The sequence below is a fragment of the Malania oleifera genome, chromosome 6 (genome assembly GCF_029873635.1).
Source record: "Malania oleifera isolate guangnan ecotype guangnan chromosome 6, ASM2987363v1, whole genome shotgun sequence".
Classification (NCBI taxonomy): Eukaryota; Viridiplantae; Streptophyta; class Magnoliopsida; order Santalales; family Ximeniaceae; genus Malania; species Malania oleifera.
Genome location: NC_080422.1, coordinates 35,363,070 through 35,435,158, shown reverse-complemented (window position 1 = coordinate 35,435,158; position 72,089 = coordinate 35,363,070). Strand labels below are relative to the sequence as shown.

Sequence of the window (72,089 nt, the reverse complement as noted above, 5' to 3'; positions counted from 1 at the left end):
ACTGGGGGTGCTTGCCAAAAAAACACTTTAATCTATAAAAAAAAAGCAAGCACAAATTTTCTAATTTGTCAATTAAGCACATACTAAAATATAACCAAAATCATAACCATATTGATCCAAAAAATTTATCAGTCACATGTAAGATCATATGGCAACGCAAAGAACATGTGACAAAACAATATATATCAACTAAAAATTTTCACTCATTTCATTTAAGCACATGTCACAGTGAATTCAAAACAAATCTACACTAAAAGTATTTGAGAGCTTAATAAGATGAATATTTTAATTTTAGATGCTCCCCCTATCGTTTGGAATCCTAGCTTAGATGCAATAAACTGCTTATACTAGATAATGGATTATTTCATTATGCCTACAGTATAAGCCATTCATTTTAAATCCTTTAACCCAACCATACTAATGATTTATCAACTATATTATGTTTAGTATGGTCAACCCTATAGGCCATAGATGCATCTTAGAAAATATATTAAGGCATGAACTAATACTAATGACCTAAAACAATCCACATCTATACCTAGACCTTTAACCACTAGATATGATGTTCAGGGTTTTCTGAAGAGCCTCAATAGTCAAGAATGTGAATTGATGCATATGAATCCTTTAAGTTCTCTTTATAAGGATCGAGCTAGGCTCCTCTAATTATTCGATAATTATATTAGGATGAAATTTAATATTCAATTATTTTCACTTATCCATTCAAAAATATTTTAACTTTCATTTTATTATAATTATCTTTAGACAAGGTTTTACTTGGGAAAATTCTAATGAAAATTCGACAGCATGTCGTCTGTAAATCGGACGTTTTCCTATAAAACATGTACCTAATAGATTCACGCTAGCAATATATAGTTCAATTTAAGCATGCAAGAACCTATAATCCACTACCAGCATGCAATTCACATCAACTGCATCCACCATGCAGGAGGTATTCTAGACTAAGCATGCAATCAAATAACAATCAACAAATGATACAAAAGATAAACTATCCATTACAAGATATACTCATTTAATACATAATGAATAGTATTAATTTAGTGCTTTTCATATGAAGTCATATGGGCATAAAAGATAAAAATCAAGAGAGCATTTAATGTATATATTCATGAAGAGAAATGCTCCCCCTGAGTTATGCACTTATTCAATTAATGTCTTTTCTTAATTATCTACTTTCTTTAGATAAGGTTATTAAGATTTTCAATGAATTTAGACTTGGCATCAATGCTTTAGGCTTAGAGGACCAAAAGGTCACAATGAATATCTCTTTCAAAGTCGTAAACCTACAATGCCTCTTCTCTTATGAATTTCAATATGTAAGAGGCCCCAAGCTGGAATGGCTTTTGATTTAAACTACATGTACATAGGTCTGCTTGAATTTTATATATTCATCTAGATTGAGACCTAGGTGATCATATTAGCCATTCAACTCATCTCTAAGTATATAAAGCTCCAATGGGTTTGACTTAAAATTTGAGAGCTTTGCAAAGTGGATTAAATACTCTAAAGGATTAAAAGTTTATGTTAAGTTCGAAGGGTATTCAATATTAGTGGACATGATTCAAGATATTTTCATGGAATAGAATGACTAAAAATTTATCAGGCTTTTAAGGCTCCAGAATGAGTTTAAGATCAAACAATGCTTAATATATGTGATTCATTTCCTAAAGTTCAGTCTTATGCAATGGACACCAGTTACTTAACTTAGGATGTTTATCTTTAAAAATGATTTAAGCATTTAGAATTATTTACCTTGCAGAGATGCCATGTACATTTTGAAGTGGATTTTCATTTAAGTATGCTATGGCCAATGTTTTCATATTTTATCGAATCATTATGATATAGATATATACATGTTAAGTTTAAATTGGATATTTTATCTGAGATTGCATTATGGCTAGATTTTCTAATGTTCTTAGCATATAGTGAAAGTGTATAATGAATGCACATACTAAGATTTAACATTTTAAGCATAGAGCACTTCGTAGGCCAATAGACATCACTCCCCCAAAACATGGAACCTAAGAAAAGCATTTATGTAACTCCAATTGTAATCTATTTCTCCTTAAGTTCTAATGAGTTTCCTTTCTTTACAACCCATACCATTTTTCTATCTTTGAATCTTGATGAGTTAGGACTAGTTGGTACCTTAACTCTCCAGACCTGTTTGCATTTTACACCTTTCCTTTTAAACGGGCAATCAAATTTTATGTGCCCCTTCTTTTTACACAATGCACAAAAGGTGTGGGTATAAGGGCTGGAAGAGGTACTAGCATAGTTGTAGAGACCAAAAGAATTATAGTAGTTAAATAATAAAAGAAAAGAGAGAAATAGAAAAATATTAAAGGGAATTTACAGGGTCTTGTCGACGAACACAGGGCGCTTGTCGATGAGCATCCTTCGTGGGTTCGTCAACGGGGACATTTATCTCGCCAATGAGAAGTTACCAAGAGCGATGCTTTCAAGGCCTGAATCTCGTCGATGAGGAGTAGGTGTTTGTCAATGAGACTACAACTTGGAGTCATCGATGAGGTGATATGGCTCGTCGATGAGGCCATGTGGACAGCATTTTATATAACCCTAAAATAGATTTCCTATGAAAGAAATTCATTTCAACAGTTTTCTTTCTCTCTCTAAACGTATTCTCTGACTTCTCCCTAGAAATCTAGCTCCGTCTCTCCTCGGTTCGACAACCAAAAGTTACCACGGTGATTCTAGGGAGATTCTCTACAACATAGTTAGAGTGAAATGTTGATTTGAGAAGTTTGGGAACCATCCCAAAACTAGGGTGAGTGGATTATGTGAGTATTTTTAGTATTAACTAGTTCATTTGAGGTCAGATTTTGTATTATATGCGAATATAATGGAGTTGTGTGAAGTAAAATTAGGGTATTATATTTTTAGGAATAGGGTGTCTTGGGGACCCTGCAGGCAGGGGTTGAGGACCCCAGTTGGTGGAATTACAGGAACTTAGACTCAGGTAAATGATATATGGATTATAGTTTAGGAATTGTGTATATGTGGATTTAGGGAAATATGTGTGCGATAATTATTTAGGTGAATTCTGTAATTTGATTGGGGAATTATATGTATATATCTTAGGATGTTGGAATTATAAATATCGCACGTATGAGGCTATAAATAGCAACTAGTGTTCAAATAGTCAGGTAAGGGAAATATGTTATGCTAGGAAATTCAGAAATATTATTAGTAAAATTATAGTTTTCGTTTACTAAGGTACACGGTATAAATTATACAGTTTTACAGATTTCAGAACATGAGTTTTATTAATTGTGTGGCAAGAGTAGATATTTGATTAGTATAGAATTTATATAGTTTTTCAGAATATCATGATTTACAGTGCGTATATAGACAGATATGTTTACCAGTTAGATAATTTACAGATATTATACAGACTAGTATTTTGCAGTAATTACAGAATGTCATGCTTTCCAAAACCATAACACTCAGACATTACAGATTATTTTGTCAGATATGATAGTCAGTTATTACAGTTAGATACTACAGTTATTTTAGCCAGATATTATAGTATTTTCAGATTAGATTTATAGTGTTATGGTTATTTTGGAATCTTGACGAAAATAGTAGGATATCTATAGAAATAGTATATACAGTATCAAACCATGATGAATCAAGTTATGTTCAGATAGCAGAGTACGGTACCATTGCTATTATCATATCAGAGTGCAACCATATATCTCAGATAGTATATGGATTCCATCAACCGTGCCTATAAAGAGATTGCAGTATCCTCAGTATTCTGGGTCAAGGAGCCTGGTTTGACAAGGTAGTTACCAATTCTAAGCTTATGAGAAGTTGCAGTTTGGCCTGACTGAGGATTCATGGAGTATAGTTTACTTACCTGATAGGCCAACCAAGATTAAGTCCCACCTACAGGCCGCACAACCCTGTCATGAGAGGTTAAATCATAATGTATAGTTTCTAGGGTAAAATCTCAGTTTTGTATATGTATACAGATTTATAGAATTTTAGCAATATAGTATGATACTAGAACTATGGAAAAGTAGAAAACATAGATATTACAGTTATACTTTAAACTATGATAAATGCAAGTTATACCGTATATTGATTTACCAGTTTATACAGTTTTAGATATTGTCATTATTATATTTATGAAACCTAGTCGCCACGCACTAGTAATAGCATATTTCCTCTTACTGAGCATTGTCTCATCCTAGTGGTTTAACATTTTTCAGGTGATCCAGTTAGGCGAGTAGATCAGGCTCGCAGATAAAGAGATCTTTTGTACTGCCCTATTTTATAGGGTAAGAGTGTTCAGAGGATTATATTTTTTAGCAGATAATACTGAGGTGATGTGTAATATGTATATATGGTTAAGAAACACTGAATTCTGATATTGTAAATATGGATGTATGACTTTATGTTTTTCGCTCCATAGGTGTGTCGATTTATGTATAAGGATACCTCAGTGCCATCTTGGCTCGGAGATGTTATAGTCAGTATTACAGGGGTATTAGAGTAAATTATATTTTAAATGGAAAAAAAATGGTGTAATTTTTAGCTCATTACAGTTTGGTATCAGTGCTTAGGTTGCTAGGTTCCACAGACTCTAGAATATAATACCAAAATATAGGAATGGAATCTTAAGAAAAGTGGAATGGGATGATAGTGAGTTAAGGTTGGGGAATTAGGATGAGAATTTAGGGTTCTGTTATGTGGTCTGGACATAGAGTTTTGGGGTGGTTTCTGTGTTTTTCTGGGGGTGACAATTTCAGGAAAACCATAATAAACTATCGACGATTTCTATTTCCATATGGTAGGGCCTGACCTTAAATTAGTGATAAGAGGTAAGGGGTATTTTAGTTAGTATAGTATTGTAAGGTTCAAATACTCAGAATAATTTGGTAATATTGTAGGATAGGCCCAGGAGGTAGTAGCGCTCACGCTACTGGTGACGACGGAGCAGGGTCTTCTAGTGCAAGAGGTGGGAATTCAGATGTTGTGTTACGTAGTGTGGCCCAACAGGTCATGGCTGAGATTTCCTGGAACTCCAAGAAGTAGGGAGGTTTATCTACAGCCTAGGAGTGTACAATAGAAAAATTTACGAAGATGAACCCACCATCATTTCCAAGAGCGGTTGATCCTGCAGTTGCAGAGAATTAGATATAGGAGATAAAGAAGATTTTGACGATGTTTCACTGCATTGATGAGTAGGGGGTACTCTATGCCACGTATAAGCTGACAGGGGAGGCTGAGAGATGGTGGATGACCACTAGATTATTGGATGAGCAAAGATCAATTCCAGTGCCGATGACCTGGGCCCATTTCAGGGACATATTCTTTGATAGATACTATCCTGCCTCGGTCAAAGAGGCTAGAGTACAGAAGTTTTTATAGCTTGTCCTAGGGATCAATGACAGTCCAATAGTATGAGGCGAAATTCATTGAGTTGTCACGCTTCTGCCCTTATATTGTTCTAGATGAAGCTAAGAAGGTTAGGATGTTCAAGAGGAATTTGAAGTGAGATATTTATAGACAGGTGGCAGTACTAAAGATACTATACTTTTTGGAGTTAGTAGATAGGGCTATGTTAGCAGAAGGGAGTGAGCACACAGATGTGGAAGTACCGAGCTAGAGGAAAAGGGCCACGCCTTCGAGTTTTCATACTGGGCCTAGTTGAGGTCCATGGAGAGCGGTCAGAGCTAGTGAGGGACAAATAAAAATGACAGGACACAGTGGGTATCAGGGTGGACAATTTTATCCCACCTGCCCCAGATGTGGACAGAGACATCCAGGTGAGAGCCTGCTTAGGGAGAATGTCTGCTACCATTGTGGGAGACCCGGCCATACGGCTCGATCATGTCAAGGACAGCTGATTTGTGCACCAGCTCCCAAACCGAACTGAGGTGGTCATCAGGCGCCCTATAGAGGCCAACAAAGGAATACGGCACCGGTGAAAGTCTATGCATTAACGTCGGGAGACGTCGAGACTGCTGGAGACGTTGTCACAGGTGCACTTATTGTATTATCATATAAAGTTATTATTTTATTTGACACAAGTGCCACCCATTCCTTTATAATTGACGAGGTATGTTAAAGTAACTGGGGTAGAGGCACAGTTATTAGATATTGAGCTGACTGTAGTCATGCCGATGATATCTATGGTGAGGTGTAGGAAGGTACTTCGGAACTTTCTAGTAAGCATTCAAGAGAAAGTACTACCAGCTGATCTCATGATACTAGATATGCAGGGGATTGATATAATACTGGGTATGGATTGGCTAGCAACTAATCACGCCAGTATAGATTGCCATAAAAAAGAAGTGATTTTTGGACCCCCGGGTGAGCAAGAATGCAGAGTTGTGGGTTCATGGGTGCGTTTCTTACCACAACTAATTTCAGCTATTCAGGCTACAAGGTGGTTGCCAGGGATATGTTGCCTACATAAAGGAATTGCCAAAAGAAGAATTAAAACAGGCTGATATTTTAGTAGTTAGAGAATTTTCAGATATTTTTCCAGAAGAATTGTCTGGCTTACTACCATACCAAGAGATTGAATTTACCGTGGATCTACTACTAGGGTCGGTACTGATATCTAAAGCACCATACCGTATGGCTCCAATCTAATTGAAGGAATTAAAAGATCAGTCACACGAGTTGCTGGATAAAGGATTTATCAAACCCAATATGTCACCGTAGGGGGTCCCAGTTATGTTCGTGAAAAAGAAAGATGGGACCATGAGGTTGTACATAGATTATAGGGAAATATACAAATTGACACTCAAGAATAGATATCATCTTCCCAGGATTGGCGACTTATTTGATCAGCTCCAGAGGACCCAGATCTACTCTAAAATTTACCTGCGATCGGGTTATCATTAGGTGAAAGTTAGAGCAGAGGATATTTCAAAAACAACATTATGAACCAGATATGGACATTACGAATTTTTGGTGATGTCGTTTGGTTTGACTAATGCACCGATAGTATTTATGGATTTAATGAATCGGGTGCTCCATCAATACCTGGACCAGTTTGTTGTGGTTTTCATTGATGATATACTAGTCTACTCGAAAAGTTTTGAGGAGCACGAGCATCATCTGAGGCTGGTGTTGTAGACATTGACAGAAAGAAAGTTATATGCAAAATTCAAGAAATGTGAATTCTGGTTAAGGCAGGTTACTTTCCTTGGGCATATGATCTCCGAAGACGGTATATCGGTTGACCCGAGTAAGATAGAAGCAATGGTAAGTTGGGTAAGGCCAGGAAATGTCCAGGAGGTTAGGGGTTTTCTAGGTTTGGCAGGCTACTATCGACGCTTCATTGATGGTTTCTCCAGATTATCAGGTCCATTAACACGACTCACGAGCAAAAATGTGAAGTTTGATTGGACCGATGATTGTGAGCAGAGCTTCCAGGAGTTAAAGCTGCAGTTGGTTTTAGCACCGGTATTGGTTATTCCATTAAGGGAGGATGGATTTGTGATATTTAGTGATGCATCTTTGAAGGGTCTTGGATGTATGTTAATGCAACATGGAAGAGTCATTGCCTATGCATCTAGACAGCTTAAAAAATATGAAAAGAATTACTTTGTGCACAACCTAGAGTTAGTCGTAGTGGTGTATGCACTAAAAATCTGGAGACATTATTTATATGGTGGGAAATGTGAAATGTTCATGGACCACAAAAGTTTGAAGTATTTCTTTATCCAGAAAAAACTAAATATGAGGCAAAGAAGGTGGCTGGAACTCATTAAAGAATATGACTGCACTATTAGCTACCACCCAAGGAAAGCAAATGTGGTAGTAGATGCTCTAAGTAGGAAATTAGTGGGTTCAACACTAGTAGCTATAAAGGTTTAGCATCCAATCCTAATGGATTTGGAGAGATTAGGTGTGGAACTGATAAAGGATGATCATCGGGCATTCATTGCCAACCTGGTGATACAACTTGCTTTGCAAGAAAGAATTAAAACCGCTCAGAGGAATGATCCAAAATTAGAAGAGCTTATGGAGAAAGTACAGGATGGACAAAGGGAAGAATTTAGTATTTTAGATGAAAGGACTCTGACATTCCGTGCTAGATTGTGCATTCCTGCGGACGCCAAAATCATGAGGATGATCTTAGAGGTGGCTCACAGATCACTATACACCGTACATCCAGGTAAAACTAAAATGTATAAGGATCTGCAAAAGTATTTCTAGTGGAGTGGTATGAAGAGGGAGATTGCTGAATTTGTGCAGCAGTGCTTGACATGCCAACAAATTAAGGTTGAGCACCAGAGGCTGGCGGGGTAGTTACAGCCACTTTTTATCCTTGAGTAGAAGTGGGACCACATATCTATGGATTTTCTTCATTGGGCTACAGCCAGCACCGCATGGTCAGAATGCTATCTGGGTAGTTGTTAATCTGCTAACAAAAATAGCTCATTTTCTACCTATTAAAGTTAGCTAGCCTATGAATAGAGTAGCAGACATGTACATTCAAAAGATTGTACAACTCTATGAAGTGCCAGTGTCCATAGTCTCGGACTGTGATCCACGTTTTACACCACGGTTTTGGAAGAGCTTGTAGGAGGCTTTAAGGTCTCAGTTAGCATTCAGCACTGCTTTTCATCCTCAAATAGATGGTCGGACAAAGAGAATGATTCAGGTACTTGAGGATATGCTGTGAGCGTGTGTATTAGACTTTGGGGGTAGCTAGACCCAGTATTTGCCACTGGTTGAATTTGCCTACAATAACAGCTATCAGACCAGCATCAATGTGGCACTTTACGAGGCGCTTTATGGTAAGAGGTGTCGTTCTCCTTTATACTGGGATGAGCTAGGTAAAAGGCGAGTTTTAGGGTCAGAAATAGTGCAGCAAGCGTACGATAAAGTTCAACTTATTCATGATAGAATCAGTGCAGCATAAAGTCGCCAAAAAAGTTACATAGATACTCGCCACCGGGAATTAGAATTTAAAGTGGGTGACCATGTGTTTTTGAAAATACCACCACTTAAGGGAGTCATAAGGTTTAGGAAGAAGGGTAAGTTGAACCCTAGGTTTATTGGCCCGTTTGAGATACTCGAGAAGATTGGGACAGTTGCCTATCGGCTAACTTTACCATCAGTTTTATTCAAAATACATGACGTATTTCATATTTCTTTGTTGAGGAAATACGTCCCAAATCCTTCCCATGTCATCAGTTATGTAGAATTAGAATTCAATGATGTTCTGGCATATGAAGAAGCTCCAATACAGATCTTAGATAAAAAAAAGAATAGGAATTGCGTAGTAAGAAAATATCATTAGTAAAAGTCTTGTGGAGGAATCACGCAGTGGAAGAAGTTTCTTAAGAGCTTGAAGAGGAAATCAGACAGAAATACTCACACCTATTTAATAGGGTACAGTAGTGATTTGTAAAGTTAAATAATAATGATTTTATTTTGTTTAGTATAGAGTAATGAATGTGTGATTGTAATTTAGAATATAAGATAGCTAATGTTTTTGGTTTTGGGAGAATTTTCTTTTATGAGTATAATTGTTATCTCCCAAGACCCTGAAAGTAACCACGGTATTCCTCTGCCATAAGTGAGGGTTATTAATAAAATAAGTAGCTCATTTTCTTTTAAGATGGTGGCAATATAGATAGTAAATTTAGAGGACGAAATTTTTATAAGAAAGGGAGAATGTAGAGATCCAAAGAACTATAGAAATTAAATAATAAAAGAAAATAGAGAAATAGGAAAATATTTAAAGGGAATTTACAAGGTCTCGTCGATGAACACAGGACACTCATCGACGAGCATCCTTCATGGGTTCATCGACAGGGACATTTATCTCGTCGACGAGAAGTTACCGAGAGAACTGTTTTCAGGGCCTGAATCTCGACAACGAGGAGTAGGCATTTGTCGACGAGACTACAACTTGGACTTGTCGACGAGGTGACGTGGCTCGTCGATGAGGCCACATGGACAACATTTTATATATAACCTTAAAACAGATTTCATGCAAAGGAAATTCATTTCAATAGTTTTCTTTCTCTCTCTAGACGTATTCTCTAACTTCTCTCTAGAAATTCGTCTCTGTCTCTCCCCGGTTCAACAATCAGAAGCTACCACGGTGATCCTAGGGAGATTCTCTACAACATAGCTGGAGCGAAATGTTGATTTGAGAAGTTTGGGAAAAATCCCAAAATCAGGGTGAGTGGATAATGTGAGTATTTTTAGTATTAACTAGTTCATTTGAGGCCAGATTTTGTATTATATGCGAATATACTGGAGTTGTGTGAAGTAAAATTAGGGTATTATATTTTCAGGAATAGGGTGTCTTGGGGACCCTACAGACAAGGGTTGAGGACCCCAGTGGGTGGTATTACAGGAACTCAAACTCAGGTAAATGATATATGGATTATAGTTTAGGAATTGTGTATATGTGGATTTGGGGAAATATGTATACGGTAATTATTTAGGCGAATTCAGTAATTTGATTGAGGAATTATATGTATATATCTCAGGATGTTGGAATTATAAATGTCGCACATGTAAGGTTGTAAATAGCAGCTAGTGTTTAGATAGTTAAGTAAGGGAAATATGTTATGCTAGGAAATTCAGAAATATTATCAAGTTTTTGTTTATTAAGGTATAGGGTATAAATTATACAGTTTTACAGATTTTAAAACATGAGTTTTATTAATTGTGTAGCCTAAGTAGATATTTAATTAGTACATAATTTATATAGTTTTTCATAATATCATGATTTACAGTGCGTATATAGACAGATATGTTTACTAGACAGATATTTTACAGATATTATACAGGCCAGTATTTTACAATAATTACAGAATTTCATGCTTTCCAAAACCATAACACTCAGACATTACAGATTATTCAGTCAAATATGATAGTCAATTATTACAGTCAGATACTACAGTTATTTCAACCAGATAATATAGTATTTTCAGATCGGATTTATAGTGTTATGGTTATTTTGGAATCATGACAATAATAGTAAGATATACATAGAAATAGTATATATATAGTATCAGACCCTGATGAATCAAGTTATGTTCAGATAGCAGAGCACGGTACCGTTGTTATTATCATATCAGAGTGCAACCACATATCTCAGATAGTATGTGGATTCCATCAACCTTGCCTATGGAGAGATTGCAGTCTCCCCAATATTCTGGGTTGGGGAGGCCGATTTGATGAGGTAGTTACCAGTTCCGAGCTTAGGCAAGGTTGCAGTTTGGTTGGACTAAGGATTGGTCGAGTACAGTTGACTTACCTAGGCTAACCAGGATTAAGTCCCGCCTATAGGCCGCACAACCCTGTTATGAGGGGTTAAATCATGAGTACAATTTTCCAGGGTAAAATCTCAGTTATGTATATGTATACAGATTTACAGAATTTCAGCTATATAGTATAATACTAGAAGTATGGAAAAGTAGAAAAATCAAATATTACAGTTATACTTTAAATTATAATAAATGTGAGTTATACAATATATTGATTTACCAGTTTATATAGTTTCAGATATTGTCATTATTATATTTATGAACCACAGTCGCCACACACTAGTAATAACATATTTCCTCTTACTGAGCATTGTCTCATCCTAATGGTTTAACATTTTTCAGGTGATTTAGCTAAGTGAGCAGATCAGGCTTGCAGATAGAGAGATCTTTTGTACTACCCTATTTTATAGGGTAAGAGTATTTAGAGGATTATATTTTTGAGCAGATAATACTTGGGTGATGTGCAATATGTATAAATGGTTCAGAAACACTGAATTCTGGTATTGTAAATATGAATATATGACTTTATGTTTTCCGCTGCATAGGTGTGTTGATTTATGTATAGGGATCCCTCAACGCCATATGGGCCCGAAGATGTTATAGTAAGTATTACAGGGGTGTCAAAGTAAATTATATTTTAAATGGAAAAAAAATGGTATAATTTTTGGGTCGTTACTATAGTATTTTAATGCTCTAACAAGGCACCTCACGTATAGGTTCTTTCTTATCTTATTTTCAATCCCATTATAACCTATACCTTCCCTATCTAAGGTCATCTTCTGTGATCCTAACAACTTATTAAAGTTGTCCTTACCTCTAGTGAACGTGTAGATGATCTTAATCTGGTTTTCTACTTTCTTTTCTAACTCTTGCATTTTTTAAGTTCTTAAGACCTTTGCAAACATCTTGTAATTTAATAAACTCTTTAGTCATGTTGTTTGCTTTATATTCAAGTTCTACAATGAGAAGATCTTTATTATTATCATTTGATGCTTGAGATCTTACTGCATTCAATTCCTTCTCTAACTTTTCATTCTTGTTTACTAATTGTTTAATCTTTAAATCACTTTCCCTTTCAACAAGAACTTTTGATTCACATTATTTCATATATGTCTCATACTTGTTCTCCAAAATAGTATATTTCTTATTAGATTTAACAAGTAACTTATGAATTCTAACATATTCAATTTATAGTTCTTCATAAGTAGGCATGCTTTCACTATCACTACTATCACATGATTCAGAAACAGATACATCATTCAAATCATCACATGAATCATTTCCAGATTTGTCTAATAAAATGGAAGGAGTTGAGATTACCTCATCATTAGTCAAAGCAACAAAGCACGGGTTACCTCCTTCAAGATCCGTAAAGCTTGAGTCACAAGGAGTGATCACTTTATTTTGCATGGATGCTCCATATCTCCTCTCAAGTTCATCCCAAATCTCTTTAGCACTGCTACATGCCATAACCTCACATAAAATATTAGAATCTAAAGCATGCAGTAGGGTATTCATAGCATCAAAATTTACTTGCACTAAGTTCCTATCATTATCATCCAACTCATATTCATATTTAGGAACATTTACACAATCAATGTTTTTTACAGGCACAATATCTCCCGAATCAATGACTTTCCAAAACCTCTAATTTAAAGCTTTCACAAATACAGTCATTCTAAATTTCCACACAAAAAAAATTTCACCACAAAATACTAGAGGGTTTGTGACCAACCTTCCCTCACATGAAGGGGATGCACTAACACAAGCCATCATGATCTTTTACTAAATGACTTTTAAGTCTAAGTGATGAGGCTTTGATACCGATTGTTAGCTTTGCTGCAATCCCAAGAGGGGGGTGAATTGGAGATTTAAAAATTTATCCCTAGGTCAACCAGTATAGCAGCAATATTACACAACCTAAGGTTTGTCTATGCAATCATAAATAAAACATACACATGCGGTAATATAAAGTGTGAAAAAAAAAAAATAGCACATGCGATATGTAATCGAGGTTTGACCAAAGTGCCTACATCCCCGCCTTGGCTCTCCAGCATAAGGATTCCACTATGGCTCACTTAACGGGTGGAGTGACACCGTTTACAATCAGGTCAATTAGAAGGGCTAACCTCAACCTATACCTTACTAGGATTGTGCACCTAACTTTCCTAACTAAGTCTAAGCCAATCTGGGACTATTCCACAGGGCTAGTCTCCCTCTTCAGACCCACACCTGGAATACAACAAATGTATATAAATTTTTCATACAAGGAAATATGCTTCTCAACAAGAAGATATGTACCAATGATAATTAATCAACCACACATCAACAGTATAGGAATTGTAAGCTCAATGATGTGATTTTGTGCAAACAACATTCAATAATGCATAATCTCAAATATGCTCAAGAGTGTACAAACAACCTATTTCTTTGAAACAAGATATAACAAATCTCAATATTAGATTCGAGTTTCAACGATGCTGGTAACAATATTCAAATAATGATCAAAAATATTTTCCTCAATGAAATAAGCATAAGGGTTGTTTGAAATATAGCTTGTAAAAACTTTGCACACAAAAATTATTGCTTAAAGGAATCTTGCAATAACAATGGTAAGATCCTCAAGCTAATGAGTTTTTCCCAACACAAGATTTATCAAGTTAAATATGTGGGAAACACTCTTGCTTAACTCTCAAAAATCAAACAATCAACAACCACAAAAATGAGAGTTTTAAGCAATATAAAATAAAGCACTAACACATTTAGGAACTCTCACAATACTTAAATGATCAAGGAAATGAGTGTATGAGAGTATTTGGAAGTAGTATATGCAAAATAGGCTTTTTAAATTTGAGAGGATTTTTCACTAATGATCTTATTAATCTTATGCTAATTTTCACAAATGCGCCCCTATATATAGAATTAGGGCAAATTATAACTGTTAAGGACATGTAAGGTATTTAACCCTATTTAACCGTGCCAAACCGCGATAAAAATAAAACAAACTGAGAGTTTTCGGGTGCCCGATCCACGATTCAGTCGCCCGAATAGACTTAGTTCAAAAAGTTATTTTTGAACGTTTGGGTGCTTGAGTATAGTCTCGGTTTGCTGAACCAAGGCGATTTCCATTATATCCGTGTTAAGGTCACCTGGTCAGAAGTTCGGTTAACCGAACTCATGTGTTCGGTCGCTCGAGGCTATTTTGAATGCGAAGTTCAGGCTGTCGAGTTGGTGGGAAAGGTCAGAGTTATGGTGCGGTCGCCCAAGGATGATGCTGTCATTTAAGTTTAGTCGCTCAAAACCAAGTCAATATTCTAACTGGTCAATGGTTTGGTTGCCCAAAGTGTTTTGAACACTAAGGGTTCGGTCGCCGACCTCTCACAATTTTTGCCTATAAAGTCCAATTCATAATTGATTCCCCTGATAATGCAAATGATTATGGGGACTATTTTATGTGTTTGTGTGGGGACCTAAGGACTTTCCAAGGTCTATGAGCTTACAATTGCCTACATACATGACATGCAAAAATTATTACAAATATTTTCCTATATTTACTATTACAGACCCGGATTAAGCAATAATATAAATTACAACAAAAGAAAACTTCAAGGTCTTTATACTTTGAGTCTTTATGTGCCATCAATTGACCTACTTATACATATCTGCACACAAACTCGATAACTATCAAATACTTGAGTATTTGTCATTATCAAAACCAGGTATGACCTATGAGGTCAACATAAACCTGTTCATAAACTTAACGCACAAATTGAGATGCTATGATTTGTCATTATCAAAATGGGATAGGACTCAAAAATTCAACACCATTTCTATCACAAGTATTGCATCAGAACATGCATTCAACATTGAAGCGCAGGTTCTTAACAAATATGGAAGATCACTTTTGTCGAAAAATGTAGGAGCATTGATAACGACTCAAAATTGGTTGTTTGGCTATACAAGTATGCATTTTTTTTTTTAGCTTTTCAATAATTATATTTTATTTACTTTCATATCCTTTGTCAATTGTTATTGTTTCTTATTTGTTATCTATTTATTTTGTCATTGCACTGGATTCAAGTAAAGAGAGAGAAGAAGCTCAACAATTAGAAGTCAAATTTGAAAATCTTTTGATTAATGATTTGGGAGAAGCTTCTACAAACAATCATGACTAATTAAGCTTTTTTTTTTTTTTTTTTGTAAATTGTAATCTTGTGGATTTTTATGGAACACATTTAAATTGAGTTTTTGTATGTAAATATTTAACTATTATATTTTTAAGATTATGTTTTGATTGTAGGACTTTAATATTTGATGCATGTGTTATATATAATGTATGAATTAAAAAAAATATGAATGATAAATGAACTTATTAAATATTTTACATTTAGCTTTGTATGTAAATATTGTGGGACTTATTTAAATTTAGCTTTATATTTTAAAAAGTATACATTTTTTTAAATTGTTATTAATAAAAGAGATGTACTACTTTTTACATTTTATGTTGTTTTTTATTTAGATATTAATAAATAAAATGCTGTAACTTTTTTTAAAGTCATTTTACATGAAATTTTTAAAAATTTTCAAAATAAATAAATTATATTTTTTAAATGGCTGAGTCGTGACCCTGTCTGTTTAATAAACGGGCGGGTTAGGGTTAACATATGTGAGACCCATTTAACATTAACTCATTTATGACTTGACCCGTTTATAATCCAACCCGTTGGCAACCTGCCTAGACTCGGTCTGCCTACCTGCCCATTTTGCCACCCTTAATAGTCAATTTAGACCTCCACCGTCAGATACCGTGAATTGCAGTTGTCGACAATGGCACCGAGCGGTACTCTTCTTCTTCTTCTTCTTCTCTTTGCCAACTTCAATTTTTAACCCTTATCTTTTCTCATTCACTCTATTTTCTTCTTTGTCGGTTCTTTGAATTTATTTGCTAGTCAATCAATGAGATTTTTGTTCTAAAACCTGAGGTTTAACTACTGATGCTACGACTATATCTGAATCCATTCGTTCCAAACATATTCTTGATTCTTCTCCCATCTATAACAATTGTATACCTGAACAAGGCAGCCCACAATGGAGTAAAATCACTTTTATGGAACTTTTCTACAATTTGGTTAGTTTCTAAGGGTATGTTTGGTTTAAAGAGTTAGGGGAAAGAAAAGGAATGATAAATTTTTAAAAATGTATTTTTTTTTATTGTATTTTATTTTTACAACAAATAGTATTAATTAAAAATGAAAATATGTCCTGATAAGTTTAAAATTTAAGAAAAATAAAATATAATTTGTGTGTAAAATCAAAATTTTATTCATCGATTTTTTATATATTTTATTTTCATTCTTACTTTTCTCGATAATTAAACATGAAAATTTAGATTCCTTTATATTTCTCTTTCCTTTTCCTTACATTCCAAAATCAGCAGTGTTTATCTGTAGAGCGTAACACATGAAGCATTTATTAGGTACTCGTAAACTAGCAATACATTTGACTTATTTTATTAAGACCCATTTGAAATTCATAAAATATTAAGAAAAAGAAAGAAAAATATTAAAGAATCCATATTTTCTTGTTCGATTATCAAGAGAAGTGAGAAAAAAAATAAAAAATATATACTAAATATTTGATAAATCAAATCAAATCATTCAATAAAAAAAAATATAAATCATGCATATATGCTCTGTGTAATTTAGCTGATTGCTAATACTATTTTCAAATTTTAATTAATTCCAAACAAACCACAATAATAATCTGATTTTGTCCAAGCATCAACCACAATCACACCTAAACTTAAACCTATTTATTTTGACACGTGTGTGTATGCTAAGCCTAATCAAGAAAAATATATGTTCACCAATCCAATATTTAGCAAAGCCTCAATAAATCCAGCAAAATATGAACATGCCAATCACACAATCACAAGAACACGTTTACGTGGTTCGGCCCAAAATTTGGCCTACATCCACAGCAGAAACTTACCTCCAGAGATACTATATTAAATCGATGGAAATAAATATACATACACAGATTTACCCTTTCTTGGCTTACCAATCCCCTCTAGAAATCAGCCCAAGAATGACCCAAGAAAGCCCCTCTTTGCACCTGTGAAGAACCCTAGGCTCCTTACTATCCTTCTCCCTAATTTCCCTAAAAGAAATCCCTCCCAAGAAATAGATCTATGCATTACCTCCTCTTTACCTAAGCGTGCACCTCTGCTCGAAATCCCCAAGGTCGAACGCCCTCCTGCCATCTCCTTCTCTCGTGCGCTAGTGAAGGATCTCTCTCGACTGCAAGTGCTCTCTCTCGGTTGGGAAGGGATCTCTCACGGCTATCTCCTAAAATGGACAAGAAAAAGACCGTCCCTCGGTTCTGCTAGTGTCTCTTGCGGTTGGAGAAGAAAAAAGGAAGCCCTCCTTTCACTCTGCTGTAAAAAACTAAAGTGCCAATCCAAATCCCCCGCCCCCCTGCTGTTTTCATTTCATTTACAATTCATTACACATGAAATTAAATCCATGCCCCTAGTTAACAATGAGTGAAACAACAGCCATTGGATCTCTCCAACTAAACAGACGGCCTGGATTTCCTTCAAATGAAGCTTGACACTCCAACAATTCTCCACCTTGGCAAGCTTGTGACCCTTGCACCTCCTTAGCATCTCCTATGGCGGTTCCTACAAAATAAAATACTAGCAGCTTCCAAGGTTAACCAAGTTTGAACAATGTTCAAACTTGGATTTAGGTACTGCTTTAGTCTTCATGTTAGAAGTCCAACTAATAGAACTACCTAAAAAAGAAAAGACCATACCAGACAAAAACTTCCCAATATCTAGATTTCCAGCATAGTCAGAATCTACATATCCTTTTAACCCTATGTCACAATGATATCATTTTTTCCAAATATTAATCCTTACTGTTTTGTTCCAGACAAGTATTGAAAAATTTGTTTCAAAGCATGCCAATGTGGTTTTCCAGGTTTGCTCATAAATCTTCTCACTTGACTTACAAAATAAGATAGATCAGGTCTAGAACATACCATAGCATACATTACACTACCAACCATACTAGCATAAGGTATTCTATTCATAAATAGTGACTCATTTTCAATTTCAGGACACTTTTCTAGACAATTTAACATGTTGTGCAATAGGAATAGGAGTAGATTTAACATGACCAATTTCAAATCTTTTTAATACCTTTGAAATATAAGACTTTTGAGAGAAGTAGAGAAACTTTTTATTCCTTTCTCTAGCTATTTCCATACCAAGTATTCTTTTAACAGGTCCAAAGTCTTTCATTTCAAATTCAGATTTAAGCATACACTTAACTTGATGTAACTTGTCCATGTCTCCACAAGCAACCAACATGTCATCAACATATAATAGCAAATACATATGACATTTATCACATGATTTAAAATAAACACAACCATCATAATTGCTTCTATAGAAATCATTTTGAATCATGTAAGAATCAAATCGTTTATACCATTGTCTAGGTGATTGTTTCAATCCATATAAAGATTTCTTTAATAAACATACATGATTTTTATTCATTTCCGTATCAAAGCCCTCGGGAGGTTGCATATAAACAGTTTCTTCTAAAGTACCATGCAAGAAAGCAGTTTTAACATCAAGTTGTTCCAAATGCAAGTTATGTATAGCAACAAAAGATAATAGAATTCTAATTGAACTATGCCTCACAACAACGGAAAATATTTCATTATAGTCTACCCCTTCCCTTTGTGTAAATCCCTTAGCAACAAACCTAACTTTATACCTAGGTGGTTCAACTCCAGGGATTCCCTCTTTCCTCTTAGTGATCCACTTGGATCCTATGAGTTTCTATTTTTTCGGTCTAGGTACCATCACCCATGTCTCATTCTTGTTTAGAGACTCCATTTCTTCTTGCATTGCAAGAATCCATTTTTCAACCTCTTTACTATCCATGGTCTCTCTAAAAGTCCTAGGCTCCACCTCAATTTCTGTTTCAGCAACAGAAAGAGCAAAAGCTGTCATATCAGCTTCCCCATACCTTTGAGGAGGTCTTATAACCCTCCTCTCCCTATCCCGTGCTAGAAGGTAAGTTTTACTTAATTCAAAGGTTTCTATTTCTGAGTTTTTCTCCTTAAAATCTGCAGCATCTATTTCTAAATGGCTAAGAGAAATGGAGGGTTGCTCCACCTAAAGCTGCAGGTCACTAGTATCAGAGTGCCTAACACTTTCATCTGAATTTTCTGGTTTTCCCCCCATTTTAGTTTCATTAAAAACTACATCCCTACTAATAATACATTTTTGTTTTCCAGGTTCTATAATCCAGAGCTTATAGCCTTTAACCCCCTCTAGGTATCCCACAAAATGCATTTCATAGCCCTAGGCTCTAATTTATCAGTTCTAATGTGGGCATAGGCTACGTACCCAAAAACTTTTAAACCCTGATAATCAGCAGGCTTACCTGACCAAATTTCTTGAGGGGTTTTAAAATTTAAAGCTGTGGAAGGATGCCTATTAATAAGGTATACAACAGTTGTCACCGCCTCTGCCCAAAAGGTCTTGGGCAAACCTGAAGGGGCTAACATGCATCTTACCTTTTCCAAAATAGTCCTATTCATCCTTTCAGCTAATCCACTCTGTTGGGGAGTATCCCTAACAGTCCTATGTCTAGTTATGCCCTCAACTTTATAAAATTCAAAAAAATTCATTTGACAAGTATTCTAATCCATTGTCTGTTCTCAGTGTTTTAACTTTTCTATCAATTTGATTTTCAACTAAGGTTTTCCATTCTTTAAACTTTTCAAAAGTATAACTTTTATTTTTTAGAATATAAACTCATACTTTCCTAGAAAAGTTATCTATAATTAACAGAAAATACCTAGAACCACCATGAGAACTAACCGTAGCAGGCCCCCACAAATCTGAATGTATGTAATCAAGAGTCTATTTAGTGGTGTGAGTGGATTTCTTAAAACTAACCCAAGTAGACTTACCCAAAACACACTCCTCATAGAATGACAATTCCTCAAGTTTCCTATCTCCAAGGAGCCCCTGTTTCTCCAACTCCTTTAGGCCCTGCTGGCTAACATGTCCTAGCCTCTTATGCCACAAGGAAACCTGATTTTCTATCCTGTGATTGATAAGTGAAGCCTCACCAATCACTGTCTTTCCTACCAAGGTGTACAGCCCATTCTTTAGCACCCCTTTCATCACTACCAGTGAACCTCTACATACTCTTAGGCTACATCTTCAGACTTAAACGTGTACCCTGTCTTATCTAAGCTACTTAGAGAAATCAAGTTTCTTTTCAGCTCAGGTATGTACCTCACATCTCTTAGCACTCTTTCCATCCCATTATGCATTAGAAGTCTCACAGTCCCAATACCCTGTATTTTACATGACTTATTGTTTCCAAGGATAACATGACCTCCTTCTAAGTATGTAAAGGACTCAAACCAGTTTTTCAATGGACACATGTGGAAGGAACATCCTGAATCTAATATCCATTCTTTTCCCGAATCTCTATCAAAGACATTCAACACTTTCGCACTATCATACCCATCTAAAACTACAGCTGTCTTACCCTTTAATTCAGAGGTGGTGACATTTGCACCATTATTCCTCTCAGGGTAGTCTTTCTTAAAATGTCCTTCCTTGTGACATGCAAAACACTTTAGTGCCTTGCTCTTAGACTTTGATCTAGACCTCTTGCCTTTTCCTTTCTTGTCCCTCTTTTCAGACCTACCTCTCACATTTAACCCTTCCCTTGACCCTGATTTAGACTCAAACTTAGTGTGCAATTCCCTAGAGTGCAAAATGGCTTGCACATCTTCTAAAGTCAACCTCTCTCTCCCATACATCATAGTTTCTTTAATATTTTCAAATGTGGAATCAAGAGAACTCAATAAAAGAATTGCCTGGTCTTCTTCATCTATACTAATATCAATATTAGCAAGATCCAAAAGAATTTTATTAAATTCATCTAAATGTTCATTAATCGATGTTCTAGGGGTCATTCTAAAGGTGTAGAGTCTAGTCTTCTTATAGAGTCTATTTGCTAAGGATTTTGTCATGTACAAACTTTCTAGTTTTGACCAAACTCCAGCTGTCGTATCCTCATTGGCAACTTCCCTAAGCACTTTGTCTCCTAAGGACAAGATAATGGCACGATGTGCCTTTTGGAGGATTTCGGGCTTCACTTTGTCGACGCAGGGTAAACCTAGTTTCCCCTCTTGTGAAGTGGAGGCTCCCTTATTTTCTCCAAGAAAAGCCTCCTTAAGCCCCTTCTGTACCAAGATGGCATGCATCTTAATCCTCCACAAACCAAAGTTATTTTTTCCGGTGAATTTTTCTATTTCAAACCTAGCGGAACCCATCACATAGCCAGGCTCTGATACCACTTGTTGTGTGTAATTCAGCTGATTGCTAATTCTATTTTCATATTTTAATTAATTCCAAACAAACCACAATAACAATCCATTTTTGTCCAAGCATCAACCACAATCACACCTAAATTTAAACCTGTTTATTTTGACGCGCGTGTGTGCTAAGCCTGATCAAGAAAAATATATGTTCACCAATCCAATATTCAGCAAAGCCTTAATAAATCCAGCAAAATATGAACATGCCAATCACACAATCACAAGAACACGTTTACATGGTTCGGCCCAAAAATTGGCCCACATCCACAGCAGACACTCACCTCCAGAGACACTATATTAAATTGGTGGAAATAAATATACATACACAGATTTACCCTTTCTTTGCTTACCAATCTCCTCTAGAAATTAGCCTAAGAATGACCCAAGAAAGCCCCTCTTCGCACTCGTGAAGAACCCTAGGCTTCTTCCTATCCTTCTCCCTAATTTCCCTAAAAGAAATCCCTCCCAAGAAATAGATCTGTGCATTACCTCCTCTTTACCTGAGCGTGCACCTCTGCTAGAAATCCCCAAGGCTGAACGCCCTCCCATCGTCTCCTTCTCTCATGTGCAGGTGAAGGATCTCTCTCGTCTATAGGTGCTCTCTCTCGGTTGGGAAGGGATCTCTCACGGCTGTCTTACAGAATGGGCAAGAAGAAGACCCTCTCTCGGTTCTGCCAATGTCTCTCACAGTTGGAGAAGAAAAAAGGAAGCCCTCCTTCTACTTTACTATAAAAAACTAAAGTGCCAATCCAAATCCCCCGCCCCCCTGCTGTTTTCATTTTATTTACAATTCATTACTCATGAAATTACATCCATGCCCCCAGCTAACAATGAGTGAAACAGCAACCATTGGATCTCTCCAACTAAACAAACGTCCTGGATTTCCTTCAATGAAGCTTGACACTCCAACATATGTATTACAAGCCCTTGATTAAAAATAGAAAGAAAAAGGAAAAGTTACATAACTATCACAACAACACTTCACAAGCATTGTGTCATCTCGTTTGTTGATATTTATTTGGTATAAAAGGCTCAACAAATTCCGAGAAAATCACATCACTCGTGAAAAAAATGTTGTGATTATTTTCAAAGGAAAAAAAAAAACTAAGCATAGTAGTAATTTACTTATATTCGTTACATATATAACACAACTTTTCAATCTTCTACGTGAGTTGGAGTGCCTTGCCATAAGCAAAGACCTTCCTCTCATTCTTCAACTTGAAGCAAAACTCTTTGTGATTGAAGTCTCATAAAATGAGTGACTCATCCACCATTGATGCCAAAAACTTCAACACTATGGTAACCTTTGGATTCCTCAAACAAAAAATTGATTGTGAGCATAAGCTTTGAATTTCTTGGAATTATATATAGAGTTAGATTTGAAAGCCATATTTATTATTATTATTATTTGTGAAAAATGTTTCCATAATTGATGCATACCATAGTTGGATACATATTTTCCTATTTTTCTTCACGTTTTGCAAATATTTTTATTTTAAGAAGAAACTTTAATGTCACATAAATATACTTACTAAGCTATTAATTGGTTCTTGTAAATGTACATAAACTAAAGAAGATTGTTTTGACGAACACACTTTTCTAAGTAAGCACCTACCACAAAAGTACGAATCGCATATTAAACCTTGTTATGTTCAAAAATTTTCCTTCTATTTTATATTTTGGAGCTTGGAATTAATTCAAGGTTTTTAACTTAAATTTATGTAAATTTAAACAAAATTAAATATAAAATATTATTGATTTTTTTCTAAATTTGCACAAATCAAAATTAAAAACATAAAATCTTTACTCCCAAACACATTTTATTGTCAAATAAATCCAACACTAAATTGAAAATAATTATTTCAAAACTAATTATTTTTAGTGCTCTTGCAATAGGATAAAATTTAATTTTATATCAACTACATATCAAATTCTTAGATAATATCTATTTTGTTCTCACAATATTTTATTATGTGAACTACAGATAAGATTTTTTAATTATAATTAAAGTAAATGTAAATCTAATATAGTGAGAAAGGTAAGATAGGAATTGGAAATATGAAATTAAGATAATTCATAAACAACTTATTAACTGATACAATTTTTAAATTACAGAACTTACCTTAGTTAAGCAAAATATCATAATCTTACCATAAAAGATTTTGTGTACACGAAGAAAATCTGCATTATACTTTGATTACAGAAATAAAAAGTCAAACTTATTTTTTTCAAGCTCTCCTACTAGTCCGTGCAACAGCTTTTCCTATCCTATATTATTAGCATTAAAAATGTTAGAGAAAGGAACAAAAAAAATATGAAAATTTTATAAAGATCAGAGTGTACCCACACTGTTTACAAAATGGTTTTACAAAACAGTGGATTTTTCCTAAGTGCACACCTGGTTTCAAGCCAGGACTTAATAGGAAAAGTTAATATAATGCCCGCGGCAACAACGGGCACCTATCAGAGCACTCGTTGCGAGCGGGAAGTGATAGTCCCAAACCAGCAAGCCCTCAAGCGGAAAGTCCTACTTCGTCACGATCATTCATAAGCTAAAGTTCCTAGGGATTGGGACCTCATGCCCCTTTGCTCTGATACCAACATTTTAATTTAAAAACATCCCTTAAGTATGTTCTCTTTAACTCACATTTACCCCCATGACTAAGTTGTGCGGTCCGAAGACTGGACTTAGCTAGCTGATTGACCAAACTAAATCAAACTTTAACTTTAACTTTAAGTGAGATTTTTTCTGTTAAGTCTTGGCCTGAAACCAGGTGTGCACTAAGGAGAAATCCACTATTTAGTGAAACCACTCTATAAACAGCGTGGGTGCACTCTGATCTCTATAAACTTTAAGTTACGGTACCGAGCATTTGTAATTCTATAACCTCAGAGCCATAAGAATTTTTGAAAATATTTTATTATAATTTATGCAATAGAAATAACTGAGGGGAATGGTGTAATCCCAAAAGGGGGGTGAATTGGTTTTTAAAAACTTTTGTTGAATTAAACTTCGCCGATTCACCAACAATATCACAATTTAAAATAAAATGTGTGTATGTAAAATTATCACAACAATGTATACACAAACATACACGTGCAGAAATTAAAGTGTGGAGAAAATAAGCAAGTTAAGAGAGAGAGAAAGAGAGAGAGAGAGAGAGAGAGAGAGAGAGAGAGAGAGAGAGAGAGTGTGTGTGTGTGTGTGTGGCATTGAGATTTTTAACAAGGTTCGGCCAATCTTGCCTACATCCTCACCTTGGGCAAACCCCCCGAAGGATTTCACTAACCAGCTCCCTTAACCGAACGAAGCCAAACTGTTTACACACTCCTTAAGGATGAAGCCCTCCTCTTGAGGTGATACCCCGCGCCTAACACACTCCTTATAGGATTGAGTCATCCACTTTAGGTGATACCCCACGCTTGGTCTGTTACTTCTAAGTGCAGCTGCCTCTTCGAGTGATATCCCTTCACTTGGTCTGCTTCTTCTTGGTCTGCTTCTTCTAGGCGAAGCTACCTCTCCAAGTGAAGTACCCTCACTTGGCCCACAGTGCACAACCCAAACTGGGAAAGGATGTTTTGAAAAACAATTTGTGTACAATTTAAAATGCTTATATAAAAGCTTATTAGTACAATATGAAAAACTAAATGCACTCTCATATAATTTATAATATGAAGCACAGTAGAGTGTATGAATTTCCTCTTAAAACATTTTTCAAGTAAAATAGTGAGAGTATGGAAAATGATTTTGTTCAAAAATAACCTTTTAAAATTTGAATGCTAAAAGGCTTCCAAGTAAAATATATGAATGTGAGTATATGCTCAAGCCTTTTCTCAAGAAACTTTTCAAGCAAAAATATATCAATGAATATATGCTCAAAGCTTTAATTACTTGAATAACCCAAAGTTTTTCTCCAAAAATTATTTTCAAATATATAAAAGAATACGGGAGAAACAAGGATTTCTTTTTCAAATGATTGACCTTTGATAAAATCAAACTCAATAAGGCTTTCAAGAAACATTAATATGACATTAATATATATATATATATATATATATATATATATATATATATATATGCTCAAGCCTTTTTGAAAAACTCGAAAGATTTTCTCCAAAATGATTTTCAAAAGAAAGTATGAGAAATATGAACTTTGATTTTCAAAACAATAAGGAGGCTTTCAAGCTATATATTATGAAAGTGAAAATAAGATTAAGCCCTCCAATAATCCTTAAAATATTTTCTCCTAAAAGAAAGTTCAAAAGAAGAGTAGAGGAGAAAATTTGGATTTGATGCACAAAAGGGTATGAAAATTTTTTTTGAACCAAAGAATAAACAATAATAACTTCAAAACATTTTTTCGACCTTCTCCAAGTTGGTTAGGAAGGTATTTATAGGCAAAAACAAATTTCTGACCATTGGACAATATAATAATATTATATTTTGAATTTTTCTGACCGTTATATGCCCTGAAATTCAAAATCTTGAGAGCTCCGATTGACTTGGCCCTAAGGCGATTTCCAATTTCACAAGAAACAGTCTACTAGGCTCAAGATCCGGTCAAGTGGGCTTCAAACATTTTAAAGTGAGTCGGTCGGTTGAGCCTTTAAGGTTTGGCCATTACACACACTCCGGTCGATTGGGCATCAAAGGCTTTAAGTGGCCAGTTGGCTGGGCCTCTATAGAATTGCCCATTTGCACTCATGGATCGACTGGGCCTATAAGGCCTTCCATAGCTGGTCTGTCGAGCCCTTTAAATATTGTCAAGATACACTATTCGGTCGAATGGGCTTAATAGTCGGTTGATCAAGGCTTTTGAAAAAATATAGTTTTGCCTTCATTTAAGTTCAAAACCCCTTAAAACCATTTTGTAAGTTTAGCATTTTAAACAAAAGGTTTTTCATGTTTTTGGAGGTCCCAAAGGTCAATCTAAGGTCATTAATGAGTTTCAATTAAATCATATGATTGCATGCACATTCAAACCTAATTACTATTACAACCCATAAAATAAACAAAAGTCTTCAGTCTTCTGCTCACTAAATTCCCATGGAATACGCTGCGGTATGTTCGTTTACGTACTTTCATAGCTTCTATTTTGCATCCATCACTTATGCTTTTAGAACTATAAATCTAATTATATTTTAAGTACACAAGTGAGATGTTGTGGTTTGTCATTATCAAAATAAGGATCGGACTCAAAAAGTTAACAATCTCCCATTTTTTGATGATGACAAACATATAAGCAAAACTAGGTTAACCTGACAATGCTCCCCCTTACAATATGCATAATTAGAAATATTCAATACAGTCTGCATTCAAAACATAAAGACTTCAGAAATTTTCAAGTTGAGAAATTAAGTACAATTGGTTTAATGTGTTTTTTATGGTGAAGCTTGCTTTAAAAAATATTCAATTAAACACAAAGATACGTGATAAAAAAAAATGATTACAATTTTGCAATGAGTATCATGTTTATCATTTTCCATTTTGTGGATAACAAAAGGGCAAGGAGATACCAAATAATTTTTCTAATTAAACTTCTTCCCCTTTTGTCATTAGCAAAAGGGCTAAAAAATTTCTCATTAGATAAGAAGATCATATAAACAATCAAAGCCCTTTAGTTTTTATGCACTTCATGTACTAAATATTGCAGGCCATGAATACCTTTAAGTTTACAAGCAAGAAACAAGATATGTCTTATATAAGTTCATGTCTTGCCATAAATTTCATTTTAAAAAAAATCAGCCCCTTTGATATTATCATTGAGTGCAAGGGACTGATACCAAAGCTTGCTAAAAAAGAAACTTTAACATAAAGGTTTAAGTAAGCTCAATTTTTTTGGTAGTCATTTAAGCATATTTCAAATCATATTTTAACTAGAGAAATCAACCATATAGATCCCAAAAAAAATGAAAATTTTAATGCAATATCATATGGCAAAAATGGAGCAATAGTTCCACCTAATATTACTGTGGGAAAAATATGTTTAAACATATATATAAATAGAAAGAGTAAAAATCTTGGTGGGAACCTATAGGAAGGATATGCTTGAAGAAGTGAGGAATGCTTAAAAGGATTTTTGAATATGCCACTTCTGAAAGCTTTTAAAGGAAATCTAAGCTAAAGGATGGGTGAGCGTAAAAAGGATGGAATTTTAATTTCAAAAGCTCCCCCTTTTGTTTTGAATGCAAGCTTGGATGCTTTTAATTACTTATACTAATACTAATTGTGAAACATTCATTACAACAACATAGGCAACAAAAGAAAAACAAAACAAAAAAAATTCTACTGGTTATAGATTAAGCATTTTAACCAACCAGTAAGGTCTTTTATATATAGAACACACAATCATTATAAAATTAATATTAAGTCGTGTGTAGTGTGTTCATAAGTCCAAGAATAATCCATATCAAAATAGAGATTGGTGGAACACAAGATATGATGTTCATGGTTCCTAGAAAAACCTTAGGATTCAAAAACTAAAACAATAAACAATGATAATATGAGTCCATAGGGCATGTGATTTTAATCTTTTTTCCTTAAGGATGGGGCTTATGCTCCCTTGTATATTTGCATGCACTCATACTTGCATTTTCAGTTCAAAGATGATGTTCATTTAAGATCATTTAACATATAATCATCCATTAAAGAATTTCAGCATGCAGCAAATATTAATCATTTAGCACAAACGCACAACATATTGCATTTCAATTAGCAATCAATAGCCAATCAAGGCTATACTCAAAAAGTCATGCAATAGCTATATAGTTGGGGTTCATAATGACAATGACGCAACTCAAAGGACAATGAGTGTGTGACAAGTAAAAACATCCCCAATGTCATGCAATTTTTCACAGTTACATGGACTTTAATCATTGCATGAGATATTGAATTTAAATACAACATGATTAACCATTTAGGTCCTACATAAAGTTCATAATCCAAAGATTTAGACCAAATGGTGTCTATGAACTAGATTTTCCTAGACAAAGAATGTGCGTATGATGAAGAGCATCCTAGGAAAATTCAAGGAACATGAAAATTGTACATGTTTTTCAATTTTGCTTAAAGCATATAAGATTCAACATGCAACAACCAATTAAATTATTTTGCATGCATTTTGTTAACTCTATAAGTCCAATCATGTTTTGATAATGACAAATCACTTGATATTTGACCTGCGCAATTGAGCTTGTGAACAAGATCATGATTTAGAATGCACGAATGATAAGCTTGAAATGGAAGCCACGAGGAACCTAAAGTACATATCACTTGGCTAAATCCATGGAACTAGAAGAATAAAAGGATGAAGAAGCACACTTCAAGTTCAAGATCTTCAATGGGAATGGGTATTTTGAATTGAATGTATTTACATATTTCATATGATTCAATTCGAAACTCATATGTACCCTAGACAGACCTTAGGACTCATGCATTTCATGAAAGATTCATTTACATTAGTTCTAGCTTGAATAATTTTTTGAGGCAAATTTTAGAGGCCTCGTTGAGAACCCCATGGCCTCATTGATGAACGAATAAAGGCCACTCGGCGATGAACAGTGATGTCTCGTTGAAAAAAAAATACCGAGAGCCCAAAAAGTTCAGACAGTGCTCTCATTGACGAACTCATGGCCTCATCAATGAATGAGTGTTGTACACTCGCTAACAAATGTACCTATTTGTCGATGAAGGTCGCAGTGCAAAACAATGGTCCAGCGTGGACATGGACGTAAATATGATATTTTAAATGATCTAGCAGCTAGAAATTGTTTAGATGGCAAGATTGCTTATAAACCTAAACTCTAAACCCTAGAGCACCACTTTTTGCACATCTATTGGGAGCCTTGAACTTTTGCACATCTCTTGAGAGCATTGAACACAATGCTAAGCTCTTGCCTGTGATTTCAAAGCATTCACATCAAATCTATGCTTGGGTTACATCGATTTTTAAAAGGTGTTCCAACGAATATTGTGCAAACAACTTGGGTATTAAGGTTTGGTGTAACAACCCGAACCCAAAAATTAAAAGAAAATTGTAATGACCCGAAGAATAATGGTATTTAAATAATAAAGAGAGAGAGAGAGAGAGAGAGAGAGAGAGAGAGAGAGAGAGAGAGAGAAATGGGAATGGAAAAGAGGAAGCAGCAGACTTCATCAACGAAAGTGTGTTTCATCAGCGAGAAGATACTGAGAGGATGTTTTGGGGTGACTCTGAATTTCGTCGACGAAGGGGAGAGTTCGTCAATGAATTTCCTCTTGACCTCATCAACGAGGTAATGTGTCTTGTCGACGAATCCGACCCTATAAATAGCAAAAATCCAAATTTCTACGTAGGAAAATTAGAAAAAGTTTCTCTCTCTCTCCTCTGTGATTTCTCTCTCCTCAATTTCGTTTCCATCGTTCATCGGATCGATGATCTGAGGCCACCACGACACTCCTGGGGAAGCTCTCTTCAAATCTACCGAGGCAGATTGTTGGTGGGGCAGAGTTGAAATTCATCCCTAGTTTCAGGTACGACTTTTTAATCAAAATTTGATCTTTTCATAGTTATAGGAAATGATATTCACGTGAAAATACTAAAGTTTAGTTCTAGGAGTTGTTGAATTTAGGGTGTTGAACGGGGAACCCTGCGGGTGCAGGTTGAGTGGATTTTTAGGGGGTTTTTCTCAGTGTTAGGTAAGGGAATAAACTAAAGCAATTATTTTTTCATGCAAATTAGTATTATTTATCAGCAAATTAATTTTCAGAAAAAGCATGTTTTATATTTGAATATTATTGAGAAAATGCATATTTGGGAAAATACTACTGTACTACAGGAAATGTAATTTTGGAATAATATGTATGATTTTACTCAACATTGTGTGGTATGAACATTATTTTACGTGATAAGTATTATGTTATGGCAATTTTACGAGTAAAACATGTTTTCAGGAATTATGAAATAATACAGTACGTTATGATTTTGAAGTACATGATAAATGATTTATTTATTTAGAATGATATGTATGAGATATTCGGCACAAGGTCGTGATTGATAGCCGGCGCAAGGCCGTATATGTTATATGTTTCTAGCGCAACGCTGTGTTTATAAAATGTTCGGCGCAAGGCCGTATTTACGAAATGTTCGGTGTAAGGTTGTATTTATGAAATATTTGGCGCAAGGCCGTATTTACGAAATATTTGGCGCAAGGCCATATTTATGAAAGAATAGAAATGCTATCAATCCATTTATGTTAAATGCTATATTATCATGTACTATATGTTATCAGAACTCAGATGTTAGTTTAGTTCAGCTTCAGGAGCACGGTACCGTAACTATATAGATTAGATATCTATGTTCAGACTTATGCTAACCACCCCACAAGGGGGTGGGAGATGGATAGTCGATGTTCCTTTCAATGTAAAATTGTAGACGTCCACCAGGCAGTCCAAACTAGGGTGCGGCGGGCCCATCGTACTTACAGAAATTTTTGACTCAACAGTGATCGGCCAGCTATTGTTGGGTCCCACCTTCGGGCTACACAACCCATCATGGGGGGTAATACATGACATCAACTAGCTATTCATCCTGGATATGTTTTCAATATTATCAGTTATACCAGACATTTTATGAACTATATGATTTATTAGAAAATACAAAAGTATATGATTATTTAGTATGTTATGATATATGTTTCAAGTATATGAAATGTACTGTATATGTATAATTGTATTAAATGTTCATGTTGTCACACAACTGTATTTAGTTTATTTTCCCTTTTTGAGAAGTGTCTCACCGCCGAACATTAAATGATTTTTAGGAAATCTAGAAGGACCGGCGGGTCGTGGCCGCCATTGAGTTTGTTGAGCTACCTCGTTAGGAGGGTAAGTCTTGTACTAGGGTTAGGAGATTGTTGTTGTGGGATCCTAGATGTATTTTTTGATATTTTGAGGTTGTATATGAATACAATATCACTGTGGATTGTAGTTGGCTCTGGTATTTTATATTTTATGGTAATGAATATGATGATTTACATTTACTGTTGCCAAGGTTCTGCTATGTACGACAGGTGTCCCCGCTACCCCCGAGTTTCAGGTTGACTATTTTATTTATTTTGCTTTTCTTATATGGATACATATAAGCATATTGTCACAAAAATAAATAAAAGAAAGGGGAAAAGAAATTTAAAAATGGTATCAAGCAGGGACTCGTCGACGAATTTGTTTTTCTTGTCGATGAGCATTCTTTTGGATTTCATTGATGGGTAAACGCGTCTCGTCAACGAGAAATTATTGAGAGCGGGGAAAATTTAGGTTTTTAAATGGCTTGTCGACGAACATTTTGATCTCGTCGATGAATGTTCTTCTTCGCTTTGTTAACGAATCCACGTGTCTCGTCAACGAAGGCCGAGTTATAAATAGGCCTTGGATCCTCTTTTTTGCGAATTTATTACTCCTCCCTCATTTTCTCTCTCTAGGTTTCGATTTCCCTACCTCTTTTCTTCGAATCCGCCCCGGATTTAGGCCGATTTGACGATTAGAAACTATCACAAGATTCCTGAGAAGATTCTCTACAACATAGACAAAGTAGATTTTCAATTTGGAGTACTAGGACACTACTCCAAAACCAGGGTAAGTAGGGTATTTTTAAGTTTCATTAATAATATGGAGTATATAGGGCCTGGGAATGATATAATAGCATTTTATTGAAGATTGGGTTGATACACTTGGGTTTTTGAACTAGGGTTCGGGTGAGTATTGTAGGTAACGTTATGGGGTTTCTGTGAGCGTAACTTAGGAAACCAGGTAAGGGGAAAACGTTATAGTAGCTTTTTATTAATTTTAAACTAGTTAATTTCGAATATACAAGTAATATATATATATATATATATATTTGATTTATCTGATCAGTTAGGCATTTGGAAAATAATGATTTTGATTATATTTTATAATTGGGAAAATTCATGTGGTATGAAAATAACTTTCATAAATAAATGGTTGCAAGTACTGCTTGATTACAACTATTGTTCGCATGTGGCTACTGATTGGGTTATAGATTCTGTTTGGTTATGAATACTGTTCAGCTTTGAGTATTGTTGGATTGTGAATGGTAAATGTCTTGATGTGCCTGGGTGATTGGTATGCAATGGATGTGTGATGTTTTATGGTTCATGTAAATTGTGATATTGTGTTGGCGGTGGTATAAGGAGGACATTATATTGTACCTTGATATAAATCGCCATATAACGTTGGCCGTGGTATGAGAAGATCATTATATGTACATTTATATTAAGGGGGTAAAACATTGGCAATGGAATGAGGAGTTTGTCTTACTGATTTACTATGAACGAGGTTGTGTGTGTGGATTTGTAACCTGTGTGGTTGTGGTTCCTGTGTGGGTCATGATATATATTATTGTGTGTAGTTAGTCCTATGCAAACAGTGTGTTTTATATGGATGAGAGTCTTGTGTGGACGTTGTATTTTGTGTGGATATGAAGCCTATGTGGGTGTGAATAAAGATAGTGTGAATAATCATGTGTGGATGTGGGTCCTGTGTGGACTGTATCACTTATGTGATTATGGACCCTTTATGGGTGTGCATGAAATATGTGTGTATCCTATGTGGATTGGTTGTGGTATGTGTATATAGGTGGATCTCTGTGAAATGATGGCATTGGATGTGTGTAACTATAATTACATAAGTATTTATGGTAAAGTAGAATTCTCCACCCGAGGGCTTGCTAAGGAAGGCGAGTGCCTTGGTAATTTTCTGTTGGTACCAGAGTAGAGGGAAGCTACTTGTATGGGCGGGTAAGCTTCCCTATTCTCAGAGACTTTACCTGGATGCATAACCCGAGGGTTTACTAAGTAAGGTGAGTGCCCTAGTTTTATCGCTAGAGCAGAGGGAAGTTACTTGTATAGGTGGGTTATCTTCCTTATTCTCGGGAATTATTAGTAAAAGCAACTATGATTGTGTGTATAATATCATATGACAGTGTGATTATTAGTGATGTGACTTATTAGCTTCTATGTTATTGATTATCAGATAATTAGTTTTGGTATGTATTAAACTCTCTGCCCCACATTGTTTATAGCATTTTCTTCCTTACTAAGAGGTGTCTCACCCCGTTGAATTCTTATTCATTTTAGGTCCTTCAGGTGATCGAGCTTAGAAAGCTCTGGGGCGGGATTTAGCTGTGAGTAAATAAAAGAACAAGTTTATATACAGTTTTTATATTAAAATTTTCCTGGTTATGTAATATGGAGGATTTGGTATACTCTTTTATGCGTTTGTTTATATATGTATATAGAACTATGGTATTTTTTTTGAGGTTGTTTAATTAGTTCTACTGCGTGAATGGTATCAGAGACACCGAATTGGTCTCATAACACCCTGGGCCCGACATGGCGGGTACGAGGTGTTACAGTTGGTATTAGAGCCTAACGGTCTTGCAGACTTTAAGAATTAATACCAAAGTATTGGTTTGAGTTGGATAAGGATAGGAATAGGTAGGTTAAGGTACTGACAGGAGTTTGAGTTTGTTTCATAGCCTGAAGGCAGAAATCCTTTAACGGACTTCTATGATTTTCTGAATCAATCAACAGTTTCAGAAAACCATGATAAATCCATCAACGGTGATGTTTCCAAGAAAAGAGGTTGAAACTTGGAATTTGAATTTGAAGGTTAAGATAATTATGAGTAATTAGATGTCGTATGTTTCCTGTTTTAGGATTATGTCAGTTATATTAAGATGTAGACATTTTAAACTTGCCTCTGTTATATATTCAAGATGGATCCTAGAAGTAAAGGCATAAACGAAGAAGGAGGAAACGAGTTGGGAGTTTCTAGCGGAGATGAGATTGAAACCTCCTGACTTTTGCAAGGTATATCTCGTCAAGTCAGGGAAGAGATGAGACAAGATTTCGAGGGATCAAGCTACCCACTAGTGAGCTAGGGTTGTACGATTGATCAATTCATCCGCTTGAAACCCTTTGCTTTTGAGGGTGGCACCGACCCGATCAAGACTGAGACTTGGACGCAAGAGATAGAGAAGATACTAGCAGTGCTGAATTGCACTAGGGAGTAGAAAGTTATTTTCACCACCTTTAAGTTGACCGAAGAAGCTGAACAATGGTGGCATGCAGTGAAGTTGTTGGAAGAGTAGCGAGCAATGCCTATAGCAATGACTTGGGGTCATTTCAAGTAGGTCTTCTATGACCTATATTTTCCTGCCATCACTAGAAATGCAAAGGTGGAAGAATTTTTCAATTTGACTCAGGGGCGTCTCACTGTTCAACAGTATGCTGCTAAGTTCCTGGAACTTGCCCGTTTTGCACCTTTCATGGTCTCAAATGAATATCAACAGGCGAGATGGTTTGAAAGGGGCCTAAACCAGAGGATTCATGAGCACATGGCATATTTGCAGATACAGGACTTCAAAAAATTGGTGGATAAAGCCACCGTTGTAGAGTCGAGTCTACAGAGAGGTGTAGAGGCATCAGAACGAAGGAGGAGACCTGTGTATGCTAGACCCCAAACAAATGCCAGACAGGGGTCGTGGAGGGAAGATAGAAATACTACAGTTCAAAAATCTGAAAGGAATGATCGAGGACGACAAGGCGATTTGTCACGCCCTCACTGCTCTAGGTGTAATCAAAGGCATTGGGGAGAATGCTGAAGTAGGGGTGTTGTGTGCTATAGATATGGAAAGTATGACCATATAGCCCGGGAGTGTCAAGAACCGCCAAACAATGCACCTACTCTAGATCAGAATCGGAAGAACAACCCAGTGCCTCGTGGCGGCGGCGGTCCGACACGTGTTTATATGTTGGGTACAGCAGAGGGAGACAATGCTAATGGCGCAGGTAATATATTTACATTTGCATAACTAATAATCTTGTTTGACTTTGAGTGATTTGATGCTTCATGTGTTAGAATTAATTAAAATGTATGAATGTGGTTAGCTAGTTCCTAAAATTGTGAAATATGAAATTAATGAATTTCGAGGATGAAATTCTTTTAAGAAGGGGAGAATGTAACAACCTGAACTAGGAAATTAAAAGAAAATAAATAAAAGAAAGGGAAAAAGAAATTTAAAAAGGGTATCAAGCAGGGACTCGTCGAAGAATTTGTTCTCCTCGTCGACGAGCATTCTTTCGGGTTTCGTCAACAGGTACATGAATTCAGGTTTTTAAACGCCTCGGCGACGAACATTTTGACCTCATCGATGAATGTTCTTCTTGGCTTCATCGACAAATCCACATGTCTTGTCGACGAGGGCCAAGTTATAAATATGCCTTGGATCCTCTTTTTCGCAAATTTCTCTATCCTCTCTTATTTTCTCTCTCTGGGTTTCGATTTTTCTACCTGTTTTCTTCAAATTCAGCCCAAATTTAGCCCGATTTGACAATCAAAAACTATCACGAGATTCTTGGGAAGATTCTCTACAACATAGAAGGAGCAGGTTTTCAATTTGGAGTACTTGGGCACCAGGGTAAGTAGGGTATTTTTAAGTTTCATTAATAATATAGAGTATATAGGGTCCGAGGAATGATAAAATAGCATTTTATTGAAGATTAGGTTGATAAATTCAGATTTTTGAATTAGGGTTCGGGTGAGTATAGGAAGTGACGTTATGGGGTTTCCGTAGGTGTAACTTAGGAAACTAGGTAAGGGAAAAATATTATAGTAGTTTTTTTTTTTTTTAAATTTTAAACGGGTTAATTTCGAATATACAAGTATTATATATATATTTTTTGATTTATCTGATTAGTTAGGCATTTGAAAAATAATGATTTTGAATATATTTTATAATTGGGAAAATTTGTATGGTATGAAAATAAATTTCATAAATAAATGGTTGCTAGCACTGCTTGATTACGATTATTGTTTGCATGTGGCTACTGATTGGGTTATAAATTCTATTGGTTGTGAATACTGTTCAACTGTGTGTATTGTTGAATTGTGAATACTATGGTAAATGTGTTGATGTGCCTGGGTGATTGGTATGCAATGGATGTGTGATGTTTTATTATTTATGTAAATTGTGATATAACATTGGCAGTGGTTTGAGGAGGTCGTTATATCATACCTGATATAAATCGTCATATAACGTTGGTAGTGGTATGAGGAGGTTGTTATATGGGCATTTATATTAAGGGGGTAAAACATTGGCAGTAGAATGAGGAGTTTGTTTTCCGATTTACTATGAACAGGGTTGTGTGTGTGGATTTGTAACCTGTGTGGTTGTGGTGCCTATGTGGGTCATGATATATATTATTGTATGGAGTTAGTCTTGTGTGGACTAGTCCTATGTGGACCGTGTGTTTTGTATGGATGAAAGTCCTGTGTGGACATTGTATTTTGTGTGGATATGAACCCTGTGTGAGTGTGAATGAAGACTGTGTGAGTAATCTTGTGTGGATGTGGGTCGTGTGTGGACTGTATCACTTGTGTGATTATGGACCCTTTGTGGGTGTGCATGAAATATGTGTGTATCCTGTGTGGATTGGTTGTGGTATGTGTATATACGTGGATCTCTATTAAATGATGGCATTGGATACATGTAACTATAATTACATAAGTATTTATGGTAAAGTAGAATTCTCCACTCGTGAGCTTGTTAAGGAAGGCGAGTGCCCTGATAATTTTTTATTGGTACCTGAGCAGAGGGAAACTACTTGTATAGGAGGGTAAGCTTCCCTATTCTTGGAGACTTTACCTAGATACATAAGCCGAGGGCTTATTGAGTAGGGTGAGTGCCCTGGTTTTATCACTAAAGCAGAGGGAAGTTACTTGTATGAGTGGGTAATCTTCCTTATTCTTGGGAATTATCAGTAAAAACAACTATGATTGTGTGTATAATATAATATGACAGTGTGATGTGACTTATCAACTTCGATGTTATTGATTATCAGATAATTAGTTTTGGTATGCATTAAACTCTCTGCCACACGCTATTTATAACTTTTTCTTCCTTACTGAGAGGCGTCTCACCCCCGTCGAATTCTTATTCTTTTCAAATCCTTTAGGTGATCAAGCTTAGAAAGCTCTAGGGCAGGGTTTAGTTGTGAGTAGATAAAAAAGCAAGTTTACATACAATTTTTATGTTAAAATTTTCTTAGTTATGTAATATGGAGGATTTGCTATACTCTTTTATGGGTTTGTTTATATATATAGAACTCTGGTATTTTGTTTGAGATTGTTTAATTAGTTCTGCTACGTGAATGGTATCAGAGACACCGGATTGGTTTCATAACACCCTGGGCACCACATAGCGGGTACGGGGCGTTACATTTGGTGATCAAACTAATTGTTTGTTTATTCTCAATGACTTTTTCCTCTCACAAATTTATTCTTGAATATTTTTTTTGAGAGATTAATCTTGAGTTATTAATTATATATACATTTTGTGAAAGATCATTATTTGAGAGAAGTATTTTTATAATGACTATATTTCTTATCTTTACTGAAAATCAATTGTTTGAATAATTTTTGTGAAGATCATAAATCTGATTTAGATTTCTGAACTATACCTGCAGTTTAAATGATTTTATAAAAATCATATAGTTGATTAGATTGTTAGAGCATTGTTGACTTTTTGGGTCTGTCTCCTGTTTTGATTATGACAAACCACAATTTCTCATCTGTGTGCTTTGAGTATTTGAATATTTTTATTCTTCTAAGCACGAATGACAGATGAGAAATGGAAGTCGAGAAGCACTTAAATGAGCATACCCCGGCGCTTTTCATGGAATTGCGAAGGAGTAGTGCTTGAAGACTGATTTTTTTTTTTCTTCAGTTGTATTATTATATTTCATTTTATTCATGTTGGGTTTGTAATAATTCAAAGGTCTGTAATAATTAATGCATGACATGCATGTAAAAACTAATGCTCAAGATCGTAGTTTGATCTTAGGGATTGCTCGACCGACGCCGGATTTTTTTGGTGTACTTAAAAAGACCTGGAATGACCCTAGGATCCACATGCATGCTTAAATATATATATATATATATATATATGCTCATATGAATAGGGTTAAGGTACAAGAGACTTAGAACCGAAATGTATGAAAAATACATGTTCGGTCGACCAAACTTAAAAGCATAATTTCTCACGATCGACCGAATCGGCCTAGGTCAACGGTTTGACCACAAGTACGGTCGACCGAACCCTGCCTAGTCAATATATCCTGGTTGATCGAACTCTGACCAAGTCAAAGTTTGACTTCACAATCGACCGACCCAAACCTTAAGCCAACTACCTGGTCAATCGAATCCCCACGTGGATTCCGCCAACCTCCCGGTTTACCAAGCCACTCAGTTCAAAATCACCTAGTCGACCAAACCGCGCTAGAATGAAAAATCGCCCTTAGGACGCTTAGTCTGGTCGATCGAACTCTTAGTTCAAATTTCTCCCGATCGACCGAACTTGGTCACTTGGTCAGCTGAACCTCACGTTCGGTCGATCGGTGCTCTTGGGTTGGACATTATTTTTAGCACGGTTAAAGTTTTTAAACAAGGTTACTTTTATTAATAATTTTTAAAACAAATTTAATAATAAACTTGGTATCCCCAATGGTCATAATTTTGTTTATGCCTATATATATCTCTTCATTTGCAAAATTAAGGCAAGATTAGCAAATAGGATTAAGCCAAAATTCTCTGAAAAATTCTAAATCCTATTTTCTCCTACTAAGTCCATAACACTCAAATATCTTCATTCCTTTGAGAAATCCTATTTTGTGAGTATTTTATTAATCGTTTTTTAAATTGCTAAGAAACCCTCACTTGCTTTGCTTGTGATTTTCATATTAAGGGTTTAGCTTGATTTTTCCCTCGATTTTATTTGATAAATCTTTGTGTGGGAAAAATCTTATTGCTAAGTTGGTCTTTGCATTGTCATTGCAAGACTCATTAGGGCTTATAATTTTTTGTGTGCAAAAATATTTCACAAACTCATATTTGAATATTTCATTGTGCATTGTTATTGAGAAAATTATTTTGGAGATATTCTAGATTTCTATTAGTTTGAATCTTTGGAAACCCTAAACTAAGATTGAGAGTTTATCATTGCTTAGCTTCAAAGACTAGCTTGTATAAACACTTATGTGCTTGACTTGAGATAATCAATATACTAAGTGTTGATTGCACACGTAGAGCACCGAACTTATAGTTTATACATCATTGAGGTGCATTGATTATATTGTGCGTATTGTAGTACATTCTTGCTTAATTGAGAAGTCAATTTCCGTGTACGTAAATTCATATTGATTTTATTCTAGGCGTGGGCCTGAAGAGGGAGACTAATCCTATTGAATAGTCCCAGGCTAACTTAGACCCGATTAGGAAAGTTAGGTGCGCTATCCTGGTAAGGTATGTTAGTTGAGGTCAGCCTCGTTAATTGACTTAGTTGTAACCGGTGTCACTCCACCCGTTAAGTGAGCATTAGTGGAATACTCGGGCTTGCGAGTTAGAGGCAGGGACATAGGCACAATTGGCTGAACGCCGATAACATATATGGTGTTGATTTTATTTTTCGCAATTTACTTTCTGCACCTGTATGTTTATGTTTATCGTTTAAATATTTGATTGGGATTGTGAATACATAGAAAGACCATAGGTTTGTGAAATAATGCTTGCTAGATTAGTTGAACCTAGGGGATTAATTTTTAAATACCCAATTCACCCCCTCTTGGGAATACACCAAGGCTAACAATTGGTATCAAAGCCTCGATGCACTAAACTTAAACGTTTTTGCAAAAGATTGCAATAGCTTGCATTGGTGTATCCTTGTGTTTCAACAAATAATTCTTTAGACGAATGAACTAAATCTTTAGTCTTCTGAGGAAATACTTTAGACGTCTGAAATAAAACTTCAGTCATCTGAGGTTGTATCTTCAGACTTTTGAGGGTACACCTTAGTCGTTTGGGCAGACCAACTTCAGAATTTTTATTTTCAGTTTCAAAAACAATTTTACTCTCTTACTTTGATCTCTTATAAAACATTTTCCAAGGTTCAAAATAAGGTCTCTAATTCCATGTTTAACCCTAGAAGATTTTCATGAGATGCATGTGTAGGGTATATTTTGAGCTTCTAGCTATATCATATAAAATATGCAAATACAATCAATTCTAAATACTCATTCCCATGACGATCTTAAACTTGACGCTTGCATCTTTATTCTTCTGCTCTTTTAGTTCCATGGATTATGCTAGATCGTATGAACTTCTAGCTATATCATATAAAATATGCAAATACAATCAATTCTAAATACCCATTCCCATGACGATCTTAAACTTGACGCTTGCATCTTTATTCTTCTGCTCTTTTAGTTCCATGGATTATGCTAGATCGTATGCGCTTGAAATTCCTCTGGATCATTGACCTCCTTGACGAATTTGACTTGTACCAATTTCGTCACTTCTTCATCTATCACCTTGGTTCGTTCCATTGCGAAGCTCCTCTTCTTCTGCTTTATGAACTTATGGTTGGGGTCTACCTGCAACTTATGCTCCATGATTGCAAGGTCAATCCCTAGCATATCTTTGACCGACCAAGCAAACACATTTGTGAATTCGTTCAGTAGCTCACTTAGTTCTACTCTCAAGGTATTGGGCAAACGACTCCCGATCTACACACACTTCTCCTTATAACCATTTATGGATATATATGTAAGGTCATCATCCAATGTGCTAATTTGAGGGTATTCACCTCTCACCTCCAGGTCTTCTACGATCAAGATCTCCCTTGCTTCAGTCTTACCTTTTAACGCCATCACATAGCAACTCCGAGCTGCTGCTTGATCTCCCTAGGCCATCCCTATCCCGTGTAGAGTAGGGAATTTCATCTTTAGGTGATAAGTAGATGTTATAGCTCAGGCTGCATTAAGTGAGGGATGGCTTAGTATGATGTTGTATATCGATGGCCGATCGACCACCAGGAAATCTGTCAACGAAGTGATTTGCTGTGGGGTTGTCTCTATTGTTATTATGAGTGTAATTGTTCCCATGGGATGCACTATGTCTCCTCCAAATCTGACCAAAGGGGTGGAAATTGGTTTAAGGTGTTCCTTACCAATTTTCATTCCTTCGAGCATCGACTAGAATACAATGTTGGCCGAGCTCCCGTTGTTTATTAGCATGCACCTCACTTTGTAGTTAGCCACCAGAAGGGAGACTACTAAAGCATCGTCACGGGATTGTTGTATTCCTTCTTCATTTTCGCTATCAAAGGTGATAACATTGTCTTGTTTTTGTCTTTTGCCGCTTGGCCCCCTTTTCTTTGTTAAGAGTACCTGCTTAGCATACCTCTTTTGAGCACCTCTGCTGTCTCTGCCACTAGCGGATCCTCCAAAGATCACAGTGATTTCTCCTACGATCTGTTCCTCTTTCTCATCCTTATTTTGCCTTTTCTGCTCACGAGCTTCCCTTTGACGATCCCCCCTCTTTATGAACCTTGACAGGTGGTTTTTTTTTTAATATTTTTTTTATCAAGGCTTCAATTTCATTGTTTAGTTGAATACACTCTTCTGTATCGTGCCTGTGATCCCTATGGAACTGATAAAACTTTGTCATGTTCAGTTTATATGAGGGTGTTCGCATAGGTTCGGGCTATGAGACATACTCTTTCTTTCTTATGTGCATCAACACATCGGTTCGCAGTGCGTTTAGGGGGGTATACGTGGGGAACTTACTAGGTTGCCCTCTCACCTTAGAGCTGGCATGCAGCATGTTGTTCTCCTGCTTCTTCTCGGGTCTAGAAGGTTCGCAAATCTCCCCGCTACCCTTCCTTTTCAACTCGATCCAATTTCCTCTGGGATCCATCATTTCTTTTAGGTTGATATACTTCTGTGCTTTAGCCATCAGTTCTCTTATATCAACCGGTGGCTTCTTCCCCAATGAGTACAAGAAATTTCCTAGCTGAAAGGCCATGGTCATAGAGCGCCACCATGTATCACTCTGAGTGTTTAAGGTGCCAACGTGGATCTCTCCCCTCTTTATTGAGTTGAATCTGATTGATCTCACCAGAAGGTTTAACTTGGGGAGTGATTGTTGAATGTTAACTTCTTTTTATTTATTGATATATTTTGGGCATATCAACTTGTATCTTGAGGCAAAACGTTTTGATTGTACAATCCGAACCATAACATTCACATGCAAAAGTGGCTTGCAACGTTCAGACTTTACTCCTTCATCAGCGACCCTCGACTCTCTCAACTTCAGCAAGAGGAAGACGAGATTTAAGGACACAATGGGGGGGGGGGGGTTCATCCACATTAAAAAAGATGCTAGTTGGATAACGTTAGACCTGACAAAATGGATAAAAATCCGTTAATTCGAACCATATCTGATCCGTTTTAACTGACTCATAATCTTCCGTTTGCTAAATGAGTCGAATATGAGTTTTCATTTTCATATCCGCCCCCTTAGCGGGTCGGGTCGGGTTTATCCGGTGGATATCCGCCAACCCGCTTATTAAATATAAACCCAAACCCATAAAAGTCGGCTGCCCAGCCCGGTATAGACAGCCCATTGCCCCCAAAGCCCAAAGGCCCAAGTGCCCACACACACACAGCCCGCACGCGAAACGCCCTGCCCCTTTCGAGTCTCGGCCCCTGAGCCCCTCCCACCCCCAGCCCCCAGCCCAGGCCAGCCCTAATGCCAGATTGCCAGCCCCATTTGATTTCGGCCATTCCCATTCCCATTCGAAAAGAGCCCTAGCTGGCTAGCCCTCCCTCATCGTCTTCATTTGAGAAAGATTTTGAGCCTCAGCCTGAGCCAACAAAGACTTAGAGAAGGAGAAGTGGAGAACTAGTCCGCGGCCGCACGAGAGACAATAGAGTGAGAGACCCTTCTTCTTTGACAGCTCGACCCTTCGAAGCCCTCTACCCTCCGAGTGTCCGACGACTCCGACCATTCTTCTTCAACGCTTCGAACCAGCAGGACCTTTATTTAGAACCAGCGGGTCACGGGTGTTCTTCATCTCCTCTATCCGAGGGGGCTTCAGATCTCATAAGGTAGTCCCGACTCCGAGCTCCACTCTTTATGCCTTTCACCATTTTGTTTGTGTCTTCACATGCCGACAACACTGATAGTATGATATATATATATATATATATATAACCAATCCAAAAACCAGTTCAGTCCCTCCCATCAGTTTGGTTCTGAAACTAGTTTGGCTTAGTTCAATTCAAAATCTTGCCACCGAAAAAATTTGGTTCGGCTTTTGGTTATAAATTTCGTAGGATGCAATATTGTTGTTTGACTGACCTGAAAATCATATTTGCTTGCATAGGAATCCTTTACTAGAATTAGTCTTCTAGGAAAACCCTCATGGAGGAAAAATACCAAATCAAATTGACTACGTGTTTTGTCAGTAAAAAAAATCAAATGATCGGTGGTGGCATTGCCAAACTATTCAATATCATTAAGTGAAAGATATTTGTGAGGTATTTGGGTGGTGAGAAATTTATATTTATAAACCAAAATGGCCAAAACACTCAGGCCATTATATTTTAGAAGGAACAATTTCTATAGAAAGAAGTTTAACGTTCATTGGGGCATTAGTGTGAATGGATTAACTTAAAATTTGGACTAAAAACAAATTTTCTAGTGGATGTTTTAGATGGCAATTGGACACCCCAAAATGGTGGGGCATGGGTTTACTTGGGGCTTACTTAGGTTAGAAATATCTACAAGTAATTATTAAAAATATAAATTATTAATAAAATTATATTTGAGAATGACGGATTATTCGTCTTTCGTCATGAATTATCCGATCGGAAACCGCCTAATTCGTTATTTAAACGAATCGAATATAGATTATAATTTTTTTACCCGCTAATCCAACTTATCCATCGCGGATAAATCGACCGATCTGCCCTGCCCGGTCTAGATAACGTTTTATGGGACGCATGATCCATTATGCACACGATTCTGTAAACTCAGTCGGGGCACGCGATTTTCTAAAAGCATTTTCACTAATGTATCAAATGGTAGAATCGCTGCGATCCTAAACAAAGACTCGACTCGATTGCACTGCAGATTTATTAGTTATTTCCTTTTGCTCATACATTTATTTATTTATCCTAAAAAATGGGCGATTAGGGTTCGAGGATTGAGAGCCCCTCTTCGATGGTGGATAGGAGAGCAAACTCAGTGGAAAGCGAGAACGCAATCGAAATCAAACAACAGACACCCATCCCCTTCAATTATCTGGTGCGTTGTAGGATGATGGATCGATGGGGGCCGAGGGCTATGCTCTGAGTCAAAGCATTCCAATTGGATTTTATTGTCATGAATATTGTTCAAAGTTCAGAGTTTTTGTTACGTTTCTTCCATCGAAAAGCTCCAATAATCAATTAACATCTGGGTACAATCCAAAAGCTCCAATCTCTTTGGTCCTCTCTTGATCATCGAAAAGTTTTTCTGGTTCCTTCTCTCGGAATTCATTTTTAGAAGTTTATTTCAATAATTTTGTTACCGCCTTCAAGAAAAGAAAATGGTTGCTTCAACTGCGGCGTCCGCCTCCCTCAAAGAGTATCTCAAAAGATATGAAAGCAACAATGAAGAGGAGAATAAAAAGAAGAAGAAAAAGAAAAGAAGTAAACCAGATGCGAAGGGCGTCCTTGTTGTGGACGAAGATCCCGTTTGGCAGAAACCCGTAAAACTTGGAGAAGAAAGTGGTGATGATTCGCCTGGTGAGAAAAATCAGTACAATTTTTATCTGCATACTACTTCCCAATTAGTTGAAATGTGTTTGTTTAAGCTAATAAAGTTGTCCCATCTCTATTTTAGATGAAGAGAAGCCCCAAATTGATGAGGACATTGAAGTTAAGCGGATGAAGAGACTAGAGCAGCTTCGATCCAGACGGCCCTATCACGCCATCTCTGAGGATGGAAGTGGTTGGGTTTCCGTTGATGCTCCTAAACTCTTGAATTCCGATGACCCAAGTTCTGATATGTCTCCACCTCGTCAACATAGGGCCCGGAAAGACACACCTTCGCCGGAACCTGAATTGAAGCCGTCAGGGTTGCAAAGAGATAGTTTTGATCTCTCACCGCCGCGGGAGCGGCGGAGATATCACCACACACCGTCACCGGAAGCTGAACTGAAGCCTTCAGGGCTGAGAGAAGCTACTGATTTGTCACCACTACAGCAGCGTCGGAGACGGTACCACACACCCTCACCAGAACCTAAAACAAAGCCTTCGGAGCTCAGCAGAGAAGATGCTGATTTGTCACCGCCGCGGCAGCATCAGAGACGTCACCACACTCCCTCTCCAGAGCCTAAACTGAGGGGTTTGGAGCCCAGCAGAGAAGATACTGATTTGTCACCACCACGGCAGCGGCGGAGGCGTCAATGCACGCCCTCACTGGAACCTAAACTGAAGGCTTTGGAGCCCAGTGGAGAAGATTCTGATTTGTCACCGCCACGGCAGCGGCGAAGACATCACCACACACCCTCACCAGAACCTAAACTGAAGGCTTTGGAGCCCAGCAGGGAAGATACTGATTTGTCACCACCACGGCAGCAGCGGAGACGCCACCATACTCCATCACCAGAACATGACATTTCTCCTCCTGGTCGAGCTCATCGTAGTTCTCCATATCAAGATTATTCAAATGCTTCCCCAACGGCAGATCTTTCACCTCCAAGGAAAAGCCGGAAGGACTTATCCTTTTTGAAGGAACGGACAAAAACTGGTTTGCTTAGTGGCCGAGATATCAAAGAAGTGAATGCAAAAACTAAGAAGGATGATTGGTTGAGGTAATTAATTTTTCTCCTAGCTAAATTTCTTCTTTATTTTTTGAAATTGTGTGCTAAGTGCTAACATTGTCACACACACTCACATGCTGTTTAAAATAATGATATTGCAGTTACCACCTGGAGTGAATCCATTTGCATAATCATATCAAGTGCATATGCATGATATTTTTACTTCATTTTAAAGAACAAAAAAACTATACTTACAAGTCATCAGTTATGAACATCGTTGTAGACTGATGAGATGTTTTTTCGATCCCTATATTTGCTAGAAGTTGTATAATTTTAGAATGAAAAGTCATGAGGTTTAATGCTTTCCCACACAATTTTGTTTATGGTTTCCATTAATGCAAAGTTTGCTACTATGCAGAGGGCCGTTAAGGTGCACTCTAGTTGCTTTATTGGGAAAACTCATTGGAGGAATTAACACAGGGCTTGGTGCATATGTATGGACTAGAATTGTTCACTCTATATGTGCATCTTCCTCATACAAATTTTTTTTATTCCATTCCATTCCTAAGTCCTAACCGGTTCGTAATAAACAGTGCATAAGATCATTCTGTTCAATTATCAGTTTTTTTTTTTAATTTAATGTTATTTTATGTTTTTTTGGGGTTACGGAGGATTGAATATTTAGCAAAAACCTTGTAAGTATGTTTCTACATGTCTACTTAGAACTTAATAGTCAATACATTTTCCTAGGCAGTTTTTAGTTTGTAGGTTTTGATGTTAGTGTTGCTTAAGAAGAATTGAATTGATTTCGAATTTATTAGTTTTTGCTTTTGGTAGCTTGAAATTTTGATGGTTTGAACTTTATGATATTAGCTATTTATTGACAGTAAACAAATCATGATATTAAGTGGCCCGTTTACATGAAAGCTATTTTTAAGTATTTTATGCAACTGTTAACCATGTTTAGTAAATTGGAAAACCTAAAAACAGAGAGATGTCACTTTCTCTACTTATAATATCTTTCAAATGCATCATAATGATGATAATACCCTTTCTATTGCTTACTAACATAATTTTTGTCGGTATCTTCCCTTTAAATTGGAGCTAAATACCAAATGCTCTTATCTTGTTATAAATCGATTAACCTTACAACCCCCCAAAGCTTTAATGAACAAATAAGCAAGTTGGTATTAGACTTCACATGAGTGGTTGTAACGAGCTTTTGCACGAATTTCTCCCAAACAAAATAACAATCAACTTTAATATGTTTTGTTCTCTTGTGGAAGAATGGATTAGAGTCAATATGAATAGTAGTTTGATTATTGCACATAAACTCCATTGGCTAAGAAAAGCCAAGTTCTTCCGACATGTATTTCAGCCAAAAACAATTCACAAGTAGTTTGAGCCATGACCCTATACTCCAACTCTTCACTCATCTAGGCTACAGCTAGGGCTGCAAACAAACCAAGCCGCTCATGAGCCACTTGGAAGCTCGAATTAGTAAGAGCTTGTTCATTATGTAAATGACCAGTTCCCAAGCCCAATTTTGATGCTCGTTTAATAAGCGAGCTGAGCCTAAACATGAATAGGGTTGGCTTGTGAGCGACTCGATTTGGGCTTGTTTAATGGGCTTGAATTAGAATAATTTATGAGCTAGTTTAATAATATTGAACTAGGCTTGATAGACTATAGTGGGCTTAAAACTAAGGATTATTTGCATGTAGGATTATTTGGCTCAAATTCCATAACCTTAATTCAGTGATAAGACTAATGCTTAAGGCCAATAGGCGAGCTTGGTGGGGCAAAGAAAACTCCAAGGCAGTATTAGTAAAAGCTCCTTTTCATCTTTTTGCTTAACAAAACCTCTCATCTCTTAAAATGAAAGGTTTCAAAAGAATCAAACTGTTAGTGAGCATCTCAGTAGCTTGCCTTGATAAAGGTTTGGGAGCCTGTTCATTTGCATAATAAACGAGCTTGAGCTAGGATATTAAAGCTTGGTTTGAGCTTGGCTCAAGCTTGAGTTCAATTAAAATATTAATGAACAAGCTTGAGCAAGCAAAGCTTCGCTATACTTGTTTGCAGCCCTCGCTACTACTGCTTGTTTCTTACTCTTTGAAGTTTGAACAATTTAGGTTATCAATAATACATGGTGCTTGGTCGTGAATCTCTTGTCGGAGGGTATCCCAACCCAATCTGCGTTTGTATATCCCTGAACATGAGTGTGATCTCAATATTGATACAAAAGATCTTGCGCCTTTGAGGTGCTGTAAAATACGAGTTACTGCATCTTGATGGCTTGTTTGGGGGAGAATCAAGAAATTGTCTCACAAGACTTGTAAAAGACATATTTGGCATAGTGACAAACAAGAAGTCTCCAGTGTCGTCCAAGACCTACCAACAATCACTCTCCTTCGGCAGTAATTTACTGTTAGGATCCATGGGTGTATGAAAAGGTTTGGATCCCAATGGTTCAATGTTTTGTTTTTTTGATAGCATCATAGCAAAAGAAAATCTGGAACAAACCAGAAAAAACAACAAAACCTATTGAAAAGAGAGAAACTCAACAAGCCAGCACATTCCTCCAATCTCTTTGAATCTCTTGTAAACTGTTTCCTTTGAAAAATCAAAACCAACACGACAATGATGCTAAAAATTGGATCTTATCCCAAACCAACTTCCAAATTAATTTTTTCCTAGAAAATATCCCTGCATTTCATCCATATCCCTCGTAAAATTGCAATTACACCACACCTCCATAAGGCTGCCCTATCTTTTCCTTCTGTCAAAACCTGTGAAAGAAATGGCTAACAACAATCTTCCACCAATACAGGGCATACCCGACTAACAACAACAACAAGCGTTAAGTCCCACAAGGTGGGGTCTTCCACCAATTTACCCAATCGAGAGCTTTTTCCTCTATTAGATTAAGGGCTATTAAATCGTTCCTCACTACCTCATTCCAAGTTATTTTAGGCCTACCCCTACCTCTTTTCATGCCAGAAACAATAACTAACTCCCCATTATGCCAAACAACTTAGTCCAAATTCGCCAAGCAAAGTCGCAGTGTAGAAGGAGATAAGAAGCTGTCTCAGATTCCTTGAAACAGAGCACACAAACATTAAGAGAAAGAGCCTTCAAAGGTCTTTTGATTTGCAACAAGTTAGTATTCATTTTATTAAGAACAACCAACCAAGTGAAAGCCTTAATTTTTGAGGGAGCCTTGGCCTTCCAAATTGTAGGGAAGAGCGAAAATGAAGAATTAGAGTGTGTCAAGAATTCAAGATTTGCAAGAGTACACTCCTAGCTAATCCATGGACCAAATGTGAACATCCCTGCCCAACGAAATATTAACTTCCATTCAATGAAGACAGCAAAGAAGACAACTCCTCCATCTCCAATTCTCCCTATCATTAAGAGGTCTCCTAAAATGAAGATTCTACAAAACTAAAGGACTACTCAAATTAATGGCCAAGTCTTATGTAGAAGATCTTGAATATAGTTCGTCTGTGACAAAACAATACCATATGAGATTTGGATACATTTATACGTATGAATTATTTCAATGGTCCTAAATATTTGGTCTATAGAAAATGCTTAGTGTTGGATACATCATTAGTAATCCAATATCATCCACATACAAAACCAACAAAATCTGATGCAGTATGACGATAGAATACAAAGTGATCGACCGCACACCATTGAAGGCTAAACCCAAGGACCACTACACTGAATGTGCCCAACCATGTTTTGGGGGATTGCTTGAGCGGGTATAAGGATTTTTTGAGATGACACGATAATGCCCACTCACCCCTAAGTAACAAACCTAAGTGGTTGCTCTATATGGACCTCCTGTTGAAGATCACCATTCATGAAGGCATTCTTTACGTCTAATTGATAAAAAATTCAACGATGAGTTGTGGCTAAGGAGATAAAAAGTTGGATAGATGTAAGTTCGACAATTGGGAAGAAGTCAAAATAGTCCAAACCATACACCTTACCTTTTGGCAAAAAGTTGAACTTTCAGATGAGCCACAAATCCATCAAGATTGACTTTCATGGTGTACTATGAACAGCATCCCAATAGTAGATTTTCAATTGGGAGAGGCATTGATACCCAAATATCCTGTAAAACATACATCTCTTCAACTATTGCATCCATCCCTTGAGAGTGGGATAAGGCTTTGGACACAAACTTGGGAAGGGACACAATAGATAAATTGGTAAAAAAAATAGTAGTATGTGGGTGTCAAGAAATCATAATAGACAAAATTAGAAATTGGATGTTGGGTAGTGGATACACTTGTGTTTACCTTCTTGGATAACAATTAAGAAGGTCAATATCTGGACAAGCTGGATCATTAGACAAGGAAACCAAAGGCGTAGCATTAGGATATTTGAGGGGGGTCTATTTCTTGTGTGTGTATGCATCTAGGCGACCAGAGGGATTGAATTAAAATTTGAGAGGAGGGTCGGGATGACACAATAGGCTATAATCCAAAAGAGTAGGTAGAGGAAAGGACTCATTAAGGTTAGTAGGACTCAAAAGGAATTGGAATAACATAGTCTAGACTCAAAGAATGTAACATTAGTAGATACAAAGAAACAATACAAAATAAGATTAAAATAGTGGTATCCCTTTTTAGTACAGGAGTAGCCCCAAAAAAAAGAACATTTGATAGCTCCAACTTTTCCACTCTTGGAGTTAATTGATGGACAGAAGATACACACCCCTATATACAAGGAGGTAGTGAGAACAAAGGAGGATTCAGGAAGAGGACCAAATATCAATGTTTTAAAAGGATCAATTAAGGCTTGCCTCAAGGCAAGGCAATGCCTAAAATGCCTTGAGGCTTAATCCAAAATGCCAAATCCCAAAAAGGCCGATGCGTTACACACTAACGCTTATGCATTAGCACAAAAGGAACACCTTTTGCGTTTTTTAGTTAAGGCTCATGCATGTTGGGTGTGACTTTCAAGTTAGATTTGGCTAGAAAATTTTAAATCCATGTACGCATAAAAGGAATGCCATAATATGGGTTGATATCTAAAACTCTCGAACCTCAACCTTTCCAAAATAATTGAGAGTTGTGTCATAGATCTTGAAAATAATTTGAACTTTGTATTGGTAAAACCATATCTTGTCCTGATTTATGTGATAAATTCAAGTTAGCAATTTTTGAATGTCCAACATGTAGTTTGCAAATTATATTTGAATATTTTTATATATGTATTTTTATTTTCTTAATTTTTTATTTATCTGTAAAAGATATGTAATTTATTTACATATTTTTATTTAAAAATAAAATTCTCAAAAGGCTTATGCCCTAGCGCCTTAAGGCTTTCGCTTCGCCTTTTGAGGGTTAAAATGCCTCGCCTTACGCCTTTGCCTTTTAAAACATTGTCGAATATGGTATTTTAGCACCAAGAATAGAGGATAGCATTTTGTTGATAAGAGAGCAAGCAATGAGAATGATATTACTCTAAAAAACTTTGGGAGCATTCATTTGATACAATAGGATATGAATGACTTCAAAGATACATCTCTTTTCCCCTCTATGACTTGGTTGTGAAGCCTAGGCACAAAATGATTGTTGATCCATACAAGACTTAGTTATATAGGTAATGAATTGGGTACTAGAGTACTCCTAGTATTAGCTCTAGGTGAATCAAATTGAGTTTCTATTGAAGAACAAAGGACACAAAAGATATGAAATAGCTAAAGATTGATCCATTATTAAGTAAAGCCAAGTCATCCTTGAGTAATCATCTACAAAAGCGACAAGATATTTAAAACCCAAATTTGATGCAACATGATTGGGACATCAACCATTAGAATAAACTAATATGAAGGGGCTGTCTCGCCCATTTATTGACTTGAGAAGCAAAAGGAGCAAGATGTGCATTCCTGATTGACAAAACTCTCATTCTAGATTTGGCACAAAATTCAAAGTAGGAATCAACTGTATTAACTTTTAGGGCAAAAGACACTAGCCTCACTTGAGGTTTGACAAAAAGTCAATGACCTCTCTTGAGGTTTTAAAAATTCCTTGTGAGGTTTCAAAAATCCCAACAACCTCTCATGAGGTTTGTCAAAAAGGCACAAGCCTCCCCTTGTATTTTGCTAAAAAAATAAATTTTTTGAGGGGAAGTCTGTGTCTTTTTAGCAAATCTTAGGGGAAGCTTGTGGCATTTTTCAAACCTCAGGGGAGGTTTGTTTCATTTTTGACAAACCTTAGTGGAGGTCCTTGGGATTTTTGAAACCTCAGGGAAGGTTTCTTTCTTTTTATAAAACCTTAGGGGAGGTGATGTCTTTTGCCCTAACTTTTAACTTGCCCAACGAAGTATGTCCAAGGTGACTGGGTTTGAAGTGGTGTTACTGGTGTAGGAAGTAGAAGGATATAGCAACTCAAAATGGTAAAGTTGCCAACCTCATGTCCTTAGCCAATTGCTTTTCACGTCTTCAAATCTTCAATAAGAAAATGAGTTATGATATAATTCATGGATTTTGTGATCTTTTTAACTGACATGAGACTAAATGTAAATTGAGGAATACACAAACAAAAAGCGAGAAATAGAGAGTAAGATTTATTGTCCCTATTAGTTATAGTGGTGAACCCATCCACAAGGGTAACATGAGGTAGGGAGTTTGGAAAAGACGTTGGTTATACCCATGGAGTTTAGAAAAGACGGTTATACCTATCATATGGTGAGTAGCTGCTGAATAACCGCCAAAGACTAGTGGGAGAGGTACTAGACAACAAGCAGCTGTAGTGTTACCCATCTGGGCAAGAGATGTAATGGGATTGAGGCTTGTTGGGGATACAGTAGGGATTTTGAATATTCTTCTCAAATAGATATAACAAAAGTACGCTATGCTGCTCCCCAATTGCTGAATAAGAGTGCAATATGCAATGTCTGCACACTGGCGATACATGGGGGTTTACCATGAAGAGCCCAACATTGCTCATTGGTATGACCGCTTAGTCTGCTTTACCATGTCCACAACTTCCTCTTTGATTTCTTGAACCACCTCAGGAACATCTACCACTCCCCCGCTAATAGCTGGAACCACCTTGTGTAACAAATATAGTCATCTAGGAATTTCTGGTTAGCAAAATCTCTGGTTTTTTTTTGGTTTCTGAAAATGCAACATCATCCAAAAATTGTTTAGCAACTTTTGTACTACCTAGTGTTTGTTGGGTTGGTTTCAAGCTTCTGCTTGTGCTCATAACTGTCCTACGGTTGTAGACATGCATAGGATTGTGGTTAGGGCTTGGTGGCAGTGGCTATTAGGGGTGTTCATGGTTCGGTTACCCAAACCAAATCTTTAAAACTGAACCAAACCAAAACTTTTGGTTTTGATGTTTTTGCGAACCAAAACTGATCGAAACCCGTTGGTTAATTGATGGTCCAGTTAATCGACTGTTTGGTTCGGTTATCCGATCCGAGCTGATTTTTAAATCATTATAGTTTTTTTAAAAGAAAAATTAGATATTTTACTTGGATTTTGATTTAGTATGTGCATTGACACGTTATTTATATAAATTAATCACCCAAAAATTATTTAGTGGATACTATTTTTAAATTTTAAGATATATTGTATAAATTATTATAAGTAATGTATAATATAAATAATATATATTGTAAATGAATACATATATCAGTTCGGTTTGGATAATTGTCGGTTCATGAACATAAAAATTGAAACCGAACCAAAAACTGAAAACCGTTAAAGGCATAAACTGAAACCGCATGGAACAAATCGGTTAACTGAATTTTCAGAATGGTTCAGACTGGATTTTCGGATTGGATCAATTTTCAAATATTTTTGAACTCCTCTAGTGGCTATGGCACTTAGGGTTTAGGTCTCTGGTCCATGCTCTCCAGTGTTTAGTAAAGTGGAAAAGCTGATCGCAGTAATAGGTTTCCCTCTCTATTTATAATGTGTCAAATACATCACAATGATCATAATACCCTTACTGACTCATGTGTACTAACATAAGTAATAGTACTAGATAACCAATAACACTAATAATTGTCATCCCTGGAAATCCAGAATAAGCTTGTAAATGCATCTGGTCTATATACTATGCTGAAACACTAGGTGTTGTACTCGGATTCATCTTTTTATTTTAATTTCCTTTTTGTGCATTGTTTTCTTTTTAATGAACAAATAGCCCTCCTATTGTGATTATAACTGTGTTCTTTATTTGTGCGATTTCTTTTGGGTTTAAGTTTCTTTTCTACATCATGGGCATGGTAAGTTTTTCTATTTTGTTGTTTCCCTCTTTTTCTTTTTTTTTTTGGGGGGTTGGGGTGGGGGGGGGGGGGGGTTGCATAATTACGTTTGCAGAGATTGGACCTCCTTTTTGACTTGATTATGCTGGCCAAACCAATTGATAAAAAATTTAAAGGACTTGGACATGGATTAAGAAAATTAAAGTTTTTATTTTGCTTCTATTTAGCTAGTTTATTTTTCTTTCTTTTGGGATCCAAATCCTCCAGTAATATCCTGGTGACATGTTTTTTTAATGGTCCTTGTGAAAAATGATCTCAATTCTCAACTCTTGGATTGAAAATTCATTTAATTCTTAAATTGTAGATTGAATTTGGGTCACATTCAGTAATAATTCGACTGGTAAATGTGGTCAAACTCAAAAATTAACTTCAATTTGGGTCTTAGATACTAGGATGTGGGTGATGGTACTATCATGATAAAAAGAAGTCGAGGACAATGGAAATGTAGGGATGATGATAGGACTGAGGTAGAAGAGAATGAGGCAAGGGTGAGAAAGCTACTCTTAAGAGAAAGAAAATATAGAGAGAAGCTTTGATGTGAAAGAGAGATGGGCTGAAGGTTCTTAAATGAGGTAAGTGAGAGGGACATGGTATTTACAATGGTGATAAGGTGAGCATTTGCCAAAGAGTATAATGCCATGAAATGTCTTAGCCAATATCAATGAAATGTATTGTATCATTGGTTACTGGTGCGGGGTGATAGGAAGCGATTTTTAGTAAGGGAAAGGGTTAAAGAATGCCATGTGTTCAGGAGTTGCATATGGGCAGTATTTGAGCTAACCAAGAAAATTTTGTGTTTGGGCTCCCCTTAATTCATACCAACTTGTCCAGGCCACTTTTCATGAACTCTCTTACATTCATCCCAAGGCCTAGGGTCAATTAGGGACCATGCCACAATACCGTGATCCCCTTTTTCTGCAGTCTGCCGATCTGATATCTCCAAGCCTTGAGTTGTTGACTACTATGTTTTCAACTTGATCAAAATTTTCTATTTTCAATCATCATTAAGATTAGTCAAACAAAATAACAGCAATGAGCGTGGGTCTATAAATAAATGCAGCCTTCTATGTGTGCCTTAGAGTATTTTTTTTTAATAGAAAAAGAAGACAATTTTATTAAACTTGAGAAATGGAGTACATGATTCGAGGACAGGAGTCCTCAACCAACTAGAGAAGTTGAAACAAAACCAAAAAAAAAGTGTAGAAATTACCAAAATAGGAAAACCAAAAATACAATCCAAAACTCAATTACAAGAGCACTGCCTTCCAATATCTAGTAAGGCCAGACAGGGGTATACCCCTAAAGAAACACAATTAGTGCACTGAGGCTTGGAAATTAGGATGCTTAGACCCATTTTATTCATCTATACAAAGTTTGCTCTGTTTTTCTTCTCTTTATGTTTCCGTCTCTTCTCTTCCCCTTCTTGTTTATCTCCTCTGATTCTCCTATTCTTCTGATTTTGCAGTGCCTTTTTTAAATGTCTTCTTGTTTTATATGATAAATTAGTTGAAAATTAGAGGAGAAAAAGTTGAAGGGGGTTTTATATGTGTGATTCATTTTGTTTGAAAATTTTCTTGGATTAGTCTAAACTTTCTTATTACAATTTAATGCTGTCCATTCTTGCAGATTTAAAGATATGGATCCTTCCATAAGTGGACGAGGAGCAGAGCCTGTGTATCGTGATAAGATAACTGGTTAATCAAAAAGCCAAATTTGACTGATCTTTTTTTTTTTTTTAAAGGGTACACATAGGTATGTGTGATTTGTAGTTGGTAGTGCATGATGTTTCTGTTTTGTCTCACTCAACATTGCTGCAGGAGAACGTTTATCTAAGGAGGAGCTCTTGAAACTGCAGAAGAAAGAAGAAAAGCCCAAGGTACTCCTGGAATGTCAATATGTAATGCTCGAGAGGTGCTATATTGTGATTTTCCATAAGAAATTTGTCAAAAGTTTAAATTCTTATATTTTATGGATATTGATACAATCTTTTTGTTCAAGGTTGTGATTTGAAACTCTGCATTGAAATTATCATATGAAATCAGTTTGAAGTTCTAGTGGGGGCACAGAGGCACTAGAGAAAGGGGGGTTTTGAATCGTATGAGTAAAATTATAAAGTGTGCAAAACAGTTAATCAGAGGATGTTGCTCAATCACAAATAACAAACAAATAATAAAGAAAAATAGGATATAGAGAGAAACTATTTTGTAGTTAGTTCAGCCACAAGGAAGCCTACATCACCTCCTCAAGAGCTTGTTCCTGGCTTTCCACAATATGTACAATGTGCATCCACTACACATGCATCAATCCCAATCAACAAGCCTTGGATTCTCAACCCTTAAAATATGAAGAAAGATCTCTCTTTCAATCTATTGTAAAATAGAAGTGGTGAAGGAACAACTTAACGCTGGTCTTACAAAAATGAGTTACAAGAGAGAAAAAAATGGAATTTCATTCACTTCACTCATGAAGGATAAGTTGCCTCACAGAGCACCTAATTCGTTTCACATTCATTGCTCTCACCTGCATGTTTTTGAAATTTCTGTGGCATTTATGGCCACCGAAGGATCTTAGACTATTCTATCTTTTTCTTTTTTGGCATTATAGTAACTAGTAAGATACTAAGATGGGATGCTCCTTGGGTTATTGAATTGACTTCAGTATGGTGCTTTTTCTTTCACAGAATAGTGTGGGCATCGGGAAATGCTAGGATGATGGAATTCCTTGATTCTTGAATGTGAATGCTTTTATTGGTCTCGTTTTTACTTGCGGATCCTTTACTTGTTTTAGTTCAAGAGAGAGCCCTTATCGAGAATTGGTAGATTCTTGATATCAGCAGACTAGGAGGAGCACTACCCCAAATTCACTCAAAAAGCTTTAGTCTAGGCCTTTTTATTAATCACTTCCCTATGCTTTTGGATGTGGAAGGAGTCCATTGGGGTCCAACTCCCTTTTTCTTTGGAAATATGTGGCTCTAACATTAAGGCTTTAAAGATCTTATCAAACTGTGCTGGTGTAATGTTCAAGTCGAGGGCTTTGCAAGTCATGTGGTTGCTGCTAATTAAGGGGCTTAAAGAAAACCTAAAAGGGTTACTGTCACTTTTGGACATACCTTCCTCAAAGTTCTTGATAAAAAAGAGGTGACAATGGGGATTTCTAGTGAGAATAAAGAAAGAAGGTTGGTGCTCAGAAAAGTACTGTCTGACACTATTCGTACGGAGGAAATTACTTGGAGATAATTGTCTAGGGCACTTAGGCTTAAGGACAGGGATCATTACACAAATTTTTCTCCAAACATCAATTGTGCATAGAAGATCTAATGTTTGAATAAAGTTGAGATTGATAAGGAAGTTCTTGAAGAGTATGGAATGTAACCTAGGAGGGCATTTTCAAAGTCTCTAGGGATCTTTAATTCGAGCCAGCCATTTGGGGACCATAGATTGAGGATATTATCTTCAACCAGATGCAACTTTCGTTAGGTGATTGGAAAATCACTTTAGGTCTTGACACATTGAATGATTGCGACGGTGATAAAGATTAAGGACTGGATGACTTCACTAGAACTTTTTTCCAAGCTAATGCAGTCGCAGCAGCGTGAATAATGAACAAAATAACAGTGAGGGTGCTGCAAGGGGAAAATAGAGAGGGAAATAGAGGAGAGGGGTGGGGAAGATGAAGAAAATAGAAGGAAGAGGAAGAGAGGAGGAAGGAGATACAATTGGGGGAAACACGAGATCTCGTTCTCAATTCAAATTCACAAAAGGTAACTTCCCCATGGCTATGACACCCTACTTATAAGAAAGCCTAAATTACAAGAAATTACACACAAACTGCTGAAGATACATGAAATTAAAAAAGAACCACTAAACACATTTATTACAAATCAATCCCAAATACAAACAAGCCTACTACAAATTAAACTAAGCACACATAATAAACTACCCATTAACTAAACACGTTTGGGTATAACACATTTTTTACAAATCAATCCCATATACAAACAAGCCTACTACAAATTAAACTAAGCACACATAATAAACTACTCATTAACTAAACACGTTTGGGTATAACACCCAACAATTCCATGATCCAATTCTTTTGAATTAATCTCCCACGAGGGCCTATACTATGGCCTGACTTTTTGTTCTACATCATGTAGTTAAGGTGTTTGAAGACTTTCATGCAAATGGCAGATTCGTGGACAACCTTAATTCTTCTATCATCGCCTTGATCCCTATTAAGGGAAGGGCCGTTAATATTAGAGATTCCAGTCTATTAGCTTAGTGGGAGTCTGGGACACACTTATAAGCTAATCTCCAATGTGCTAGCCTTGAGAGTAAAGAATTTTTTTTTATTAGTAAAGAAAAAATTATTGAAAAGGCATCAAGGGGGTGTCAATCTGAAGTACAGGAAATCAGCCACCCTAAAAGGTGTCACAAAAATCAAAACTCACATTGTAATCATTTGCTAGGAGTCCACTATGCCGACTAGTGACTGTAGTAAATCACTGCTCTTTGTGCTCTAAAGCGGTGAGATTGAATTTTAAAAACTCTCCTCTTCCTCTCTTTCCATATGCACCATAAAATTGTGAGAGGAATGAGTGACAAAGCCTTTCTCTTTTACATTGTTGCCTGAATCCCTCTCTAGGCCCAGAGCTCCCCTTATACAGAACTAGCAGTATACCACCGTTGTTTGGTAAGAGCTAGAGTCGTATTCCAAAGAATTTTGGTCCAGGGGCAATGAAGAAGGAGGTGCTCAACTAATTCTGCATATGCCAAGCAAAGGGGGCATTTGTTGGGCACGGAGAACCCCCTTCTCTGCAAGCTGTCTGTGTCAAGATCTTACCATGAGTTGTTTCCCAGGTTAAAAAGGCATCCTTTGAAGCTGTAACTGTCTTCCAAATTTGAGACCAAGGGTATTAAGTGCTGTTGGACTCTAAAGGAAAGGTCTCTTGTGGAACAATCTAACAGTGAAGACCCACTTCTTAATGTAGGGTCCAACTTGGATGATTTGGAGTGTTTTGATGCTGCAAATTGTAAAGATTGCCATAGAAGTCTATGAGCTAATGGAGTTCCTAGTCTTCCACATTTCTATGGAAGGGAATGTTCCAAAAAACCCCTGGATTTGGTGACTAAAGGTGCTTACTGATGTGGGCATCTTTGTCGCAGGCCAAGATGTAATGGCTAGAAATAAGGCGCTAAAAGCCTCCTAATCTAGCCACTCATCATCCCAAAAATAAATGTCGTCTCCTTTCCCTACTTGGATTCTAATACAAGAAAAGAAGTCATTCTAGCCTTCTTGATGTATCTCAACGCTCCTAGACCATGTGCTCCTATGGCAGCTTGGGAGATCCACCCATTATGCTCAAGCCCATATTTCATGGCAATGATTCCTTGTCAAAGATGATCTTTCTCTATCATGAATCTCCACGATCATTTCCTGAGAAAGACTTCATTGAAAATGGGGAGGGACTTCAAACCCAAGCCTCCTAAACAAATAGGTTGTTTCTCGATGCTCCATTTGACAAGGTGGAACTTGAATTGCTTCAAGTCTCTTGGCATATAAACTGGACGTGGCAAAAGGGACATGAAATAAATGGGAAGATTTGTTATGGTGCTTTTTAATAAGAGTGAGTTTACCACTTTTTGACAAAAAATTCCTTTTCATCTTGCTAGCCTTTTTCCGAACTTCTCAATAATATGGTCCCACACTCCATTATCTTTGAATTTTGCTGCAAGAGGAAGCCCAAGGTAGCTAATAGGTAAGGATTGCATTTTGCAGCCCAAAAGTCCCCGCAAGGAAAGTCTTCCTAAACTATGACCTATTGGAATAATTTCACTTTTTCCAAGATTTACTTTCAAACTCGAGAAAGCCTCAAATGCCGCCAAACTACATTGTGGATTTAGAATGTGGAGAGGGTCATCCTGACAAAAATCAATGGTGTCATCCGTGAATAAGAGATGCGAGACCTCCTTGGTCCTTCCATTCTTGCCAACTCTGAGGTTCAACACCTCCATCACCACAACGAACAAGAAGGGTGAAAAAGGGTCCCTTTGTCTTAGTCCTCTGAAGGAGCAAAAGAGAAGTCAACAAGGCACCCATTGATGAACACTGGAAAGCTTGGTGTATTGATGCAATGGGTGATCCATTTGCACCATCGCTCCCAGGCCCCATCCCTCTAAGAAGATAAAGAAGAAAGTTCCAATTGACATGGTCAAAGGATTTCTCCATGTCAAACTTGCGACACCACATTGCTTTTCCTTTCCCTCTGATAGGTATCCACCACTTCATTAGTGATGAGGGCTGCATTTATGATTCTGTTTTCCAACCACAAAGGCAAGTTGATATTGACTGATAACTTTCTGAATGACTCTTTTGACCCTCATAGCAAGGACTTTAGAAATGATCTTATATATACTTCTCACTAGGCCGATTAGACGAAAGTCCTTAATATTAATGACCCCAAATTTCCTTGGAATCAAAGTAAGAAAAGTGCATTGATGCCATACACAAATCTACCTGGATCTAAAGAAATGCTCAAAGGTGCTGAAAAAGTCTTGTTTGAGCGCGCCAAAATTTTATTGGAAAAAAAGATAAGGAGAGCCCATTCAAACTAGGTGCTTTGTCTCCATTGCAATCTCTGATAACTTGGAGGATTTCAGCTTCTTCCAAAGGTCTCTCTAGCCACTCCGTCGTTGAGGGGCCGGGAGATTTAAAATTGATACTACCCACTACAAGTCTCTAGTTTTTTGTTTTGAAGTAATGAGCTTTATAGAACAGATGCCTCCCCCCCCCCCCCCCTCTTCTTTTGATTTCCTCTTCCTCAAGGTGTTCTCCCAAAGTTCAATGTTGGACATTGTGTTTAGTCTATGGTGAGCATTCTCTATTTGATGGAAAAATCTGGGGTCTTGATTCCCCTCCTTGAGCTATAAGGCTCTAGATTTTGCCTCTAGAAGATCTCTTCAAGGCTAATAATCTCATCACTCCTTTTTCAGCAATACCCTTTTGCCCTTTTGTTGGTACTGATCTTTTGTCCTAGCTCGTCAAGATCCTTGATGTCATTAAGAATAGTGTTCATTTTTGCTTGAATATTTCCAAAGGTACTCTTGTTCCACACCTTGAGCTTTGCTTTTAATCCCTTTAGCTCTGATACTAGCATAAAGCTAGCTTTCCCCTCATTTTAAAATGTGGACAACCAAGACTTAATGAGATCTCCAAAATTATTGTGCTTTAACCACATGATCTCAAAGCGAAAAGGGGTTGGCCCCCATTTGACTCCTCCCATGTCAATGAGAATCAAGAAGTGGTTTGAAGTGGGTGTGGGAAGGATTCCCTCATTGGTTTTGGGAAGTCTATTTCCCAATCCGCCTAAATAAGGAATCCATCAGTTCTCGAGAAAGAAGGTGGTTTTCAAGTGTTGGACCAAGTGAAAGACTCCTCCACCCCACCCCCCCCCCCCCTCCCCCCGCCCCAAAAAAAAAAAATACATTGATGAAGTCCATGAACTTTCTCATGCAACTAATCTCCGCTCCGCCCCCACTTCTTTTGTGAGGATAATCACCATGTTGAAATCTCCTCCAATAATCCATGGTGTGTCCCAACAGCTTTTAATTTCCAAGAGCTCGGTCTAGAAAAGGTTTCTAGGAGGTCCTTCACTTGGGCCATGGACCCCTCTACGAGCCCATAGAAAATTGTCATCCAAATCTTTGAACAAACACAAGACAGAGTAAGAGTTGATGGATTGATCCAACATATCCACAATATTGAGATTCCATAAAACAAGAATGCCTCTTGCATTACACAGAGTGTCAATGGAGACTCAACTGCAGTCTCCCCTCCCCTAAGATCTCTAACTAAAAGTTAATTCATGTTTTCTACTTTGGTCTCTTGTAAAAAGACAATGTCGCGTCTCCAATCCTTAAGAATGACCTGATTAGACTTCTTTTGGATTTATCATTTAGGCCCCTCACATTCCATGAGATGATTTTCCTTAACATGATTTAACAATGCAACCCAGACTACAATTTGACTCGACCATATTTGTGCATCCTCCCAATTTGTCATAATTCACTAAACATTCCAGGCATTTTTGCTCCCTGTTTGTATCTAGTTTCCTGTTGCTGCCCATTGTATTAAATTGTGCCTCCTCTCTCACCTTTTTTTTTTTTTTTCCCTAGTCACCTCAAATAGTCTCAAAGCCCTGTCTGTCTTCAAAGCCATAAAAAAAAACACCGATGGCTTTGCTGACCATTTTCACCTTCTGCAGCGCCCAATTGGATTCCTGTTCCTTTAAATGTTTGCTATCTGGGTCTGACCCAATCAATGCTTCAAAGTTGCGGCTGTCCTTTACTTCCGTAGAGTTGGGGCTGATTTGTTGTAAAGCCTCACAGAGAGTTGTGGAGGCTAGAAAATCAGGGTTAGATCAGTGGTTGCGGCTTTTGTAGGTGCTGATTCCAGCTCCTCAGCTTCATGTGATACCACAACCTGAGGGGTAGGGGTTCCTGCAAAGGGGTGTTCCTGAGGTTAGCCTCCATCCCTGCTGCCTTGGCTGGACTTTTGTGTAAATTGAAGGACCTGAAAGCATTGGGTTGGACTGATGAAGAAGGTGTGAAGGCTGGGAGGCCAAAGGAAAGAGCCCTCAAACAAATTGATGATGCCCACCGTCGTGTCTGCTCCAATTTTGACAAATGGAGAAGTTCTTGGGCCTGACGGATTTTGGTCCAGAAAAACCAGAACCAGAGAAGCTTCTGCTCTTCTCTACAACACTTGCAAAAGATTGCATGCCCCCAGTCTTCTTCCCCACCTTGTATGACCCTTGTGGTTGGTCAGCTCTGATAAGTTGTATGGATTCACCATAGTGAGGGCAATAACAGTGAGGGCAAGAGCGAGTTGCTGCAGGCTTCACCTAGGTCAAAGGAGCTTCAGGTGGGGCTGAAGCCTTCTGTATCTCCAAGTTCAAGCTGAGCAATGAAGGTATGGAATGCAATTTGGCCTTGAGTTTCCAAAAAAGTCATTCCAGGTCAGCAACCATATCGGATAATTTTTTCCGCCCCTTCGAATCAAATCCTTCTGGAAGAGCAGATGTCTCCGACCATTCCTGTTGGTCTCCAAAAGAGTGAGAAACCTGCCATATTTGTTGAATTTCTAGTTTAACAACCGGGTTTTATCCCTGTTCCTCATTCTGCGAAACCACGATGAGGTCAGGGAGAGGCTCTACTCAAAGTCTAGAATTCTTCCCATGCTCGAAGGAACCAGGTGAGCTCCTCAAACTCCAAAAAAATTGAAGTGCAGTGACCTTTACGACACTCCTTCAGACTTGGGGTGTTGGTTTTCTCACCTTCGATAAACAAGTCGGAGACAGGAGGGAAGGCAAGGACTCCCACTGGTGCTGGGAGTGAGAGAAGAAAGAGGGAGAGAGGAAGGGGTTTCCAGGCTTGGGGGGGAGGTGCAAGGTGGAGGAAGGGGCCACGAGTCCTTCTGAAGCTCCAACGAAGCTGAGGCTTCTTCCAAGAAATTCGGCAAGAGAGAGTTTTGAGGGGGAGGAAGGGTCTCGAGTCCCTTTGGGGCTCCAATGAAGCTAAGGCTGTGAGGCTTCCAAGAACTTTGACAAGAGGGAGCTTTGAGGGGGAGGAAGGGGTCGCAGAATAGGCCAGGGCTTGGACAAAGCTCCTGCACGAGGCTGAGAAGGAGGGATCCAACGAAGTTAACTCTGCAGGGCTTCCCTGGTTTTTGACGAGAGTTAGCTTGGTGGGAAGTTAGCAACGAGGCTTCTAAGGTCTTCGACAAGTGAGAGCTTTGAAGCTTCCATCTTTGAGCTCTTTCTAGTACTTTTACGCACATTTAGATTCTCCGCTTGGATACAATATCCATGATGGGATCAGCCTCCTTGCATTCTTAGCTATGAGGATGACAGAGCCATTAAGGGCAGGCAGTAGACCATTTCAAGACGTCACAGTCAAAGAAAACACGAACACACACACCCACGCGATTGAAACAAAAGAAACAAAAAGCCTTCAAAGTGAAAATGTGATTGGTAAAGACACTGGGTGATGTCACCATGCATTTGTTGAATGGAGACAACTCATAGATGCTGCATTCATTGCTTAAAAAATTTTGGACATCCAAATCAAATCAGGGAAAAAAGATAGTGAGCATGCATGACATGGAGAAAGCTTTTGATTGTGCTTTTTTGAATTTCCTCTATGTTTTAAAAGATGGGTTTTGGAAGCTTATGGTGCTGTTGGGTTGAGTGTGGTATCACTACATATTCCTTTTCCATTCTCATAAATTGTAAAGCCCTTGAGGTCATTTTCATTCATCTAGAGGCTTACAATAGGTAGAACCTTCGTCTCTCCTTTTCATCTTAGCTGTGCAAGTTCATGGCACTCCTAAAAGCTATAGGAGGACTCATTGGAGCTTAAGAGTGAGCAAACCGAAAGGGAAATGGTGATTTCTGATTTTCTATGGATGATGTCATTTCTTGTGTAGGGAAGGGGCTAGTAAATCCATAACCTTAGATTGCATTCTTATTTTCTTCAAAGTTGTTTTTGGTTTGAATGTCAATTTGGGGAAGAGTGTACCTGCCCCACTAGGGGATGAGGTCCATGGTTGGATCTTGGCTGGCTTGTTCAAAGGTAAATGTAGTTGGGAGCCCCTTTTTAAAAAAGTTTGAAATAAAGACTGGAAGTGTAATTACTTCCCAAAAGGTGGAATACTCAACCTTATTAAGAGTACACTCAAATCTCCATGATAACTTCATGTACCTTCTTCCCTTTCCATTTTTGGTGGCTAAAACACTTGAGGATATCCTAAAAAGATTCCTTTGGGGTAATACAGTTGAGGACTTTAAATATCATTTAGATATGTTGGGGTTGTTATTAGCAAGGGGCAATTAGTTGCGTACTTAGGGGTTAAATCTCTAACCTTGTTTAAGAGATCCCTCCGTGGAAAATGATTCTGAAGGTTCAAGATGGACAGCAGGCACTATTCAATATTCATGGAGGAAATTACTGTTGCGAGGTATGTCTTTGAACACAATGGGTGGATCTCTCAGGAGGCTAGGGAGACTTGAGGAGTTGGTCCTTGAAAATAGATTAGAAGGGGGTAGAATTTTTTTAAAATTATTGTTATTGTTTTTTGGGCTTTCATCTATTACGAAGTTGGTAATGACAATAACATTCTTCTGGCATGACTGATGACACTTGGTGTGGGCTTACTTGCTAAAACTTCAGTTATCTTAACATATTCAACTTGGCTTGTAATAGAGATTCTTTGATGAGGATGAACATTTATTTTTGGGCAATGAAATGGTGGAATATCCCTTTTTTGAAAGGAATGCTCGAGGCTGGAAATTTGAGGAATTAGTTTGGTTTCTTTGGCTGCTGATACATAAATACTAATCATGAACCTGAATGAGTGCTGTGGGATGTGGATGCCAAATGATGGGGTAAGTCAAGAGGGCACAATAGACAAGATTAGACATTTGGGATCAATTACTCAGTTTTTATTCCTATTTTGATGATATTTCCTGGTAGTATTTTTAGCATGGTTGTTAGAATTGTATGATTCGAATTGAACAGGCTGTAAATTGAGTCGAATCGTTAGGGGAATTGATTGTGGAACTGAATCGAATCTGATTTGAGCGATTCAGGCAGTGAATCAATGAATCAAATCGAATTGTGCAATTCGATTGATTCTGGTCTCTCGCACGTACATGTCCAACTGGTTTAAAAGCCAATAAAAACCCAATTTTACCCATATTTTTTTGCATGATTTTGTTAGTTGCATTTACGTAGCTTCTGTCCCAAAGGAGAGAAGAAATGAGACCTTTGGCCTTCCCTTCAGCACGAACCTTGTTAACCATTCCTCTGTGCTTTGCTTCTGCCATTTAGATTGAGCTTTGAAGGACTACCAGTACCAATCTTCTTCTCTATTGTTCCTTTTCTGAAATAGAAAAAAGAAAAGAGAACCAGAAGAGGGGCTGGTTGCTCTTTGTACCATTGAAGAACCAGTCGGCACTCGGCAGTTGAATCAGGGGAGAAGCTGAGAACGAGAAGACTCAGTGCTGAATCTGCTGATAGAGTGATAGATAACTAATAACTTTATTTGGTTTCTGTCAATTATTTAGTCATTTTTTATATTTTAATCAGTTTTCTGTATACTTTTAATTTACTTTAGTCTTTTTCTACTTGTTTTTGTTAAAGTTTTAAAGAAAGTCTATACATTAGAAAAATGATAATTTTTTTTCTTATAAAACACAATAAAGTCAAATCTTTATTGCTTTTAATGACATATTCTTTTAAAATATAGTTTTAAAACCACAAAGTTTAACTTTTTTTAAATATTTTCTTGTCTTGAATGATTGAATCATTCTCTTATTTTTTATTTTTTATTTTTTAAAGAATGCATACGCTCGTGAAATACTTAAATGTTAAATATAATGGACTATTCACTATTAAACCTTGTGATATTTTATTATTTTATAATATTCAATTATTCATTAATCATTTTACTTTATAGTGTTATACTCCTATTATATTATATATTAATATACAGAATAGAGAGTTATAAGCTTATAATAAATTAATAACTAAGTATTAATTAATATAGTTATAGTATTATATATTTATATTATTTTATTATACTTCTTTAGTTGTTTCTTACTACTTTTAAATATGTTATTCATTGTTTATTTGTAGGTTGAAAATTGAAATTTGACTTGGAAAGTTTGTGCTTATTTGATAGTTTGAGTGTTAGAGCATGGGAAGATGGCTTCTAGTTCAAGTGCTAAGCCTAGAAAACAGACTTCCAAGACAAAGAGTGAAGATCCTACATGGGATCATTGTTCTCGAATCAATGATAATAGGATGCACTTGAAGTGCAACTATTGTGGGCTTGAAAGATGGGGTGGCATAATTAGAATGAAGCATCATTTTGTGGGGGATCATGACAATGTTGCTCCTTGTGATAAGTGTCCATAATGGTGACGGAAAAAATAGTCAATCTTTTTGGAAGGAATAAACAAAAGAATATTGACAATGAAAATTTTTTTTTTTCAAGAAATCGGAGAACAAGAACAAGAATTTCAAATTATAGGAGGACAAAGATGAGGCACCAAGGATGCCTTTGTAAGGGAAAAGGAGCAAAAGGGAAAGGGTTTAAGCAACAAACCTTGAGTGCGTTTGTGAAAAATAGGGAGCCGGTGGTTCAAAGCATTTGCCAGTTTTTATATGGACATGCTTTACCATTCGACTTGGTGAAGAGTCCATTATTTGCATCAATGATGAAGATGGTTGGGGAATATGGAAAGGGATTGAGCTCCCAAGTTATCAGGAGGCTAGAGCCACATTTTTGAAGAAAGAAGTTGATAGTGTCAAACAAATAATGGAAAAATACAAGAAAGAATGGGTGAACACCGAATTTACTTTAATGTTGGATGGATGGACTGACAAAAAACAAAGGCATCTCACAACTTTTCTTGTTAATAATCGTAGTGGCATGGTTCTTCTCAAATCAAGAGACACTTCAAATGTGGTGAAGGATGCTTATAAATTGTTTGAATTGTTTGGCTCATTAGTGGAAGAGATTGTAGGGGAAAATGTGGTTCAAGTGGTGACAGATAGTGCCTCAGCTTGTGTGGGTGCCTGTGAGTTGCTAATGGATAAGAGGAAACATATATTTTGGTCTCCATGTGCAGCCCATTGCATTGACTTTATTTTGCATGATATTGGAGATTTGCCTATCTTTCATAACACAATTCAAAAGAGGAAACATATATTTTGGTCTCCATGTGTATCTCATTGCATTGACTTTATTTTGCATGATTTTGGAGATTTGCCCATCTTTCATAATACAATTCAAAAGGCTAAGGAGGTGTGTGTCTTCATTTATCGACACAAATGGGTGCTTAACATGTTTAGAGAGTTTTCTAGACAAAAAGAATTGAAGAGAGCTGGGGTTACAAGGTTTGCTACATCTTTTCTCACATTGAAGAGTTTTGATGAAAACAAACTTGCTCTTTGTGCCATGTTTGCATAAGAGCAGTGGACCATGTGTCAATATGCTTTGAGATTGGAAGCTAAGAAAGTGGAGGCCATATTATTGTGTGATGATAAGTTTTGGAAAGCAATAAAGTATTGCTTGAAGTGTGTGAACCCACTTGTGAAAGTTCTAAGGCTTGTTGATGGTGATGCGAAACTGGCAATGGGGTATATGTGTGAAGCCATGGATAGAGCAAAAGAACAAATTGCCCAAAACTTTAATCATCAAAAGACCAAGTATGATCGTATTTGGAGCATGATTGATATGAGATGGGACTTGCAATTCCATAGGCCCTTTCATGCAGCAGGATATTTCCTTAATACGAGGTAAGTTACATTGTCCAAAAACTAAATCAATTCGATAACATGTTATGTGAGCGGTAAGCCTATTACCTATGCATTCATTTTTATCACTTCTTTTATTTGTAGTTTCCAATATAGTGATGGCTTTAATGTGGACATGGAAGTCAAAATCGGTCTATATAACACTTTTGAAAAAAATGTATCTGGATGTTGAAACAAGGATCAATATTGATCAACTATTGGAAAATTTCAAAAAAAACTGAAGGGATGTTTGGCTTAAGCATGACTACTCTAACAAGAGACCATAAATAACTCGGTATTATATCAATCCGATAGTTGCCTACTCGTCTTTATGATAATTTTTTCATTGTTTAGTTTTTTGTTTTTGATTTATCACCAAAAATATAATATGATGTTATTCATTTGTTTTGATCATATCTATAGCTTTATGGTGGGAGCATAGTTGTCAAATTGAGATTCGAATCATGAATCGAAATTCCAATCTAGATGACCGCTTGTTCTTGGACAATGTTTTCCAGGATCCTTCTGCCTCACTTATAGTTGATATTTTCAACAAAGTGTTGTTGAAGGGGTTGTTTAGACACTGCAATTTTTTGAATACCCCTTCTGGAGCTTTTCCCCTTGCAACAGAAATATATTGTGTATTATTTTTTAGCTTGAGAGTTTAGTTATTTGTTGTGGTTTGAAAAAAAAATCAGGAAAAGAAGCTGGAGTGGGGCAAGGGCTTAGCTCAAAAGCGGGAAGCTGAAGTAAGGCAGCTTGAACTAGAAGTTGAGAAGAACAAACCATTTGCCCGGAGCAGGTAAATCTAAAGAGTTAAAGCAGTGACAAAATTGTAGTTTGATTTTAACATATTCTTGTGGTACCGGGACACTTTAATTTGACCTATCTTTTGTTAAGATCCTTTCAAAAAAGAATGTAATATTCTTTTTTATCATTTTCTCCTCGACTTTTTTTATATTTTGGGGACCATTTGATTAAAATACAGCCACCCATAGTCTTAAGGACAAATGATTGTTTTCTGTTTATGGCAAATACTAATGTCTAAGCAAAGCAAGCAGGTGTATTTGTCTACTAGTGGAAACCTACAATTTGTACCTCTTGCTTTATGTGGCTAGTCTTTTGCTGTGCTATGTAATGCATGCACTTGATTTTTGTTGAATCCTAAGCTGGAAAGATTTGGGATATCCAATTGCACCTTTGGTACAAGAACATTCATAAGAATTATTTATGAAAAAAATGAAGTTACTTTTTGATTCACCATTGTATGCATGTGGCAATCTTATAAATGCATTTTTCATTTTGCAGAGACGACCCAGATCTGGACAAAATGTTGAAGGAGAGAGTAAGATGGGGTGATCCTATGGCACATCTGGTCAAGGTAATTGAGCGACTGATTTTTCTGGTGACTTGAAGTGGTAGATAGTTCTGCTAAGAGTTCTGATGTTTTCCCCACAATGTGTTGCAGAAAAAGCATTCTGAGTCATTTCTGCCAGACCTAGGGGATAGTGAGAAGATGAAAGAATCAGGCTTTATAATTCCTCAGGACATTCCTAGTCACAGCTGGATAAAAAGAGGATTAGATGCAGCACCAAATCGATATGGTATCAAACCAGGGAGACATTGGGATGGGGTCGATCGTAGTAATGGTTAGTTTAGTTCCTCTTGAACTTTAATCTAATCTGTTTTTCCATTTTTACCTTTTGGAATAAAATCTTCCTTGAAAATGGGTGCAGAATTCTTTTTGTTTTCTTCATTGCCATTACCTCATTAATGTGGTAACCTTCAAATTGAGGTTATGGGCCTGTACTATGTTGGCCATAACAATTTCTTTGACTAGGAACATAAAAAAGTTTGAGCAAGTAACTAAACTATATTCTATTAATCAATGTTACTAATTTTATGTGTTCACCAATGATAATAACCATAACCCTATGTTTGGGAGAGGTCTTAGATTTGGATTTGTATGGATTTAGACAACATATAACTGAAAATTGTATTAAATTTTGTCCAAGTGGAAGGGTTTGAAATTCATGTTCCCAAATGCAGCATAATAGTAATGATAATAATATGCTGTTATCCATCTTATTGTAGGATATGAGAAGGAGCTATTTAAGAGGATGAATGAGAAACAGGCTACCGAAAGGGAAGCTTATCTCTGGTCGGTGTCTGACATGTGATTTTGAGTGTACTTGTGGTGTGTGTACCTGTTGGCTTTCGTGTGTCTATGACGACAGCCAAGTAAGATTCCTGAAACACATGGGAACAATGTTTCTTATATGTAAATCAGATGCATTCCCACTTCCCGGCGATGGCTTGTTTGAAGCTCCTTAATTGTTACCAGGCAAATCCTAAAGAGTTGGATTGAAATTGTCTGCGCGAGGATTAATTCTGAATGGACATGGTTAAGGATACCAATTGCCAGTTCAGGTTTCTTTTGGGAATTTCTGAATTTCTGTGTTTGTGCTTTATATGTATGGAGTCGGGAGGATAGAATTTAGTTATAACAGAAATATAATGTCGATCATTTGATCATTTTTTCCCCAGCATTTTAAAATTCTCTCCTTTATTGTAATATTTCCTGTACCACTGTGGTTTGCCCTCCATTTTATACCTGTTGTACCAAATACAAGGAATGAAGGCATGGACTTTGTAAGTTCTATGATTAAAGAAGAATATTTCTATAAATGAGGCATGGTTGATTTCTGGCGTAGGTTTCAAAGAGACCAAACAGGCATACGTGGGCTAATTGGCAGCAGAGCAGCTTGTTACTTTATCCATTTTGTAATTTGTTTGAACTTGATTTCTAGTTTTGCTGACATTGCTCCGACTAACCATCATCTTAGGGTTGACGCCAGTGCCAATAATTCTTCAAGTTAGGCCTCGCCCGGATTACACTGGAGGGATTTACTTAAAATGCTATTCCTAACAATTAGTGTGACATAAGCTTATTTTTTCTTCTTTTGAATTCAAGATGAATATGAGAACTCTGAATAAAAAACACT

The 72,089-nt window shown here is 36.8% G+C and overlaps 1 protein-coding gene across 1 annotated transcript; it reads left to right on the top strand.

Annotated features, from left to right (window-relative positions):
• Nucleotides 1–44,605: 44,605 nt before the first annotated feature.
• Nucleotides 44,606–71,772, top strand: LOC131157697 (uncharacterized). Its single transcript, XM_058112031.1, has 8 exons — nucleotides 44,606–45,407; nucleotides 45,505–46,477; nucleotides 56,351–56,418; nucleotides 56,542–56,600; nucleotides 69,783–69,886; nucleotides 70,393–70,465; nucleotides 70,553–70,733; nucleotides 71,179–71,772. Exons 1-8 carry the CDS (start codon nucleotides 45,209–45,211, stop codon nucleotides 71,262–71,264), a joined length of 1,743 nt encoding a protein of 580 aa, XP_057968014.1. The 5' UTR covers nucleotides 44,606–45,208; the 3' UTR covers nucleotides 71,265–71,772.
• The last annotated feature ends 317 nt before the right edge of the window (nucleotides 71,773–72,089 follow it).

What these genes read in the sequence shown, in the direction of transcription:
- LOC131157697 (XM_058112031.1), top strand. Translation starts at nt 45,209, where the DNA reads ATGGTTGCTTCAACTGCGGCGTCCGCCTCCCTCAAAGAGTATCTCAAA. An exon ending in AAGTGGTGATGATTCGCCTG is followed by an intron (nt 45,408 to 45,504) that starts GTGAGAAAAATC and finishes TCTCTATTTTAG; the next exon opens with ATGAAGAGAAGCCCCAAATT. An exon ending in GTATCGTGATAAGATAACTG is followed by an intron (nt 56,419 to 56,541) that starts GTTAATCAAAAA and finishes ACATTGCTGCAG; the next exon opens with GAGAACGTTTATCTAAGGAG.